The following is a 72,089-nucleotide window of genomic DNA, read 5'->3' on the forward strand; positions in this document are numbered from 1 at the left end:
TATTGATCGCAATGCACTGAACACAGCATTCGGGAAGATTGATTGCCGTACCGTAAAAATTATTCTGCAATTTTGCGATTGGTTTGATAATCCCTCTGTCTAGATTTACAGAGCAGTTCCTTTCGTTCCTTTTCAGACTCCTTAACGGAAAAGTTCCATCTGAGCACTTGTCACTTCAGGCTCATTAAAAATCGAAGGCAACTAGAGTCATCTTTTGTTTTTTCTCGACTCTTAAAAATTGAAAAAACAAGTTGTGTTAAAGCGTCTAAAATGTTTTTTAATTGGAATAACATCATTGTTCCCTCATTGGTCTTAGAAGTTAGTCTCCCTTCATCGCAAGTTCTTGTAGAATCGCTAGGAAATCTTTTGGGTAGACTAGATATGTCTGAACAACCGTCGACATCCAGGACTATGTCATCCAACACAGCGATGACAGAAGTTCCTGCTGTCACTCCAACAATGTTCGCCGGTATACCATCTGTCCCAACTAGCTCTCAATCGCTAGAAGGGGCCCACTCAGGGGCTATTTCGACAGTATGGTCCATTCCTGTTTGTTCATCCGGAATAGTATCTGGAAACTCTTATGTTGAGTCTCAACAAATTGATCCTTCAGGATGTCAATTTGGGCAGTCCGGTCCTCAAGGGCAAACCATTCCTTTAAGTGCTGGATTACCACCATATCGGGGGCAGTATACCCTTTCATTGTCTCCTCCGGGAGGACAGCCATACAAGAGTTCACAAAAAAATACAGGTTATGCTGGAATTACATCTAGCGGTTGGGTACCGATACTGCCTCAACAACCAAGAGTTGTATATTCAATGCAACAATGTCTACCTATGTCAAATATACCAACTACACCAGCTATTGTGACAGTGTCACAAGTACAAGCGCTGCCTGTTGTATGCCAACCTCAGGTTTCTCAGGTTGTAATGCAACAGCCTCTTGACCCTGCGACTCAACCACAATCGCCAACTGGTGGAATGACACAGGCCCAAACGGGTACAATTACCCCTCATCTTGGTCAAACCGTTAGTATTGGGCAACAGCACATGGCTTCACAACCCTGGCTGGTGCAATACCAACAACCGCAATTCCAACAAGTATACCAAGGATTTGAGCAACAAATATTTGCAAATAGTGGGCAGTCGTATATTCAAAACGGTCAAAATCAACCATTCTACAATGATTATGCCCACCAACCTTACCAAAGTTACCAACATCAAATGCATTATGCTGGTATGCAAAGACCAACTGCTCAGGCAATTCCATCTTATCCTGGGTATGCTTCGCCTACCCTGAATCAATAGTTACCCTTCGTGGCGACTTTAGAGTTACCGGATCTAAATCGGTTAACAAACGATCCAATCGCTTAGGCCCCTTGGTGGCCGGCGATTCCGCATAAACTTCCGTTAGATATTCCTAAATTTAATGGAAATTCGGGTGAAGATCTATCGAATCATGTGATGACCTTTCATCTGTGGTGTTCATCAAACACCCTAAACGATGATTCGATTAGGCTTTGCCATTTTCAGAGGACGTTAACTAGTCCGGCAGCAAAATGGTATATCGAATTGCCCAGAGCTTCGTTTGAAAACTTCAGTACCCTCGCCACAACCTTTTTAACCCATTTTCAGTTACCGATAAGGTATGAAACAGGTACAGAACTTCTTACCAATTTCAAACAAACAACGGCCACTCACATATTTAATCATATTCATGAGTGGCGACATCGTCGTAGAATGGTAAAAACGTATGTTCCTGATCAGCTTTTAGCTGAATGATTTATTAAGTCTTTGTTACCTTCTATCACAGAAGATGTGGCAAAGGGAGGAGTCGTCACTGAAGAGCAGGTTATTGCTCGTGCACAATATCTAGACTTGATCTATACTCAGTCTGGCACGCTCTACGATAAAATCCACGACGCTCCCAGACTGGAATTTTTCGTTCCTCCCCCTCCTAAATCAAACAAAGACTCTCATGCCGGCGATGGCGTGATTGGTACGACAAGCACGAAATCAACAAAGGCTACATCTAAAAAGGCCCATAAGATTTCTGGTCAAAATGAAAATGAGGAAATTCTTGCCTCGGAAGTAAATGTCGTGTCTACTGACAAAGGCAAAGAAACCAAGCAACCAGGAGGCAAGAAGAAAAAGAAAGGGAGAAAAAAGAAGCAGGATGAGTCATCTCCTGAAAAACCTTCTGCAAACCCTTCTGGGCAAAGGAAACCCCCTGTGGGGTGTCAGATATGCGATGAGGATCATCAGACGAGAGATTGTCCACATAAAGCTGAAGTTAAGAAACTCTTTAAGAATTCAAAAACCTCGGCGGTATTGACAGATCTGTTTCTGAATCCAGGAACAAATCTGGTTGCTAGTAAAAATGCTTCCCGATCCCAAGTGCTTATGTTGTCTATCTCAAAGCAGCAAAATGATGCTTTGACAAGGAATAAAGATTACGGGAATCCACAGCTGTCGAATAACAAGGCTAATGAACAACCTAGTAGTTCGACAACAACTTTGACCGAAGTTGTGCCACCCATCATTCCTGAACCAATGATAAAGCCGCCAAAGGGAGTAGTACACAAATCAACATTTAATCCTCGTGCCAAAGTAGCACAGAATTATAATATAGTAGAGGACCTGGCCCAATCGTCGTCCGCTATGTCGACACTTGAGGTATCGCAAAATTGCCTCTCCCAAAAGCAGGATCTATTATCAGTAATAGGTGGGATTGACCCAATGGATTCCAATCTTGTATCCTTTAATCACAAAGGATATGACCCTCAGTTACCAGCTCAACTAGCTTTCCTTATTCAAGTGAAAGCCCTCAACAAAACTGTTCATTGAACAATTATTGATGAGGGGGCATCTACATGTATTATGTCGATGAGTTGCTGGAAAAATTTAGGCTCACCACCCTTGTCAAGATCGTCAACGACGTTAAAAGCATTTGATGGATGATCATACACTCCATACGGGATTTTAAGTAACTTGCAAGTTGAACTGGGGGGAAAAACAGTAGAAATTGATGTTGAAGTAATCGACAAAAACCTCGATTACAACATCCTACTGGGAAGGCCCTGGATATATGCCATGGTCGCAGTTGTGTCGACCTACTTTAGGAAGATTTCATTTCCCTTCCAAGGAAGAATTACAATCGTCGACCAACAAACATTTCTCCCCAAAAGTTCACAAGTTACGGGAAGCATTCCAATGATCCATGGAAGCAATCATTCGCTTCAAAATATTGGAGTAGGACTCCTAAAAGACCCGGCCTTAATGGGTACTTTTTCCCTACCGCCTCCATGTAATTTGGCGGAAGTGGCCACAGTGGGAACCTGCAATATGAAATCTTCTATATCTAATGGATTCGGAAGATTCCTAAACATTTTGTCAGCATGGATCATCGCCATTTTAGAAATATTTTAGCAATCAATTTTCTTGGCCTGGGGGGCAAACCCAAATCAATGCTCATCGAGTGTTTGGATAGATAGGTTTAAGGAATATGGTACCTCTTCAGATCCTTGGTCACATGTACATTCTACAGACAAAGGAATCATTCAGTCAATGATGTTAGGAGAGGCACCATGGGAAGATTACCACCATCGTTACCATCTCCTGAATTACAATGAAGATTATTCCAATGACCTTAATCATCCTTCAGTTTTTTATTTTCTATCAAATACTGTAAATACGGTGGATTCCGAGGATGGTTCTTATCTCGTGTCGACCTCGTTAAAAAATGAAACAAATCCCCTTTCCAAATCTCAAAGGTAAACCTTCATTCCAACCACCGAGTTGAATGCAATGAAGCTTGGGGGGCATGCACCTCGATTTGCGTTATTATGCTGGGGGCATGCAAACTTATCACGAGCAGTGTTACTATAGGGTTCAAGCTCGTTAAAAAATAAACCCGCATCGAGCAGTTTTATCGCGGAATTCAAGCTCATTAAAAAATAAACATAAGCAATGAGCAAGTGTTTCCCCCAGCGTTTAAGCTCATTAAAAAATGAACCAATTTCCGGGAAATAACCATCGTGAATGTATTACTTCAGCCTTTGAAGCCTTGGTCGTGTTCTCATCATCACCTCCACTTTGTATTGGCCGATCATTCACCTCCACTTGATTGTTTACCCCTTTTGAGGAACAACTGTGAAGAGTGATTCTATTAGCCATCCTTGTAACACTGCCATGATTGGGAAATTCCAAACCTTACCTGGAATCAGCTGCTACCCGAATTTATCACTCGTTCCTCAAAAAACGAGTCTCCTTTAAGCTCTTTTCAGCTGACTCGTAAAATATGAAAAGATTGTCGAGCCATTGGCCTCTCCAGCTCGTTAAAGTGACCAGAAGTGCTATCCCTCCTTTAGATTTTAATCTTTTTGGACCTGAGGGATTATTACACAAAAAGATCGAGCGCTTGTTTTGTTCGGCTCATTAAAAGTACCGAAAATTCATCCCTTCTGTATTGTTTTATACTTTTTTGGACCTAAGGGATTAGATGACGAAAAAGGATTTTTTGGAGTTTCCTTTACGTCCCTTTTCAGACTCTCTAAAATTGAAAAGGACTGAGTTATCTTTGTCGTTAAACTCATTAAAACCTAATAGCGACAAACTTGTCCATAGCAGACAAGAACGAGTTTCACTATCGCTAGGCTCATTAAAACATAGAGATGGGTTTGCCTGAAGGGAAAATTATAGAAAAAGCATATGTTATCCTCCTCAAGCTTGACAAAAATAAAGAGGTACTGGTCAGCAACGACTGGGGAAAAATTGGGAAGAAAACTTGAAGAAACTTTGTTGGTAGCAAGTCGCTCTTGAACATGACACTTTCACTCCGCATCCAAGTCGGGTTGGGTTGTTTCATTCACCGGTCACATCACCATGGTCACATCACACCATCCACATTTGGGGTTAATGCTACCAATCCATCATGTCAGTGTCGCCGATATGACAAGAGAAGTCACTCAGAGAAATTCACCTGTGTCTCACCCGCTGCAATACATTTATGCTCCATTCTTTCATGACCGCCACCCTGAACCTTATATCACCATATCGTTTTCACCTCCATTAAAATCATTTTCTCTGTTCCGTGTCATTGATGTGGGATTCATTAAGGCCCTCCTATGACGGATCGCTTCTTGTCGACATCAGCTCATTATCCAAGAAGTCGATGTAGGAACACCCATTTCAGTACTTTGAAGCTTGCATGCCTCAATGGCAAGTTTCTCACTTCCGGCGACAGGTTTACATCAATGGCCTTCGACCGATAGATTTTGCGTGGTGTTCGACACCAAGTCCCTTATTCACACCACGTGAATTGTACTGTAGTACCTTGAGAATCATTATCATTATCGGTGATTCCTCTCGCGCCTGTTAACAGCTTACATCATTGGCTGGTAATCAGGCGATGTCTTTCCATGTTCGACTCCAGAACATCTCTCACATGGATCGACTTGTACTTTGAGTGAAGATCGAACGAGATTGAAGACCCCGGATCTAGTTTCATCCATTCGGGCTGCGATATATATTCAGGAAAATAAAGACATCAAATGTACATCATTGCTGCACAGATAATCATCCAATCTAAGGGATGATGGCTCTACCAGAATCATTAGTCTACACTCAGACGATTGTCTGTCCTATGTACATGAAAATGAATTTATAAAGCTGAGCATGGGAATGGCCACCTCAGCTAGATCATGAAAGTATTATGAAGATAATGTATTGTATTGTATCTTATTATAGGTCTCCTTCCAGCTTGAAAGAACTTCGGATCCTCATGATAAAGCATTTCACCCGACATCAAAAAATATTAACGACCTCATGCTTTAGGGGGGCAACTGTTATAGACATTTTTGGGCACTGCAATCCCAAGCATAAATTTCCATAAACTAAGGGCTCCTAAGTCCCTAAAAGTGTTGTTCCAACCCCTAAAAGAACAAGGTCAACTGATTACAGCTTCTCCCAAAAGTTCTCCATGAAAAACTACTCAGAACTGGTCAAAACTGGATCATTTCACTTGTTTCATGGCTAGGGTGCAATGCATCTCACCTTGTACACATGGGAAGTGCGTTGCATTTCAAAAATCCCTTCTATGGGGTGCGATGGATGAGAAAAGACAAGTGGCGGAGACAGTTTGCGAGGTGGATGATCATGGTACCTTCTAGAAACTTCTCTTGTGACACTTGCCTTTCAGAATCGCCCAAGGATGAGTAAGAGATCAATGAGATCTCCAAGTGGAATCAAGAACTATCAGAGAGAAGACACTAATCAAAAACCCAGAGCTGACTCACACCTCTGAAAATATCTATATATAGATCTCTCATCCTAGAGATCCAAGAGGTTGGAGGCTGGAATTTCGCATCTTGTAAGGAATTGTTGTTGGTTTCTTGAGGCAACATCATAGTGTTGGGTGATCTAAGTTTTGCATGAGGTGAAGAAGGGCTTACTTGCTGAGAGGATGATGTCGGGTCAGAACAACTGGTTGTAACTCTCTTGGCTCTTTCTTGATTATCAATAAAGTTATTCAAGTTTTCCTCCATACTCTTGTGTAATCTATGTTTTGTGCATTTGTATGGTCAATTTACATCTGATCCTAGATTGTTTATGATAATAGATCCATGTTCTCGTATAGTGTTATGCTGCTTTGATTCTACAGGTACTCTGTGAAGCTGGGTATACAAGAAAGCAAGCAGCAAAGGACTATCAGAAGAGAGAGGAATCGAGCAAGGAACCAAGCGCAAGACAGAGGTTGGTCTCCTTTATTCTTCTCTCATCTATCTTTCATAAAGGAAAACGAAAGTAGTTTTACTTTGTTTGTTTCTAAGGTAGCTACCCGCCTTAGTGGGATTAGCAGTTCTGCATAGACACTTTTCCCTATAACACCGTCAACCCCAAGGACATGAAAGGTGTTTATGTTATCCCTTGCTCCTATGGGACCCTCTATGTGGATGAAATGGGGCGCTCCATTAATCAAAGGATTCATGAGCACGCTGCCGACATCAAACATGGGAGGACCTAGTCTTCAGCCCTGGCTGAACATGCGAAGAAGACTAAGCATCATATATGTATTGAAGAGGCCTAGGTTATTGCTAAGATTTCTCCTTTTCATCACCGTAAATTTAGGGAGGCCATTGAAATTGAAAGAAGGCTGAGCAATCTCAACAGAGATGATGACTGGAAGATTAGTAGTTGTTGGATCCCTGCCCTTTCCCCCCTGGTTGGTTCCATTGGGGCCTTTTTTCTTTTTGGTCTTTTCTCCCGTGTCCTCGGGATTGTTTTCTTCCCCTTTATTTCCTTTGCTAGAGTTTTGATTTTTTCTCATTTTCTTGTATTATTATTATTAATATCTTACTTTTAATAATTTATAGTTACCAAAGCCTCCCTCTTTTCCTTTTATTAGATTTAGTTTCCTATTGTCTTACCTTTACCTAGGTTTTATTCTTTGTGATTCTTATAAAACTCAAATATAGTCTTATTAACTATTTTTACTTTTTCACCATGTTACCTTTAATATTTAATTTAACTAGTTATTTATATCCAATTTATCCAATTAATCTTTATAATATTTTCCCTTATTGTATTAACTAGGCAGTTACATATATAGTTAAAGTAAATAAACAATTGCACTTATGATCTTACTGACTAATTAAAGTAGATAAATTAAATGCCCTTATGATCTTACTAACTAATTAACAATCTATTGATTAGTTTTATAAGAGGATATAAAAATATTTAAGTTTGAGCTTCGATGTTTAGGTCCTCTAAAACATTTAGTTATTTATAAACTAATTTGTTGGTTAAAAAATAAAAATATTTATGAATTATTTTAACAAACTAAATAAAATTAAATAATTTAATAAATTAAATAATTTTGACTTCTTTCCCTTGGTCCAGTCAAATGTAGTTGTGGCCCTGTCCTTTGTAGTTGTTTCCTTGGTCAAAAGTAGTCGTTGTAGGATGAATCTCTCTATTTAACTTGGGGCCATGATCTAATTCTTCATCTTGTCCTGACGATGAACCACACTTGTTGGTTCGAAATGCGTCGACAAATGAATTTCGATGTGATTATTGTCGAAAACCATCTTAACAATTTTGATATGGATCACAGAAGCCTAAATTCAACAAGGACACATATATCGTCAGTCTCTAATGTGAACACACACAAAAATATGAGAAATGTAGCCATCAATGGACTGTAAAAATAATATTTGCAGGCAGAGCTCCCATCCCAGGATAACTTCTTTGGGTCACTCCTATATCTTTCCTTAATCAAATAAAAACAAAATCTGAGTAGAAAAATTAAAATTACAAGAGAGAAGATTAAAATATATGATGTGTACACTTATACAATGACCTCCCTTATAAATTATAAGACAATTTCCCTATAAATATAATTGAATACATAATTGGAGATGATACAAGTTTAGAGGGATTGACTATCGAGCATGAATTGTCTAGATTTTGTCCTCAAAATAGATCCTATCAATATATGTGTGACATTCACTGCAAATTGTAGGCCTTGAGGTCGATATTGTGTTAATATGTATGGCTACAAATTGCAAGAATTGTGCCTTTGTAGTTGTACGCTTGGTATATGATAGAAAAGGACAACCCTACCCTAATGCATCAATCTGGATAGATGAAAATAGAAATTAATAACCAACTACGATGAAAACAAAAATTAATAACCAACCACTTTGCATTGTTAGGCTTGGTCTATGATGGAAAATGACAACCCTACCCTAATGCTTCAATCTGGACCAAGCAAGATAGAAATTAACAACCAACTACTTTGCCTTAACTAAGCTAAATTTGACTAAAATTAAATATAGTGGCAAGATCCCATGTATCTGTCAAACATGAATAAACAAAATATATAAAGAAACAAAGAAAAATAAAGGCATAATCTCACATTGACAAATTGCAGGCCATTGGAATAAGTCTGGCGTGAGGAAAACTCGTGAATTGGAGAACAAGAACAACATAAATCCTGCCTTGTTAGTGTTGTTGACCTTGACCATGATCTTGTGCTAGAAAAGGAAAAAAACTAGGAAATGGCTCTGGATACATCATTTGCAATAATGGAGCCCCAAAGTTGGTTGCCTTCATTCCCACCAAATTAGGGTAGAATGGAAACCCAAAATTCATAAAAGCTAGATAGATACAAGTCCTATTCAATCTTCCCTTTAAAAATTTAATGAGCATTTCCAATTAAGTTGCGATAGAGATGAGAAGGATGTAACCTACCTCAGGAAATTCCCTTCTACTGTGTCTTCTTTCAATGAAGGGGACGCATGATTATTGTCAGTCTGGTCATTTCCTTTGGAGAAAGAGGATGATAATGCAATGTTGTTCTCGGAAAACCCATGTAGCCAGGAACAAAATTCACCAACCAAAATACCTATATTCACCCTTGATTGAACCAAAATCCAATGGCTCAAAACCCATAAGATATATTTGAAACCCAAAATGAAATGTAAACAATGGAATCAATCAATCATAAACCACATGAATTGGAAAAAAACATTATCGTGTTTGGATCATCATTCGTGAAGGACTCAAAATAGATGCTACAAGCATCATCACAAGGGTCTTGAACGTCTCCTTCCACAAACGTTGTTTCTGATGTCAAATGGGTCTCTGTAACTTTGTCATTTGCCTCCATTCCCATCACCAAACACCACACAAGAACAAAACCAAAATACAGTCACTAGGGTCTTGCACACTTCCACAAAATTTGTTGCCAATGTCAAATGGATCTCTGTGATTTTGTCATTCTCCTCCATTCCCAATACCATAACCCAAACAAGAACACACCTAAAATACAATCACAAAGGTCCTGCACACTTCCTTCCACAAAAGTCTTCCCATGTAAAGTAGCACCCCAATCACTATGAGAGACAATGGTAATATTTGACACACAATTAAAAACTCTTCAACCAATTCCAAAAGAGTTGTTCAGAGTGTTCAATATTCAGTGCTGTCAACTTGTAAATGGATGATTCTTCTAACCCTCCATATTTTCTAAGAACTTATTGCGAGATGTAAGAAAAATTAAACTACCACAAGGAAGGAAATCCTTCACGAGTGAAACTAATGCATCCAATTGCTTGACATCATATTCTCGACATCATCCAGGGAATCCGATATTATAAGAGCTTGAGAACTGGAGAGATGTTTGAACATTGGTATACCTTCATCAATGTTATGTATACACTGATCCGCTAGCAAATATTTATAAAGCTTACTCAACCAAGACAGTAAAATGTCCCTAGCTACATTGTCTCTCACGCTAGGAAAAAACCATGACTACTTGTAATCTAATCTCCTTGTGTTGAAGAATAATTTTGCTAGGGTGGTTTTCCCCTGTAATCTAATCTCCCCTTGTGTTGAAGAATAATTTTGCTAGGGTGGTTTTCCCCGCCCCACGAGGACCCACAATCGCCGCAAGAGTAATGGGTCCCTCTTTGTTGTACTCCTACTCCCATAACAACGTTGCTTCAAAGTCTAGCAACTTTTCATCCAATCCAGTTGGATGCTTGATCACATGCAATGATGATTTTCTAACCTTTTTCTGTACCTGTCCTGCTATCTCGTTGATAAGCTCGCCTTCATCACTGATTATTGGCAAAATAGTCAACACAGCACAACCATTTAAATATTTGTTTATCAATACAAATAAGCTAACACCAAGAAGGAGAGAATATTACTAACCCATTACAAGTGTCCATCTCCGAGCCGCCAGTTTTTCCTGGGTGTATCTTACTTTTTTTCAAGATTTGGAAGGGCTTATGCATACACTCTATATCTACCTATCCACCGGAGAAATATTAGGGCTTGAGCATACACTCTTACCCCGCTCGTCGACCACAAAAACCTCAGGGCTTGAGTATATAGTCTATCCCCGCCCATCTGGCGGAGAATTGCTAGGCCTTGAGTATACTCTCCATCAATGCCTTTGGGCTTGTCCGTCCATCGTAAATCAAAGGGCTTAATTTTGTAAAATACCGGAATAACAGTGGCACCCAACTTCAACATTGAGATGAACTGGTCGAGATACCATCTTGAATCTGTGTATACAGAGAAAAAATAGCCACGCGGACGAAGGTGGTTGCTATAACTCCTTCAATTTGATGGTCTATTTTTCTCCGCACTGCAATTTCGGTTGATTGAGAAATTCTTGCAGTCCATAGGAAAGAAGACGGTGATATAGATGGCTTGCCAAAGTCTTTTTAACATTTGTCCCACGATGATTTAAAAAAACATCGTACCTGTAATTGCTATGTGCAGATGTAGGGATGGAGGTAGGAGCTGGTGTGAGAGCCATTGTTATGAACTCCCATGATGATTTAAAAAAACATCGTACCTGTAATTCTATGTGCAGATGTAGAGATGGAGGTGGAGGCAGGAGCTGGTGTGAGAGCCATTGTTATGAATGTAGTGCAGTGATCCACAGAAATAATATAATGATAAATATCGACTGAGCAAATGTTGGCGCAAATTTACAGGTAAAATATATTTCTCACTCATTAATCACAATTCAAAAGTAATGACTCTTCACCTGTTACTCACGTCTCTTTTATATGTCTCTTTGTCTCGTAGGTTTTAAAGTGCGCCAACTATCAAGAGATGTAACGAAGTCGGCAGTGGGTGCTCATAATTTGCGAGGAATGTGCAGTGAATGGTAAAGCATGCCATGTATTGGTGGGTTTCCAAATTAGTATGGAACTTAGTGCATCTCTAACCCCACCTCTGTCATCCACTTGCAAAGGGGTGCTTTAAGTACAAGATTTTGGGACTATTACATGAGGGTTTACAATTCAGTAGATGCATCGTCTCCACCTTGGTACTTCAGGGATTTGCAAAAGCGTTTTTCGTTTTTTTGTTTTCTCACAATCTAAAGTTGGCAGGTCGGTCTTTTTATGTTATGCGGGATGTTATGAGACGGCCATGTACATGTTTAAGTCGTCAGTCGTTTAATACATGCATCACATGGTCATTGGTGAGTTGTCCCTTCCACGCTATTGGAATAGAGACCTTTCCTTTATATTTGCGGAAAGTCTTATTTACTATGTTATTGAGGTGAGGGCATTATATGTCTACATTGGATCGAAACAAGTACATAGTCGAGCGGTGGGTTTATACTCCTCCGTGTATTTATGGCTCAATAACATAGTAAATAAGGCTTTCCCATATTTGCAGGTAATGTATTATTGTTAATCATCTACTATCATTTTGGTCACAAGTAAAACACTTTTTGTAATACAACTTAAACCCCTTTCACAGGGATTTAAGCCTTTTTCTAAGGTTTAAATCATTGAATTAACTGTTTGAACTTTATCCAAAGTCTTGAAAGGTTTTTAACATTATGAGTTAAACAAAAAAAAGAAAAGAAATTTTCCTTATGTTTTATATGATGATGTTGTTTTTCGTTGTGAACAAATAATCATAAGAGTGTTTTTATATTGGTCTTTTTTTTAGCATTGAAGTATGTCCAAATTGTTAAGAGTTAATCTTCCTAAGATGTAAGGAAATAGGTTAATGATTCAAGACCTAAAAATATCTAACAAGAGTAAAAGCTTGCCCGCCTACAAACCATTCCATGTAGTGTGGTTTTTGCATTTGATAGCAACCAAAAATATCTAGAAATAGGTTAATGATTCAAGACCTAAAAATATCTAACAAGAGTAAAAGCTTGCCCGCCTACAAACCATTCCATGTAGTGTGGTTTTTGCATTTGATAGCAACCAAAAATATCTATCCTCACTATTAGTTTGAAAATTTAATTATAATAAATTTTATAACTATTAAATATATATATATATATGAGGGTTTTTTTTCCATCCACATTAATATTAATATGACATGGATGATAAGTTGTACAGCATAAGAAAAATGTTTAGGTTATGAATATTAATTTTCTTCTTTAAATTAGATATAGTAATTATATATTATACAACAAATTATTTATTAAATAAAGTATTTTTTTCTATTTCTTAAAAAAAAAAACAATATTATAAATAAGTAGAAGAAGTGGCACTTTTTAAAATATTTATTAGTAAATGAGTAGGTTATGAATATTAATTTTCTTCTTGAGAAATGAAACCTAAATCGAACTGATGCTCCTGGAAAAGGAGGGCACGGATAGCGAAGGCGACTAGGGTTACATTCTTCTGTAACGGGTTTCTCTCCATGGATCGGCGCAAAGGAGGGAGCTCCACTCCCTCCTACAAGGAAGCATTAGCCAACAAAGGTAAGAAGCCTCAGGAAAAAGAAAGAAGTGATGCAAAGGAAGGAAGAAAAATCAGGGAGGAGGAAACAGACAGTACCAAATCGAAGGAGAAGGAGGGCACAAAAGACAAGGAAGGAAACGACAAAATACAGGGAGCAAAAGACAAAAATCAGAAGGGTCAGTGCAAACCCAGAGCTGAAATTACTCCTAGAGTAGTTTTAAATGATTCTGCATTGTAGGAGCACAGAGATCACATGCGGACTTACGCAATCATATGCAAATTCATGGGGCTATGGCCCACTGAAAAAGCTTTACAAATGTGGATAATATACCACTGGAAACCCGAAGGAAGCATCGATCTACATCTGGGATCCAAAGGATTCTTTACTGTGGTGTTCACTAACATTGAAGATAAAGACAACATGTTTGAAGGCAGGCCCTACTTCTATGCAGCAGCAGGGCTCTATATGCGGCCATGGATGATGAACTTCGTTCCGGAGCGGGAAACTTTTACTTCAGTTCCGGTATGGGTAAGACTCTATTCTCTACTTCTTGACTATTGGCAAACTGAATCCCTTGCAGCCATAGGCAATAAATTAGGGCGGTTCATCAAAGCCTCTGAAGCCACAAGAAGGGGAAAATACACCTCTTTTGCTAGGATCTGTGTGGAGATGGACCTTTTCGGAGCCCTTCCGAATGAAGTCATCTTGGAGGTTTTTGATGAGAAATGGGTGCAAACAATCGACTATGAACATATTCCATTTAGATGTTGCAGATGTCATGAACATGGGCACCTTCTAAGAGACTGCCTCCTCAGTAAAGCAGAGCACAAAAGCAAAATAAACACAATGAAAGACACAGATGGCTTTCACAAAGTATTTCATAAAGGGAAAAGCGGAAAAAAGGGCCAAAGAAACACCAAGCTGAAGGACAACAGATTAGTCAGAACCAGTTCTAAGTTCTTGAAGAGGATGAAGAAATATCGGTAGAAGATCAAGCAATGAATGAAGATTACAAGAAGAAGGAAAAGGAAAAAGAAATAGATCAGACACAAGAAAACGAAAAACAGAAGGGGATCATGCTGAATGAATCAGAGCTGGAAATGGATCAGGAAATGACCCAGAGTGAAATGGACATGGAGGAAAATGAGCTACAGGAGATTCTTGACAAAGAAAACCTGGATCTAGAAGGGTTCTTGGCTCAGGGAACAACTAGCGGGGTAGAATCACTACCACAAGAAGAGCTCAATCGAATACAGCAGTTATTCTTATGGAAAACCCAGGAAAAAGGTTTGGAGGGAGTAAACTACATTGAAAAACAGAGCGATGAAGGGGTGAAAGCAGTAAAAATGACTCTGGGGTTAGCACCGAGAAATCCAGGGGGGGGGAAGAGGCAGGAAAAAACAAAACGAGCTACTGATGGAATGTGGAAAGCTTATGGTGGACTCAAGTAAGATGAAAGACCTAACCAGTTACTCCTTTACCAATCTTTAATTATGAAGTTCACAACTTGGAATATTAGAGGTCTTGGTAGCAAGAGAAAACAGAGAATGATGAATAATAGAATGAAACAGGCAGCTCCGGATATAATTTTTGTCCAAGAGACAAAATGCTCCATTCAGAAATTAAGGCAAATCCATAGTAAATGGCTTAGTAGATTTGAGTTTCTAGAAGTTAAAGCAGAAAATACAGAAGGGGGTATCCTCACTCTCTGGAATCCCCAAAAATAGGAATAATTGATGCAGAGGCATCAAGGAATTATTTATCAATTGTTATACAGCCAGTAGGAGACAGGGACACTTACCTAGTCACAAATGTTTATGGCCCTCAAAGGTTAGATGACAAGATTAGGTTCATAGATTCCTTGGTGGATCTACGAGTCAGACATGCAGGACTACCTTGGGTCCTAGGAGGAGACTTCAATATGATCAGATCTCTCTCGGAGAAAAAAGGGGGTACAAGAGCTCTAAATAAAGATTCCTTAGCCTTCCAAATCTTTTCAGAAAGCATGAAGCTTGTTGATATTGAGACAAACAATGGCCTCTGTACATGGAACAATAAAAGAGGAGGGGACTCATAGGTAGCCTCCAATTTAGATAGATTCATGATCTTTGAGGATCTCATGCTTCTAGACAAGGAAATAATAGCAAGAATTCTTCCCTTTGGAGGTTCAGATCACTGGCCGGTTCAAATGGAAATCAAGGGCATAGGTACCCCAAGAAATAGACCTTTCAGATTTGAGAAAATGTGGCTTTCTCACCCAGAATTCATCAGCAACATTGAAGAATGGTGGGCAGAGGATTTACAAACTCAAGGATCAACAATGTTCCTGCTTCACAAAAGATTAAAGCACATCAAGCTGAAGCTTAAAGCCTGGAACAAGAATGAATTTGGTAATATTTTTGTAGGAAATAAAGTTGTGGAAAATAAAATTATGGAGCTCAACCAAGCTTTGATCAAGGAAGGCTTCGATAAGGAAAAAAATGACCAAGTAGAGAAACATCACCAAGAATGGGAAAAGCTGTGCAATCAAGAGGAAATTTTTTGGAAACAAAAATCAAGAGTTCAATGGCTAAAAGAAGGAGAGTGAAATACTAAATTTTTCCATAAATCCACAATAGCAAATAGGACTCACAACAGGATCTCTTCGATCAAGGACATGGATGGGCAGATACATCAATCTCACGAGGAGATAGAAGCAGTGTTAGTTAAGCACTTCCGAGGTATTGCTCAGGAAAACACTTTAGACAGGGTTCCTTTCATCAAGGACCTCATTAAGCATATCCCCAAGTTGGTATCCAGAGAGGATAATGGGAATCTCAACAGACCTGTAACCGAAAAGGAGGTCAATGAGGTCCTCAAGGAAATGCAAAATGGTAAGGCTCCAGGTCCGGATGGATTCAATGTAAATTTCTTCAAAGCTTGTTGGAATATTGTCAAAGAGGATATTATAAGGGTAGTGGAAGACTCCAGGCTGAATAGAACTATTTTGAAAGCTCTCAATACCTCCTTTATCTCCCTAATTCCAAAGCAGGATAATGCCCAAACTCTAGAGAGGTATAGACCCATTGCTTTATGCAATGTTGTTTATAAGATAATTTCCAAGGTTGTAGCCAATAGACTCAAACCTTTGCTGCCTTTGCTGGTTTCGGGGGAACAATCAGGTTATGTGGAAGGCAGACAAATTCTAGATAACATCATACAAGCTCATGAGGTGGTCCACTCGTTAACTAGTGAAAGGAAATCGGGTATGATCATGCAATTGGACATAGCCAAAGCATATGACAAAGTAAATTGGACATATATCAAGAAAGTGCTTGCCGCGTTTGGTTTTGATCATAATTGGATCAGATGGGTCATGGCCCTTGTGACTTCCTCCAGCTTTTCAATTTTAATTAATGGCACTCCCTCTGAAATTTTTCTTCCTTCTAGAGGACTTAGACAGGGAGATCAACTCTCTCCTTTTCTCTTCATCCTCATGATGGAAGGGCTAGGGCGGTCCATTAAGCATGCTAGAGCAACCAGAAAAATTCATGGACTCCAACTTTCGAAGAATGGTCAGGTTCTGACTCATCAACAGTTTGTAGATGATACCATGCTACAGGGAATCCCCACGGTCAAGGAAGCGCAAGCATACAAACAGATTTTGAAGGACTTTGCTTTGGCATTAGGTATGGAAGTTAATCTTTCCAAATCAAAAATATTTTTCTTTAATACCCATATAGCTATCCAAAGAAATGTCTCCAAAATTCTTGGATTTCAAAGAGACTCTCTCCCCTCTAAGTATTTGGGAGTTCCTCTAACGGCTAAACCTATTCTCAAAAGCATATGGGAACCGCTAATCATTAAGATGCAAGATAAGGTCAGGAAATGGGCAATCAGGTCTTTAAATCTGGTGGGTAGACTGGTTCTCACAAAGGCAGTGCTCCAAGCCATCCCAGTCTTCATGTTATCAGCTCTCCCGACACCAAAAGGAGTTTTACAGCGAATTAGAAACATACAAAGAGATTTTCTTTGGGGCAAAGAGGAAACAAGGAAAAATGGGCTTTAGTCTCATGGGAAAAGATTTGTAAACCCAAGAACCAAGGAGGCCTGGGATTGGATGATATAGAGATTCTAAGTAAGGTTCTAGGGGACAAACTATGGTGGAGGTGGGTTAAGGATCTTAAGGCTCAATGGGAAAGCATATGGAAGGAAAAATATGCCAGTGCCTGGCTTTCTCATGATATCATAAGAATTTCTGGAAACATAAAGGGCTCTCCCATATGGAACAAGGCCTGGGAGAATAGAGAGGTTGTTCAGAAAAATAGTTTCTGGGAGATCAAAGATGGAGATCTGGCACTATTCTGGGAGGACAAATGGCAACAAGAAACAACTCTTTTGAGAGAGGAATTTGTGGGCCTCAAACAGGAGACAGACAACCTAGGATTAGTGAAAGTAAAGGACTTCTGGGAACATTCTCACAATACAGAAAAATGGAGAACATGGAAAAAAGTAGATGGAAGAGAGAACAGGACCTTGAACAGTAGAGCGAAGACCCTTAAGAGGTTGTTGGGTCAGAGGATGATTTTAGTTACTGAAGGGAAGGATCAACTAAGATGGGGCAGCAACAAAGAGGGAAACTTTAACATTAAGGAAGCAAAAGGTATTCTACTGGGGCTGGAATCCCAAGCTACAGATAGAACTTGGCAGAAGCTATGGAGGCACAAGGGCTGGATGAAGATCAAACTCTTCATGTGGCTGGTTCAACACAGGGAAATCTTAACCTGTTATAATATCAGGAAGAGAGGTATGTTGGGACCCTCCAGATGCCAGCTTTGTGAAGACCAAGAGGAAACCATTGAACATCTTCTCAATAGCTGCATTTTCACCTCCAGGTTATGGGATTTTGTTGCTACCATCTTCAGACAGTCTGATAGAGACAAAGGAAGCATCACTAAAACCCTCAACAATTGGAGGAATAATTTTTTGGATTATGAGGTTCTTAACTTTCCCTGGGCTTTGTTGCCAAGTTTCATCATATGGAATGTGTGGAAAGAGAGAAATAGAAGAATCTTCAAAGAAGAGAAGAATTCCTCTCTTCGCTTGTTGGAGCAAATCTCAAAACAGCTTAAGGAGACAGTCAACACTACAGTAAGGGATCTCCCCAAAAATCCTCCTTCAGAAGCAGAGTTATCAATTCTCAGGCAGTTAGGCATGCAGGGGCTTATTCCACAAAGTACAAACAAGAAAATAAACATGACGGAACCGGTTAAAGACTTCTGGATTCCTCCATCAGAAATCTTTTTAAAGTATAATATAGATGGGACTTCAAAGGGAAACTCGGGCATGGCAGGCTTCGGAGGGGTTCTTAGGGATGAAAATGGAAACATCATCTCGCTATTCTATGGTCATCTAGGAAAAACCACTAACAACATGGCGGAATTAATGGCTTTGGAACAAGGTTTAGAATTTCTGAAGTAGAACAATTGCCAAAATGTAATAATAGAAGCTGATTCAAAGTTAGTCATCAACGTGGCCAAAAGAATTAGTCATGGAACAGGGCCAGAGAAAGTCACAAAATATTGGAGGTTATTACCAGTTCTCCATAAAATTCAGGGACGTCTTTAGGGACCGCGCACACTAAGATTTATCCATGTACATCGAAAGGCCAACAAGTTGGCTGATATTCTTGCCAACCAAGGTGTCAGCTGTGAGAACAACAGATTTTCGATGGATTGGCTCGCAATGTCGCCAAGCAACCTAAAATAACTTTGCCAAAACCAGGAGGAAGAGGACAAAGAAGTGTATAAGAACAAAACTAAGGAAGCTAATTCGAAATGAGCAGATTATGACAAGATTCACTTCCATGGTCTGACAAGCCTACGGTGGAAGACAGGTCAGGGTCGGCCTCTGCAACTATGGGAATCACTTCCCTGAATATCTCCGGTGTCGGGCGCAAGGTTATCTCGGTCAGAAGAGAGGTGGAAAGTAACAAACGACGGCTCCTGTCGTGGCTGCACCATTTCTCAATTTTCAGTGGCGGGAGACAAAACCGCTTCCAAAGTGGTTTTGGTGTGATCGCACCGCTTTCAAGTTGGAGGCGGTATAATTTTTTGGGGCAGCGATTCCATTCATATCTTGACACGTGGATGAGGGTTGGACCTAAAAACCACCCTCATCACACGCTTTTGTTCGTTCACTTCGGCCACGCGATATGCAGATCCGTCGTCCGATGGGATTTGGCCGATCAACGATCGGGATTGAACGTGCGGTTTGGTGGGGTCCGGGGGTTTTCCATCCTGCTTCTTCATAAAGCAAAAAGGATCTCAGGCGTCAGATTTCTTGAGAAGTTTGAACGGTTGAAATTTAAAGGCATGTAAGGTTTTTGATGGCGCGGCTTTTGCGGGGAGGGTTCTAGGATTTGTATGTACTCTTTTGCTTAGTTTTTGTCGAGTTCGCTCCTACCAAGCCTTAGACCACACAGTTTGGTGGTTTGGTGTAAATTTTGTAAATTATGCTTGATTTAATGAAATAGAAGGCACGACTCTTGCTTAAGCAAAAAACAAAAAAAAAAGAATATTAATTTTCTTCTTTAAATTAGATATAGTAATTATATATTATACAACAAATTATTTATTAAATAAAGTAATTTTTCTATCCCCTTAAAAAAAACAAAACAATATTATAAATGAGTAGAAGAAGTAGCACTTTTTAAAATATTTATTAGTAAAAGATTAGTACTCTTAAATTGATCACAGTTGTCAACCAGTAAGTGATCTCTCCTCTTTGAGATAATCCAAATAGAGAAAATTCTATGTATTTTTAGTAAAAACCTAAAAATATATATTTTATTAACATGTTTGTGTACTAATTTAATAGTATTGGGTTAATTCTATGAATTTTTAGTAAAAATCTAAAAAATATATATATTTCACTCACATTTTTGTGTGCTAATTTAATAGTATTCGGTTAACTAGCATTTTCCTGTTATGTGTGACTTGAGATTCCTTTTTGTAAAGGAGAGTGGTGATCCTACTATAATAGTATGTTAAAACAAATGCAAATACTTAATGTAGGTATAATGTTGAATCCTGTTATTTATTGTTTAAGTTATCAAGACAATGATTTAACTAAAATTGTTTATTGTTTTATGAGTGATTTTACATGAGAAAACATCGACGAAAGAATTTATTTATATTTTATAATAAATTTTATTACATGTTAAAAGAAAAATATCTTGAAATTGTTTATTAATCAAATATTAATAACCATTTGGAGTAAAAGCCATGAAGTTACCAAACCTTCAAAAAGTTCAACAGTATCTTTTAATTATTAATATTTAAGTTTTTCAATTGTAATATTTGAATATTTAGTTGTTTTAATAGAAAACCATAATTTGGTAATAATTTAAATTATTTTGAAAATTTAGAAATAAGGATTATGCATTTCTAAATTTTTCATGAAAAAACATTCTTATTATTTTTATGTGAAATCTATTTTAAATTACATTATTTTTCCAAGTATACTTACACTTAAACTCATCTTAGAAAATAAAGTCTTTAATCAAACCTTAACACATAATTACCCTTGACTGAGGTGATGTCACTTCCCTTTTATAAACACATTATTTTAAGGATGGATCATTTCATCGATTCGATGAAACTTTTAATGAATTGATTATTTACATTCTAGTTAAATGTGTTGTTCATAGAGTTGTGAATTTCAATTAACTAATCACTAATACACAAGTACTCATAACTATACAAGAGGACTTGTAGTCTATCTATCAAACATTCCTAATCATTTGAAGAAAGTGAGAAACTATATTCACAATCCATTTCTATCAAATAAGAGGGCATAAACACACAATTTCTCATATCAATTGTTGTAGCTCAAAATGACCCAGCCAGAATTTTTCTCTCCCTATAGGTCATTTGGAGGACAGGCAACCAAAAGCCAGATTGTCTTGAGTTTCTAGCTTAGTCGATTTTGATGATTACATTCTGAGTCTCTCCATTGACAGAGTTTTAGCTAAGGCATAAGCAAGAGATGTGCACATATATTTTGTTTCACTCTGTCTCATATCATTTGCTAGTGATATTGCACATGCTAGCATCATTAGAACCATGGCTATGGCCAAGGAAGAAGTTCCTTCACATTTAGTGGCTCTATTGATCACAACTTGTGATGTTTTGTTAATCGCTAGTTATGTGCATAAAAAGTTCTGAATCCATGCTTTCATCATGTAGCGAAAGAAATGCTTGATAATGGGGTAACTGAAATAAAGGAAAAGTTGGATCATGTTTCCAAGAAATCTTCTCAATTATAATATTTCATAGATTTGACTTCCAAAAAATCGAATTGCATTACTTCGTAGTCTCTCATTGCAAATTACAACTCTATTTTGCCTCAGAAGATGGGCATAAAGCTAGGAATAAGTAGGACAAAAAGCCAAGGAAAAGAGGAAGGCCTGTGACCAAAAAGCGAAAATATTCAAAGCTCGACAAACTTGATCCATGGAGCACAAAAACAAAACGATAGTCGGCACCCATAATTTGCATGACACACATAACATTGGTTTCCAGGTGATAGATCAAGATTAAAGTAAAATCTTGTCGTATAAGAATGTTTTTGACATCCTTGGATTAAGCAAATAACAACCTTCAATTACAGAAATCACAAAAAAATTTCCATATCTGAGAAAACGAATATATAGAACGTGTTCAAGAAATATACATTGGATGGGTTGGGGAACTTTTAAGATAACCTAAAATAATAGCTATTTTCAAGAGCTTTATGATCTGGTGGTGGAGTTAATAAAATGTGATCATGCATATGTTGATCATCAAACTAGGAGAAGTAAAGGAGTATAGAGAGGAAAAGATAAATTCTCCATGGATAAATTGACGTATTGCAAAGTCTTTAATGTTGTTTTATGAAATGAAGCGGTGAATGATTGGTGAAGGAAAGGCAACTCTTCACATGAAATGGGATTTACAGGTGATCTCCAATGAGTTGGATGGCGAATCCTTAGCATTTTGAAGACATGTTACAATTTACAACCTTGTAATGCATATTATTAATGTGTTGTTTGTGTAAATCACATGGACGCAACAAATCAATAACTCATTCGAAGTTTAACAAACATTAGGAGAATTTTGAGGTCTAAAATGGGCCTCCTAAGGAAAGTATAAAATAATAGTGGAAATAATAAAATAATATTAGATTACATCATCAAATTTTAGAGGGGAAAAAATAAAAAAATAAAAAAATTCAACTCGTATTTTCAACTTATCTCCCTATGGGTTTACTCAAATTTCGAGCAACAACACTTGTTGGCTGCAAAATTTGATTCTTCATTCAATGAGTAACCATGTTGCAAACATTAGATGAACCTTACTACATGAAAAATGAGAAATACATGAAAAATGTGATTACAATAACATTTTTTCATGTATTTCTTATTTTTCATGTTGTAGGGTCCATCGAAAGTATGTAACATGGGTACTCCTTGGATGAGGAATCAAATTTTGCATCCAACGAGTACTCCTGCTTGAAACTTGAGTAAAAACTTAGTGAAATAAGTTGAAAATTTGAGTTGAAAAAATAGTTTTATTATTTTATTATTTTTTAAACTTGTTACTTTTTTACTCCAAAAATGGTGAATCATCCCCCATGGTTGACATCATTATCTTGAATCCTATTAGTTCTTATAAGGTTTATTTTGGTTGTACATTTTTCTTAGGAGGCCCATTTTAGACCTCAAAATTCCCCTAATGCGGGGGGTGTGTCCACTATAGATTGGTTTGTTCAAACTGCCTTGGACAACATGATGCTCAGGTAAATAGAGGATCCCCTTAATGGTTTCTAATACCTTAATGGACTCCCCCTCTTACAGTTTCAACAATATCATGTTATAACATCAATGCTGGCCCAATCTTGTCAGCGTTCGTGATGGAGCGGATAGCTAATAAAACTATGACGTGTTTTCTAATGTTTGTTGAACTAGTTTAATTTCTCAATTTTTTTTGAATATATGATGTCAATGAAGCAAACCGTGAGGTAGTTATTACATCTGGGCATCATTCACTGATGCAGATATTTGGTTGGAATTTGGCAAAAAAAATAAAAAAACCTTGTAGTAGAAGTGTTTGAATCATGTTTTTGATGGTGAAAATGGATTTAGTACCATCAAAAACCCTGGGACACCCAAAATCTTAAAATTTGACAACTGTAACCTAGATTTACAAAAATTCTTTCCTGATATTATCAAAATCTTACTGAAATTTCCACAATTTTCTAAACAAATCTAAAAACTGGTTAGACTATGACATTCCAGCTACACTTCTGCTTTTGCAACTTTAATTCTCAAAGAAGAGAATTGTCTTAGCTAGTTGTAAGACAAACGTCCATGCATTCCACTAGGTTGTTGTATTAGAGAATTATCACCTACTTTGCTCCATTGTCTCTTCTTAAATCTTGATTGGTGTTTTAGTTTAATTGTCCCCCATTACCAAATAGACGAAGCACTCTCTTGTAGTATGTCTTGTCTTGTGGGTTGTGAGTCTTAATAAGAACATTCGGTAGCTGAGAGTAGAGGGTTAGTCGTTTCATTAACGATTTATATAGTTGAAGATAACTAGCGAATTGGATGAAAGGGCTAATGAGTATGTAGCAAAAATATAGATTGTTCTTTTGTGAACTGAAATTTCATAAAGGTGATGAATAATTATAATAATTATTATTTAATAAAAGTAAATATTTGGTGGATTGGTAAATTATTATTTTATTTAATTTTTTTTAATAGATAATTTAAATTTTATGTTATTGAATTAAATATATTTAATTTTAAAATTTATATAAAATATTTAATATTATTTGGTTTATGTTTTGATTAAAAATATTTAATTATTAATATAAAATGTTAGGCATTTTTTTACTATTTTATTGGTGAAAATAATTCAGATTTAAAAGCTAATAAATTGATTTCGATAAGGTTTTCCTAAAACGTCAATCAAGTTATTTAAAATTTGAATTTAAGTGCTTGATGGAGCTTCTTGAGTACTCGACCGAGCTTCTTGAGTACTAGCTTGAGCTGTTGAGGGCCTAAAAGATCCCTTTCTGTAGATTTATCTACAATACCATTTTGTAGCCTAATAGAGTTGACGTTGTATTTCTCCTTAGGTGGCATAGTTGATCATGTTTGATTCGTGAATGAATCATCTATCCAATGGCATATGATTTTGACATTTTCGAATTCATATGATATTTTTCATCTAATTTCTTTTAAACATTATGCTTGAAATTTTTTGGATAGTTTCAAAGAGGTCGAATGAAAAATCAATAACATAAAATATACAAAACGAAAAAAAATTCCAAAAATACCACTATCTTCATTTACAAGTCCTCTTCAAAAAGGTACTCTTGGTTTTTTAATTTATTTAAATAGTAGAAAAAAATGTTACCTAAAATGCAATTCAAATATTAATTCAACAACTTAAAAAAATTAATAAAAATTATAATTTTGCATTAAAAAAAATTAATATACATAACTTAGTTCTATGTGTAGTAGATTATATATATATATATATATATATATATATATATATATATATATAAGTTATGTGAACACACACATACTTGTTAAGATGTGCAAAAATTTGCAAGGAAAAATATTTCATTTAATGGAAATTTGACTTGATTATATGACATAAAAATTGTTTGCAAAAAATATCATTAGGACAAAACATAATTCTCCACACATTGTTTTTACTCAGAATTGAAATTCACAATGCTTATATGAATTTTGAGGGTTTCAATTCGATAAAAGAGTAAAATTTTGAAATTTCATCACCACATTTGGCCCAAAAGTGTAACCCATCTTCATGCATTCACCCATTTATATATGCTTACATTTTAAACTAAGTTATGCTACGTGAGCACACACATACTGTTAAGATGTGCAAAAATTTGCAAAGAAAAGCATTTTGTTTAATGGAAATTCCACATATTATATGACACAAAAATTGTATGCAAAAAATATCATTAAGAAAACACCATAATTCTCCACACATTGTCTTTACTCAGAATCAAAATTCACAATGCTTGTATGAATTTTGAGAACTTCAATTCGATAAAAGAGTACAATTTTGAAATTTCATCACCACATTTAACCCAAAAATATAACCCATCTTTTATGCATTTACCCATTTATATATACTTTCATTTGAATGATGAATATAAATGTTCGAGATTTAAAATACTTATACGAATCTTTGTAAGACTTATTATATTTTGTTTACGTAATTCTCATAAATGTGAGAACTTAATTTACTAAAAATGGAATATACCCATATTGATGAGGTATTTGTTGGAAAAGTATTTCAAAACTTAAATCTAAAGCCCCACGCCACCAACATGTTACTCAAGAAAATTTTTATTGTTATGGTTTATGATATTCTATAAGTTTTTCTCCAATACATCATGTCACACTATAAATTTTTAGAATACAATGTATTACAACTAAGGAAGTTTCATTTACACGACTAAAAAATATTTTCTCATCTTATTGTGTGGCAAGAAAGTTCCATTTCTAGTAATATTTTTACAATCTAATACCTATACAATGTATCAAACTTTCTTTTCACACAATAAGCAACTTTCTTCCTCTTATTTTTTCCAACTTAATTCTTTCTTTTTTTCTACCCATTTCACCTATAAAATGTTTCCTTTAACTTGATATATCACCAATATTATTTATCTTGAACATGATATATCATTGAGATTATAAAAATACACTGATTATAAAAATATACTAATGTGGCATGAATAGAAAAATTATAAACCAAAGTGCAATGAAAGAAAATTTACACAAAACATCCCCTAGTTTACTTGGTAAAAGGAGAAAAATTAAAAACACTCACCATATAAATCTAAATCTATAATAGAAACAAACCCCAAAATACTAGTGTCATTAGTATAAATATTATTAACTACCTATGTTCATCTAAATCTATAATAGAAACAAGCCCCAAAATACTAGTGTCATTAGCATAAATATTATTAACTACCTATGTTCGTATATAAGTGAGAAAGTTTTCTAGAAACCAATTGAACTACAGACAAATACTATCAACAATTTTATACATAGTCGTGATGATATTGTAATTATAGCTTTAGACTATTCGAATAACTAGGAGTATAAAGAAGCATATATGACTTTAGAAGACATAATAGAAAAATCTTAAACATAGAAATGATTTATCTCAGTCCATCGTCCGATTATGCTTGGATGGAGGGCAAATGGTTTCAGGAAGGGATACTCCTTCAAATTTAACAGGGCTCATTTGGAGGACCCGAAGTTTGATGAGCACATTAAAAATGCTTGGAGTGAGATGCTATTGTCTAATCCATGCTCGTATTTAATGACTTTCAGCGACAAAATGAATCATATACGCAGCGTGGTTAAAAAGTGGCAGTCCAACAAAAGACAATCAAACAAAATCGAGCTCCGGAAAATTCAATTGGAATTGGATCAAGCAGCAGAAGCTATGGCTGCTCATCAGCTATCTTTCCAGATGAGGGTTCATATAAAGGATTTACAGAGGAGGAAAACAGAGTTGTTGAAATAGGAGGAAATATTCTAGAGGCTGAAGAGCAGGGCGCTGTGGCTTAGGGAAGGTGATAGGAATACGAAATTTTTTTCATAACATTGCAAATGCTAGAAGGGAGAAGAATTCCATTTGGAAAATAAGAGATGGAAAAGGTGGTTTTATATACTCCCAACAGGAAATTACAAAGGAGGCAGTAAGTTTTTTTGAGAAGCAGTATAAGAGATTAGAAAACAGCGGTTTCCAGGATATTTTATGGGGCATTGAAGTGTTCCCTCAGATGTTTGATGAGGCCTTAAATGATAAGATTTTTTGCCCAGTTTCCGAGGAGGAGCTGCTAAGAACAATGAAACTTTTTAAAAGGGACAAATGCCCCGGCCCGGATGGCTGGTCAATAGAGTTTTACATCCATTTTTTTGATCTAATCAAAACAGACCTGTTAAAGATGGTTGAAGCAACAAGGATGTCGAGCAGCATCAACAAAAATATATCCTCCACGAATATTGCTCTCATACCAAAAAAAGGGAATGGAGAATCGTTTATGGAATTCCGTTCGATTTCATTATGTAATATCTCCTATAAAATCATATCTAAAATAATTGCTGAAAGAATCAAAGGAGTCCTATTGTCATCTTTATCATCAGCCTAGCATGCATTCCTTCAAGGGAGAAACATCTTAGACGCGGTGGCATCAACTCAAGAAGGCCTTTCTGCTATTCATTCAAAAAAGAAGGATGCAGTGATTTTCAAGATCGATCTTTATAAAGCATATGATTGTTTGGATTGGGGCTTCATCAGATGTTTGCTGGCGAAGATCGGTTTGAGGATCAACATGATAAACTGGATCATGGCATGCGTGGATAAGGTGAATTATGCGGTTATTATAAATGGGCTTCCATCGTCCTTCTTCCCTGCATCCAGAGGCCTTCGCCAGGGATGTCCTTTATCCCCGCTGCTTTTCATATTAGCTATGGACTCCCTCAGTTTACATATTAACAAGGTTGTACAGGAAGATAGATGCCGGCCATTGCACATATGCAGAAATGTTGCGATCTCTCATAATTTGTTCGTGGACGACATCATTCTGTTTGGGATTTTTTGCAGAATTACTTGGCTTTCATTCTATGAAATTTTAAAAAAAATTCAGAGGGCAACGGGGATGTTGATAAATTGCTCGAAATCTATTATCTATCATAATAATATCCAACAAGAAGATATAGACTAGTTATGCTCTCTCTTTGGCATTGAGACTCGTTCCATCAGTGGGGGAATCAAATATCTAGGGTTTATATTGAAAGCAAATGCTTACTCATCGGCGGATTGGCAATGGATCCCAGAGCGATACTACAAGAAAATATCTGGATGGGAGTACAGAAGCCTCTCTTTAGCAGGTAGAGTTATTTTGGCACAGTCTGTATTAAATCAATTGGCTGTCTACTGGGCTCATTTGTTCTTCCTCCCCTCAAGCATAATCAAAACAATGAATAAGCTCACTGCTAATTTCATCTGGGGGGTCAGGCAGGAAAGAGCAAATTTCATCTCACGAAATTATCCCATATTTCTCTACCGAAGGAGATGGGAGGATGGGGTCTTCTGGATTTACGATCCTTTTGTATGGCTCTATTATGCAAATCATTATGGAGGGGTGTTTTCGAAGCCGGGCCCTGGAGCAGAGCTATCCAATTGAAGTATCTAGGCAGAAAGGATATTTCCTTTTGGTACAGAAAAGAAAGGATTGGCCCATCCTATGGATCGCCAATTTGGTTAAGTCTACGTAAAATGGAAAAAAAAATTCTGAAGAATCTGATTTGGCATTTTCAATTCGGGAAAAGGATCCTTATCGGAAAAGATGCATTCCTAAGTGGCACGGAGGAGATCGCTGTCCCAGAATCCTTCCTCGCTTTCCTTCATAGAAGAGGTATCTTTTTCTGGGATGGTTTAATTTCTGAGTGGCTGGGTCCAATTCCTATGTGGCGTGATGCAGATAGTTTGCAAATGCCGGATGCCTTGGCTGCTCAATGGGCCCATCTCAGGATAAAGCTCAGGAACAGTGGCATTTTTCGCTCATCGGAGCATGATGCATTAATTTGGAAAAATGCAAAAGGGTCTCATTCCATCCAGGTAAAAGATGTGTATCAGAGCCTGATCAAGCAAAAACAGTCCTCCCAGTCTTTTATTTTCCCAACTGTTTTCTGGAAAGTGCGATGCCCGTCCAAAATGGTTTTATTCTCGTGGTTGTTATTTCATAATAAAAACCTTTCATGGGAGAATTTAAGAAAGAGAGGGTGGCAGGGGCCGAGCTTCTGTCCCATCTGCAGGTCTGCAGCGGAGGATAATCACCATTTATTCATAAGTTGTCTGGGCACTCAAAAGCTTTGGTCATCTCTCGAGATCTTCTTCGGCATTCAGTTCCTGTTTCATGCTACTATAAAAGAAGCTTTTATGTGGTACAGCGAGCAATCAGAGTCTTGCAGGTCAGTATTCATCATCTCTGTATGGTGCATTTGGAAGTGGCGCAATAGTCTCATTTTCAAAGGTAAAAACCCTTCCCTCCAGGAAATTCTCCTTCATATCTCTTCTATTTATGAAGCTATCCCTGTCCCTCCCCTCAAGCAGAAGAAACAGTTTATCATCGATCCTCATCTGGATATCTCATCTGTGCCGAGGGCGTTTTTTGATGGCGCTGAGCAAAATGGAGCATGTGGCTGTGGTTTTTTATTATAGTAGATAAAGACACAAATTTTTCTATCTTTTGGAACGGAGGAAGAGGCACCAACAATTCGGCTGAGGCAATGGCCCTCGCTGGCCTTTTATACTTCTGTCTCTTTCTTAATCTTCAGGGGGTTTCTATCTACGGTGATTCAAAGATCATGGTGGAATATGTCAAGGGAAAAAATTCCATCTCCAGTCCTCATCTTTTTGGTTGGCTAAATAGGATAAAGTTATACTGGAAGATTCTGAAGGAGGGCTCAATCCAACACATCTACAGGGATAAAAATGTGCAGGTTGATGCTTTGTCGAAGAAGGGTCTTCTCGAGGCTCCTGGTCATTGGCATCTTCAGGTCTCCGTGGAAAGCGATATCTTCTTCATTCAGGATTTTTATCCTACTGACTTTTAATTTCGTCCTTGCAGGTCTTCAAATCTTTTCAGTGTTTTGATGCCCCAACATTATTCATCCACAGGCCTATTAATCTTATGACGGGGTTTTTCTCCGGAATCTCTCCTTATAGTCTCATTTTTTTTGTGACCGATTTGCATTGGTTGTCCGCATCGTCTTTTTTGAAGCGGTATATCTCCTCATGTGGTCGATCTGCTTAAGCGGATCCTTTTCTGTTTTCCTGTATCAGTCTCTTCAGTCTCTTTCAGTTGCTGGGAGTTCCGGTTTTTCAGCCCTACCTCCCCAGTTTTATGCTTATGGTTTCATTTTGCTGATCCAGAACTCTTTACTGGGTCATATGTTTTTGTTCTTCATCATGTATATGGGACTTTTTATATATCTTATATAAATACATAGCGCTTTTTCTTCCTGAAAAAAAAGAAAAAGAAAAAAAGAAATGATCAATGGAAAGCATTTACAGAAAACACTTCGCAAGTCATAGTATGATTTAGTATGATTTAGATTTACACTGTATTGGGAGAAATTTATATGGCTGATTCGAAATGTAAGGGTAAAATTTTCTTTTATGTAATTTTTACTAAAAAGACTCATTTTAATGTAATATGGATCACAAAACTCTGAATTCAGAAACATGTATTTAAATAAATGCGTCTAAATATATGTAAACATTATTATTACTGGCAATTCCCAAAAAAGAGTAGAGTATGCTAATATGAATGTTAAATTGGAAAAAGTTGTAGTTTTGTTTAATAATCATGCGAGTGATATTGATATATTAAATTTTTTATTTTAATTTTCTTTTTTTAATAATATGTGTTTTATTTTTGTAACTTTTTGGAGGTTGGAATTCAGAGAAGTGGCAAAAACGAGTTGTCTTTAGTGAGACTTTTTGAAAGCTTTTCCGATGGGTGTTTCTGGTCTAATTTCTCTAAAATCCAGTAGGAATTTATTTAAATCACAAGTTTGATGGGTAACCCCTGCACAATCAGAGAGCCCTAGGGGTTTTTGAGGGTGCTAAATCCATACATACATTCAAAAAACCAATTTAAATAACACAAATCAAGATTCAACTCAAAATTTTCCGCCGGATTCCAATACCAGAAAGTCCAAAAAATCGCAATAAAGACAACTCCTTTGGCAAAATACCATGTTCTATATTGCAAAGCAACATTGGTTGTTTGTTTTGACTTCTTTGTCAAAAGCTCTGGCCCAATTTCTTGATTAAAAGGAAATGACTTTTAACGCAAATCCACTACGAGAAGAAGGTACATATATTGAGGAAGAAACACATTGTAGTTTATTAGCTAATGATAACAGATAATTGCAAGACCTGCTAGCATGAAATGCAAGATTATGAGGCAATACAATGCATACAAGGGTCACATTTACTTTAAGGTTTTTAATGTTATCTTAAAAAATAAATATTTTCTAAAACCGTGGGCAAAAATTGTAGGGAGATATCTAGGGATCCCGTTTTCAAAGATGCATTTCCCAAGAGTTTCTCATAAAAGGGAAATACCCCCCAAATTTTCACCAAGCATTCCCAAAGGGGGGATGTGGAAACATACCCATCCCAACAATGTGAGAAATGTGGGGCATGCGCCACTTTGGGGAGTGCATCTATGTGTAACATTGCCTAATTGTTGTTGTTTAGGTCATTGACAGTATAGCTTCAATTATTAGAAAGTGAAATGCTTCCTTCTTGTTATAAAGCTAGAAGGGTAGATGGCCCTAAATAGAGGTTCAAACCCCCATTGTAAATTTGAACACCTTGATTCTATAAGAATAGATTAAGGACATGACATAACATGGTATTGGCCATTGTTATCATGTCATCATAGGTCCATCATATATTAGACAATTTTGTATCATGCAAGTTATGTTTTATATTAGATGCAAAATGCTCTACAACTCTCCTCAATATAGGCTCAACCCCGCTCTAACAAGTAAATCTAGAGGAAAAGTTGTCTAAGGTATGGCCTTCATTACTTGTAGGCCATAAACCTTAAGATAGTAATGTACATTAACACTTTTCTTTTCCAAGCATTTCATGATTTACTATTCAGATACTAGGTTCCACTTTCATGATCATACCACTCTTAAATGTGAAAAGCTAACCTATTTAAATTATTGACACTAACATTAAAATTTACATCTTCATTTTCACGCATTTGTTTGTTATCATACCAAAACTACAAGACTTCCCACTTTAATGACCAAATCCAACCATTATAAAAGGCTAACCTATTTCAACCACTGAATACTAACACCAAGGTTGACAACTTCATATTGAAATGATTGTTTGTAAATCATATGATGAATGAATTGAAGTGTAATCAAAGCATACGAGAACTACATGACTGGGATTAAGATATGCATTCTAGATTTACTTAATTGGTCCATTTCCACAAGAATGAAGTGTTGAAAAACAGATTTTAGGTTCCAATTACAATTATAATTCATACATTTGACTTCCTCAATTGTTTGGGCTCCGAGGATCTATAACCAAAAAGACAAAAGGATTGAAACATTATACAAGAACAATAATATCCAAATTTCTTCCCTGTACTAGTATAACCCAAACCTGATATGAGCATTTTTCACATTGACAATCCCTCCAAGTTTATTTATTGTAGTCTAATGCCGTAAAATTTTAAACAACTTGTAAGTATAGTACTTGTATTCTCTTGGGCATGTCCAGGCTTAGCGTGGTATTTTAAAAGATTACGGTGACTAGAACAGGCAAGGAGTTCATGTATATTGGTTTACGATAAATTCGATGGAAGGAGAGTTCTAACTTTGAAGGGTACATTAAAATAACTTGCAGAAGTAAAGAGCCAAACTTAGGAGAAACACTATACCACTGCAGACAGATTTTGGGAAGGGATGCAACTGGCACGGACACAAATAGGCTTCCAGCCTCTTTATGTTATTTCTGGGGCCACAAGCAAAAACTCTTGGCAAGCTGCAAAGAAAATCGGTCCTCAACAATGAATCCTTGTTCAAAATCGCAATGCACATAAATTATAACTGCACGCCACATAAGAAAACATTGATTGTTATCGATATATGATTTGTTAAGAATGAGAATAATTCATGACTATTCAAACTGGAAGCCTTGATAACCATATAAATTTATACATTTAATGTCAAAGAGGAAATGGCTAGATGTGAACCTGACTAATGGCCTCCCACAGAGAAGTATTGAAGAAAGTAGTAGTGAGTCTAACTTGACGAAAACTCGTAGCCCCAGGAACAGGGCCTCCAAAGAAGGTTTTGGGACCTACATGAGACCTAGATTAGAAATCCTGCGCCTAGGTATGAGGCTGGCCTCAATGATTAGCTATTGTACCTTCTTCCTGCAGAGTGAGATGCCCATTGACATCTCTCACTCGTTTCCAATGGTCAACAAGGTGATAGTTAAGGGAAATTAGCTGCGCTACTAGTATCATAGGGAAAGGGGTTGGCTGGATGAACTGTGGATCCCCCATTAAGAATTACAAATACAAAAAACAAAGTCTTATGTCTATAACATTTTACCCTAAAGCTGAAGCTGAACTGTTTTTTTTCAGCATGAAAAAAAGCTATATTTTTATTTTAATTTCATATTGAGAAAATTTGTACAGCAAAAAGATTGTATGGAGATCACATGCTATAGCTGTATTTTGAAAATCAAGCCAATAACGACGGGAAGATCAAAATATGCCAAGACTACAGATCTACATCAGATTGGACATAAAGTTCCGCATCAATATAGGCAAAATATGAGGCTGCTATCAGACAAGAAGGCAGGATATTGAAAACAGTCATCCAAAAAGGAAAATCTAATGTAATGTCTCCCCAATTGTAATAGTATTTCATAAGCAATATACCATTCATCTATTCACATGCCATTCAAATGAGAATTGAATAATGTCTGCTATTTTTTCCAATTATGCACTATCAGCCTCCATGTTTGCATGTGTCCATCAAACTTCTGATAAATGAGTTATGCATCGCTTTATGCTGCAAAGAGAGGCATGCATGTACCTGGGAATAATGTAGGCAATAACTAATTAAGTCAGTAAAGTTCTAAAATTCTGGTAACTGATGGCGAGACTCATTGTTCTGCTTGTCATCAAGCCAAACATTATTGTTCATAATAGACCAATTCATTTTATCGGATTGAGACTGTTGCTGAGATAAATGTTCTTGTTAAAAAAATTCATGCACTTCATCTGTGCTTGTAGATTTTTGGATCCTGGCTGTTTTGTAGGAAAAAAATTACCTTGTGGAACAAGTATATGAAGTTGAGTTGATGACAGTTTTGGTTCTGAATTTTCACCCTGTTGAACAGAATATAATGCCACACCAACATGAAAAATTTAAAATCAAAGGAAGATTGAAAGTCAACTTTAGAATCGTTTAATATGATTGATCGTTAAAACAAACACAGAATAAAAATATAATCCACATCAAAATTATCATGTTGTTTAATTAGGGTTAGATCACAACACTTACTCCTTGTATATAAATATTAACAGAACTGGCATGAATCGCTTTTTCCTTTCTCCAATCTGTCCTTGTAGAGTTTTGGCCTGAAAGTGACATGGAGAAGATCAAAACCATAAAACATATACTTATGGTTAATTCATAATAAGATGGGCATACATGACATGCACAAGAACATTGGGCATTCTCATTAGACAATGCCCAAAAGTAGATTTCAAAGAAAAACAAATACCATGGCAGAGGTTTCTGGTGAGATTTTCTTTCTCATGTAGACCTCTCCCAAAAGGTGGTTATCCCCATACTTTCCTTTCGATTTGTACATTAGAACAATGACTCTTGTAATTAGTAGTAAGCAGTTTACAATTAGGGAACATATTATTTTTGGCAAATTACAAAATCTCAAATGCATAGATTGACCAAGTTAGAGAAGCAAGTCCAACAGTTAGAACAAGAAGATCATCTTAGATGTCTTGCTTCTCTAACTGTTAGGCTTACTGTTATCAGAATATGACAGATTTATAGTTATATGTGTGATAAATTGCACCCTAATTTATCTCCCAACTACATACCACAAAAGTAGGCTAGCACATCTAGATAAACAATCCTTTGCGTAGCCCTGTCTATGTCATACACGAAGATACTACCCTTCATAACATAGGTTGTGCCATCTTCAAAAGAGTTAAGATACATTTGTCACCCTGAATTTCAAATGTCTATTTTCTAGACACTAAGCAAAATCAAGCAGTGAGGAATATATTTGAAAAAATGTTTATGAAATTGCATATAAATGCAATTCTTTTTTCTGGTACCTTCCATGGCTATGAAAATGTGCTTCTTCTGCATTGTGAAGCACACCACCCAAGGATTCGATGCCAAAACCATCCAAAAAATCAAGTGAAGTAGAAGAGGAATTTGTCAACAAGAAGAGCCTATAAATTAGAAATGTCTTCTAAATTTCTCAAGTCAGAAATAGCCCTAATTGTAAATGTGCTTCTTCTGTATTGTGAAGCACAACACCCAAGGAGTCAATGCCAGATCCATCCAAAAAATCAAGTGAAGGAGGAGGAATCTGTCAACAAGAAGAGCCTATAAATTAGAAATGTCTTCTAAATGCTTCAAGTCAGAAATAGCCCTAATTGTATACACTGTTGAGTTATAGATATCAATTTTCTAATATATGATTGACATGCTTCAAGGTCCAGCCAGGAAAAGAGACTGAAAACAGGAGAAAAGCAGATAACATATTTCACAATTTAGAACTGAGAATAAATTGAACAGAGAGGAAAAGCATAAAATATAAAGGCTTGTGGAATCCCAACGTAGGGAGACCCGAATTTCTTCCTTAAATGACTCGGAAATATTCGAGTCAAGAACCACAAATGCATCTTCCTTCTCATAGATTTTGTGTGTATTCCAATAAACAATATCATTTTTCTCCCCAAACTCTGGTTCAATGGGTCGTTTGCCAGTTATGAGCTCCAGCAAAACCATAGCAAAACTATAAACATCACTTTTTTCTGTGATCTTCAAGGAGTATGCATGTTCTGCCAGAAAAATAGATAAACAAGGTACAATTCAGGGTTCATCCATTTGCAAAAGATATTAATAAAATTAATATCTCAATAATGTTAAATATCAAGGACTGTAAAACTTGTTACAAAAACACACTACTTAAAAGCAGAGAACCTTGTGTGGGAAACATGAAGGAAAAAAATGGAACTCATAGGTTGGGAAAAAGAGAGGGTAAACTTACCAGGAGCAATGTAACCATGAGTTCCTACAAAAATTGTTGAATCCCCTCCTCTGTTACAAGCTTGAAGAACTTTTGCAACAACAAAATCAGCAATCTTGGCCTCATAAAATTGATCCAACGAGATATTGGTAGACTTGACATCTCTATGAATAATTGCAGGGGAGCAATCATGGTGAAAATAAGATAATCCATGAGTTTTCCCTAATGCAATCTTGTGTCGTGTTGGCCAATCCAAATTATTATTGCTATGCAAAGCTTCAATTAGGTTCTGATTAGGCATGTATTCATAGACCAACACATTAGAATGCCTGTTGGACATATAACAATAAAGATTCACTATGTTTCTCTGGAAAATGGTTCCCAAAGTTTCATCTTCTGCCTTGGCCAAACGATGGTCATACTCTCTCAGTAAACGGTGCCCACTTCGTTATTCTTCTTCTTATGTCTGTCCATACTGATACCATCTATATCCATTTTGGATGTCGTCCAGAGGTGCTTCACTATCAATGTTTCATTGTTGGGTAGGACAACGTGATAAACCTTGTTGGATGCCCTGCTTCCAATTGCTTTGTCATTCAGTAATAAAACCATGGAAATATCTTCTGCATTGAAGCTCAAGTTATGAAAAGCTGTGATTTTCCATGATGAGTTTTCCTTTTTCTCCAGCCTATCTGCTTGGTGACGAACATACATTTGGAAAAATACAAGTTCAACGACAATATTAATATTGCTGCACATGCAATGAAACCAAATACTAATTTCATTCTCTGGGATTCCTTCTGAGAGTGAGAAGAAACCGAGAAAACTCCAATTGTTTCATCCCTACTGAAATTTTAGCTCAAAGCCCCGGATTTCCGGAAAGCTTCTCCTGCTTTTGCTGCTGATAAGTGAGTTGGGAACAAGATCGCTTAAGTGATTGTTGGAGAAATCAATAGAGCTCAGGGTCAATGCACTGAGACTGCTGGGAATCGATCTAAAAAGCTCATTATTTGAAAGATTCAAAGAATTCAAAACTTCAATAGATCCCAAAGTGTCTGGAATTCCTCCATTTAGTCAGTTTCTCGCAAGATTTATATTGGTTAGAGATTTTTTGGAATCGATTTCGTCTGGAATGGATCCCTCGAACATATTCTCTTGCAAATATAAAGAATTCAACTAACTCCAACTCCCCATTTCCTTGGGCAATTGACCCGTAAACTTATTGTTATATCCTTCAATCTTAACCGATTGTCATGCAAAGCCAATCTCTGGCACCAAGTTGCCAGAGACTTGGTTGTTGTGATCGCTAACTGCGATAAGTTCTTTGCATTTCTGATCTCGGGACTGATTTCGCCGACAAAATTGTTGAAGCTCAGATCAACAATACTGACATTAGGCAGACACTAAATTCCCGCAGGCACCCTTCCACTGAGACTGTTGTTATTGAATCTGAAGCATATCAAGCTTTGTCAGGCTCCATACGAGAGAGGCAATCCTCCATTGAAATGGTTTTCAAGAACAAGAAAGTATTGTAGGTTTCCACCTCTGTAGATGTCTTTAGGCAGAGAGCCACTGAGCCGATTTTGTGATGCGTCCAGCATGTTGAATTTGGACAGGCTGTCGTGCGTATGCGGTAATTGGACTGTAAGATCATTCTCATAGATCGACAAGCCTTCCAGAAGCGGTAATTCCCCAATGCTCTTGGGATTTTGGCCTGAAATATTATTGTTCTGGAGCTCTTGTCGAATGTTGCCAGTAAGATTGTTGCTGGACAATCCTCACCACTTCGTGTGCCAAGCCAACAGCTTGCAGAGAGGGCATTAGATTTTTCCACTAACGATCGATAAAGAACTAGATTTGGGGCATCTCTATTTTTTGTTGCCCATGCCCAGGCTATACATGGCCTCACTCGCATTGAAGGCCAATTTCTTCATGAAAGTTGCAATCAGACATAATTTCGGTGCTAGAATACCCCCTGTTTGAAGATCTCACGCATCCACCTAGATTTGGGGCATCTCTATTTTTTGTTGCCCATGCCCAAGGCCTCACTCGCATTGAAGGCCAATTCCTTCATGAAAGTTGCAACCAGACAGAACTATGGCGCTAGAATACTCCCCCGTTTGAAGACCTCGTGATGCAGGAGCATCCAGCTCCGAGGAGACAGAAGGCGGTTGACTGTCTCGTAGAGAGAGCAAGAACAAGTCAAAGATTACATGCACAAGTCAAAGATTACATGCATAGCTGGACAGGTTATTAGACTTGTCGTTGTTTTTGATTTTCTTTATTATTTGTTTCATTTTCCCAGAAGGTCGTTAGAGACCATAGAATTACAATTGTGAGTTGTTTTAGTTTAGGAGATAATCAATAGTTAATTAACATTTTTGTAAAAAGAAACTGGTTGGCAGTTGTACAAGTTCTGGTTGGACAGTTCAACCGAAAAAGGAAGCAGTTATGCTTACCAGGTGTTAAAAACAGAGAAACAAAATAGTGAAAGGAGAGAACCTCTGGCACAAGAAAACGCACAGTGAAATAAATCCTCTAGAATACAAACAATCAAATATTTGCTTTGCCAACAAATGATCCACTGTTTATTATTCTATACGCATTCATATTTCTTTCTGTATGTTTTAAAACGCATTTGAAACGACAAGCTACCAAGCTGTAACAGGACACGAGAAGACCAAAAGGTGTTACTACAAACAACCATACCCAGCAAACATAAGTGAAGAACCATTCAACCGTCGCAAAAGGCGTTGCTACAAACAGCGATACCCAGCAAACAAAAGTGAAGAACCATTCGACTGTCGTCGACAACAACCAGGTACCGAGAATGCAACATTTTGTTTCATTCCATTCAATGTTACTTGGGAGCGGGAGCAGGAGCGGGGAGCGGGAGCGAAAACGGGAGCGGGAGCGACCATTTTCAGAAGCTCCCGGTTTGGGAGCGAATCCCGGAGCGATTTTTTAAAAATATATATATTTTTATATTTTTTAATTTTTGATACATATATGTCAACAAAAACATGTAGAATGATGAATTAGATATAAAAAACATAAAAAAGCATAGATTGAACCATATAACAACAATCATCTAGAAGTTATAATCTTCATCAACCACGTCCGCAAGTTAGTAACATAGTAACATACAACATATTGAGTCTCATGATTCATCAATCTTAAAGTTTCAAGCTTTCAAAATTCAATATATAACATTTACCATCATTGATCACCAAAGTTGTACTTGTAAGCTAAGTGTAACCATTACAACAAATAATATCTAACATGAAATGAAATGTTATAAAATGAAATGAAATGAAACAACTTTCAACTTTCATGAAGCATCATATTCATAATTCATTACTAATGAGTTATAATTGCCAACTTCAAACTTAAATTGTCATATATTGTTTAAAAAAATATCATAATAAATATGAAAGAGTCAATAGTTATAAAAGCTACTAGAAACTAGAAAAGAGAAGTAAATCTATTATCTATTTCTTATGCTTGGGCCTCTTGCCACCACGAGAAATGTCTAATTTTTTAGTCTTGTTGCAAAATCAGGATCTTTGTCATTAATATCACCCTCCAAGCATTAATATCCAGAGGTATCTTTGTCATTACCTTTGTATCTGTATAGGGATCTTTGTCATTAATAGCACCCTCTAAGCATTAACATAAGATAGAAAAAGCATAGCATGTCAAGTCAAGATTTTGTTTGAGTGATGCGTACATTTTTAGAAGGGTCATGATAGAGGAGTTCGACAACCAATGTCACTAACATCAAGGTACATAGAGGGATTGGTACTCTTGATTAAATATGAGTTCCATACCCTAATACATGACAAAATTCAATGGAAACATTGCAATCCCCCAATCCTGAAATCCTGAAAAACTGATAAGTCTGCTGGATTTTGAATGAAATCTAAAATTCTACTTTCTCCATATGAAATCCAATGAGGACGAAACCACTCTCAAACATCCTGAGTCATTTCATGGTAATGTTAAAAATTTAAGTAAAAGGATGAAAATGAAAATTAAAGAAAATGTCACTTTTACTTTAAGAATTTAACATTACCATGAATAGCATATCAATACTAGGGCCTAGACTTGATCATTAAGTTGCCCCACTCAAAAACTATTTGTTTCTTTCAAAAAAAATTGCATTTCGAACATTACTACAAAAAAAAAAATGCAAAAAAAGGCAAAACGCTCCCGAAAACGCTCCCGAAAAGGCAGGGAGCGAAATTTTTTTTAGGGAGCGCGCTCCCGAAATCGCTCCCTTTTCGGGAGCGATTTCGGGAGCGCGCTCCCGACCCGCTCCCGAGTCGCTCCCGCCCGGAGCGCGGATCGGGAGCGGGAGCGAGGGGGGGGGGGGCGCTCCCCCGCAACACTGATTCCATTTATAAGTTAATGTAATTACAGAACGCAAGGGAGGGAAAATAGTTTAATGTGATTCACCACATAACCATCGTTTGTTACAAACAAAGCATATTACAAAACTTTCTGTGCGGATAGCACTCGCCCAAAAAAACAACTCTTTCAAAACGTAGCCCTTTAAATTATTACAACAGCGCAGGGCTATACGAGCCACATAACGCAGAAAGAAGCACGGCCAACTACGACTCAAATGTTGCAACCATAACAGAACAGGAACCAAGACATCCGAACCCTCCATAACCTAACAACTAAACTAAGGTCGGAAAGACCCTACCCGTTTTACGAGACTGGTTGGGTTCGAACTAAAGACTGAAGATTGAAGAGTGAGCAAACCCTCGGCGGCCAGCCACCATAGCAACCTGCAAGTGAAAGAGGATAAGGGTTAGTGCAGAGCACGGGAAATGAAAGACGAGATAACACAACGGACGAAAGAAGCCACGAAAGTCATAATACTTACCAGTAGTTGACAAGGCGACTCAGCGGAACTGAACCAAACAAACCAAGCCTGAGACAAGGAGCGGAACCGTAAGAAACTGTAACAGAAGTGGAGGCAAAGTAAAGCATAGAACCGTTGTTTACCTTTGGAGGCGAGGACGAATGCACCGAACCGGAAGCGCCGAAGTTGTGGATACCCTGTCACAGTTACAAACAACTAATTATCAGAGCCGAGAAACAACCCATGTGACAGAAATCGCCCACAAAAACAACCAACCTACCATCACACAGAGCAGGGAACCAGCAGGGCTAACGCGTGCATAGAAAGTTCATGCACAGAGCAGAGAAAGCCCGAAGGCACCGGCAAACCACAACGGAGCAGAGCTCAGAGACGAGCACAGTAAACCACCAGTACCACAACGGAGCAGCATTCAGAAATCGAGCACAGTGAACCTCCAGCAAAAACCACCACGGAGCAGAGCTCAGGGCCGAACACGGTGAACCACCAACAAACCCAACGGAGCAGAGCTCGGAGTCGAGCACGGTGAGGTAACAAAGTGACACAAAAACGAGGAATAGGGTTTAACAAAAGGCGGGAGCGGATAGACCGGAAAAACCGACAGGTGGCGACCCTCAACCGGAGAGGAGGGACAGCAATCAAAACCCACAGATTGCAACCGAGTCAAAACATACGGAGGATTGATATCATTACACATGGACACGACAGCTAACCTAACCCAAGTTTGATCACCGAAGGGTCGAGAGGGCCTGTAATTATTGACGTGATTCCAGCTACACACGTCAAGTTCCACACGTTTGTAAACGTTGGGGGCTGGGCCATCAAAAGTGGTATCAGAGCAGGTTTTCGAGTAAGAGCAAATGGAGGTTGGCAGAAGAGGAAGAGGAAGAGGAAGAGGAAGAGTGGTCCGAAGAATAGCAGAAGAGGGACTCCGTGAGGAGATTCGCGTTTTGCGTGAAAGATTGGCAGTAGTAGAAGCTGGGGGAAGGAGAGACCCAGCGGATGATAGTGATGAAGATGTGGCAGAACCAGAAGATGAGTTTGAAGGGGTGACACCGGAATTCCGGTTACTAAAGTCAGTTTTGCTGTCCAGTCATAAGCCAAAGCATGAGCTACCCACTTATGACGGAAGTTTGTCTGTGGATGTGTTACTGGATTGGTTGAGTGAAGTAAATAAATATTTTGAGTTTGAGGAAACCAGTGAGGACAAACAAGTGAAGTTCGCCGCCACAAAGCTGAAAGGACATGCGTCCTTGTGGTGGGACAGCATTCAGGCGGAAAGGAAAAGGCTACACAAACAGCCTATAAAGAAGTGGGCCAGGATGGAGGCAAAACTGAAGGAGAAGTTTCTGCCAAAAGACTATCAGATCATGTTGTATAGACAAGTGCAGAACTTGAAACAAAGAGGGATGACTGTTAAGGAATTTACAGAAGAATTCTATAAGTTGAATCTGCGAGCAGGGTATGTGGAAGATACCCCAGAAAAGACAGCCAGATACGTGAATGGGTTGAGGGGGGAAATACTGGATGAAATCGGTATCCTCTCACCCAGAACTTTGGATGAAGCTTACCAGTTTGCACTAAAGGCGGAGGAGAAAATTAACAGAAAACAAAATGCCAGGAGAGGAGGCGGAACTGGCAGAGGGAAAGGTAAGGTTTTTGGCAGAGGTAGAGGTACAGGTTCAAGTGAGGAAGGCAGTAGTTCTAAGTCTGCTGGCACAGCAGAGAAGGACAATAGCACTAGAGGAGGACGACCGGCTCAGCGAGGGCGAGGAAATGGTTGGGGCAGGGGAACTGTCCAGTGCTATCGTTGCCACAAGTTGGGACACAAGTCGTATGACTGTCCTGAAGGTGAACCGGTAGGTGGGAGAGGAGCTTATGTTGCTCAGACAGAGGATGCTGAGGCAGCACCTCAGGAAGTGGAGAACGCACCAGAGACGGGTGAAGCTTTGGTGTTGAATAAGGTGTTGTTAAAACCAGCAAAAGAAATTGCAGAACCTGACCAGCGAAAGGCTTTATTCCGAACTGTTTGCAAGTCACAAGGTAAGTGTTGCAAGCTGATCATTGACAGTGGAAGTACCGACAATTTAGTCGCTGTAGAGATGGTGGAGAAACTGGGATTGAAAAAGTTGAAGCACCCCACTCCCTACAAAGTGTCATGGCTGCAGAAAGGACATCAACTGTTAGTTGATGAGCAGTGTGAGGTGGAGTTTCAGATAGGCAGGTATAAGGATAAAATCATCTGCGATGTTATGCCAATGGATGTCTGTCATATACTGCTAGGACGACCCTGACAGTTTGACAAAAGCGCAGTTCATGACGGAAAAACTAATTGTTATAAGTTTGTCAAAGACGGGATCAAGCACACGCTTGTACCCATCAAAGAGGAAAGTGCAGCTGAAACCAGCAGGGTAAAAGCATTGTTGATGGGCGGAAAAGAATTTATAAAACAGATTGAGGACAGTGATGTAAATTTCGCTGTCATAAGAAGACCAAAGGCAATGATATTGCATACACAGATTTCAGATTTGCCCGAGGAAATCCAAAAGATGTTGCAGGAATTTGGAGACATCGTGGTGGATGACCTTCCGGATGAACTACCACCCAGGAGAGGTATTAGTCACTGTATTGACTTTATACCAGGGGCAAGTCTGCCAAATAAAGCAGCTTATCGTATGAGCCCTAAGGACCATGAAGAAATCAGGAAACAGGTCCAAGAGTTGTTGGACAAAGGATTGATAAGAGAGAGCATGAGGCCCTGTGTAGTACCAACCGTTTTGACTCCAAAGAAAGGAGGAGAATGGCGAATGTGCACGGATTCCAGAGCCATTAACAAAATTACTGTTAGGTACAGGTTTCCCTTACCGAGAATGGACGATATGATGGACTGTTTGAGTGGGGCGGCTTATTTCTCGAAGATTGACTTGAAGAGTGGATATCACCAGATCCGAATTCGGGAAGGAGATGAGTGGAAAACTGCTTTCAAGACGAATGAAGGCCTATATGAGTGGCTGGTGATGCCATTTGGGTTGAGCAATGCTCCCAGTACGTTCATGCGCCTGATGAATGAGGTGCTGAAAGAATTCATTGGGAAGTTCGTAATAGTTTACCTGGATGACATTCTGATTTTTAGTAAGACTAGGGAAGAACATTTCAAGCATGTTCGAAGTGTGTTGAGGAAGCTGCAGCAAAACAAGCTGCTGATCAATCTGAAAAAGTGTACTTTTTTTCAGCGGGAGTTAGTGTACCTGGGTTTCGTAATTGCAGAAAATGAACTGAAGATGGACCCAGAAAAGGTGGCAGCTATAGTCAGCTGGCCTTCTCCAAGAAGTTTATTTGAAGTCCGAAGTTTCCACGGACTAGCAAGTTTTTACAGGAAATTCATCAGGAATTTCAGTGAGATCTGCGCACCTATGCTGGATACGATCAAGAAGGCAAATCAGCCTTTTCACTGGACTGAAGCAGCGGAAAGTGGTTTTCAGATTTTGAAAAGGAAGATTACCGAAAGGCCGATATTGAGGCTGCCTGACTTCAACAAACTCTTTCAAGTTCGTTGTGATGCCAGTGGTACAGCCATTGGGGCAGTACTTAGTCAGGAGGACAGACCAGTCGCATATTTCAGTGAAAAGCTGAACGAGAGTAGACAGAAATACTCAACCTATGACAAAGAGTTCTACGCAATTATACAAGCGTTAAAGCATTGGAGGCATTATCTGTTAGGTAATGAGTTTGTTTTATTTACGGATAACTCTGCGTTACAGTACATTATGCAGCAACATAAATTGAACCATAAGCATGCAGCATGGGTTGAGTACCTGCAGAATTTCACATTTGTACTAAAACATATTAGTGGGCAAGCGAACAAGGTGGCAGATGTGCTGAGTAGGAGGACCCTACTCTTACAAGAAAGTATGATGCAGGTTTTGGGCTTTGAGCACCTGAGGGAACTGTATCAAACAGATGCAGATTTTAAGGAGGCCTATGAGGCTTGCCAAAACCCTCTGTTGAGGAACAATAGCCTGTGGTTGGACTACAATTTACAAGAAGGGTTGCTGTTTAAAGGAGGACAGTTATGTATTCCCAACTGCTCTATGCGAGAGAACATTATTCAGGAGAAACACAGTGGGGGTCTGGCTGGACACTTTGGACATTTCTATTTTTGGCCAAAATTGCAACGGGATGTACAAAGGTACGTGAGTAGGTGCAAGGTTTGTCAACTGGCAAAGGGTCACAGTCAAAATACAGGTCTTTATTTACCATTACCCATTCCGAGCCGACCATGGGACTCCGTCAGCTTGGATTTTGTTCTGGGCTTGCCTAAGACACAGCGGGGTTTCGATTCAGTGATGGTTGTGGTAGATCGATTCTCAAAGATGGCGCACTTTGTACGTTGCAAGAAGACCAGTGATGCTACTTATGTAGCCCACTTGTTTTTCACTGAGATCGTTCGACTACATGGACTTCCAAGGTCCATCATCTCCGACAGGGATGTAAAGTTCACCGGTCATTTTTGGCGAACCCTGTGGAAGAAGTTGAACACCCAGTTACAGTTCAGCTCCGCTTATCACCCGCAGACTGATGGCCAAACTGAAGTGGTAAACAAGAGTTTGGGAAATTTGCTCCGGAGTTTAATAGGCGAGAATTCACGGACGTGGGACCGTGTACTAGCTCAGGCGGAATTCGCATATAACGATTCACCTAATCGCAGCACCGGTTATAGTCCTTTCCAGATTTTGTACGGCATGCATCCACGCGGAGTGCATGAATTACGAGATTTGGGGAAGCTCGAAAAACGAAGTGCTGATGGGGAAGATTTCGCCCAAGCAATGAGCAACTTACATGAGCAGGTAAAGCTGAAATTACAGGACAACAGTCAAAAGTATAAACAGCGAGCTGATTCAAAGCGTCGGGAAGTTCAGTTCAACGTTGGAGATGAAGTCCTTGCGTATTTACGTAAGGAGCGGTTTCCAAAACGGGAGTACAGCAAGTTAAAATTTAAAAAGATCGGTCCCTGTAAAATCATTCGCAAATTTTCTGCAAATGCCTATGAGCTACAGTTGCCACCAGGGATCGGTATTTCTCCCATTTTTAACATGGCAGATCTGTTCCCTTATGTCGCTGATTCGAAAGACAATACAGCAGCAAAGCCACCGTGGGACACCAGTTGTGAGGAAAGTTCATGGATGAGACAGATGCCAACGGCACAACCCCTTGAGATCGACAGGATTATTGACACACAGGTAGCTAGGCGCACGCGCAGGAAAGAATATCTGCGATACTTGATCAAGTGGAAGGACCGTCCGATAGAGGACAGTTCGTGGCTCAATGCAACGCAGATACAAAAAGCAGGCTATTCTGTCGAGGACCTCATGGAACGGAGCCATGACTTTTTGCCACCCCGGGAGCCTGATGCAGGAGCATCCAGCTCCGAGGAGACAGAAGGCGGTTGACTGTCTCGTAGAGAGAGCAAGAACAAGTCAAAGATTACATGCATAGCTGGACAAGTTATTAGACTTGTCGTTGTTTTTTATTTTCTTTATTATTTATTTCATTTTCCCAGAAGGTCGTTAGAGACCATAGAATTACAATTGTGAGTTGTTTTAGTTTAGGAGATAATCAACAGTTAATTAACATTTTTGTAAAAAGAAACTGGTTGGCAGTTGTACAAGTTCTGGTTGGACAGTTCAACCGAAAATGGAAGCAGTTATGCTTACCAGGTGTTAAAAACAGAGAAAAAAAATAGTGAAAGGAGAGAACCTCCGGCACAAGAAACGCACAGTAAAATAAATCCTCTGTAATACAAACAATCAAATATTTGCTTTGCCAACAAATGATCCACTGTTTATTATTCTATACGCATTCATATTTCTTTCTGTATGTTTTAAAACGCATTTGAAACGACAAGCTACCAAGCTGTAACAGGACACGAGAAGACCAAAAGGTGTTACTACAGATAGTCATTCCCAGCAAACAAAAGTGAAGAACCATTCAACTGTCGCAAAAGGTGTTGCTACAAACAGCCATACCCAGCAAACAAAAGTGAAGAACCATTCAACTGTCACCGACAACAACCAGGTACCGAGAATACAACATTTTGTTTCATTCCATTTATAAGTTAATGTAAATACAGAACGCAAGGGAGGGAAAATAGTTTAATAACCATCGTTTGTTACAAACAAAGCATATTACAAAACTTCCTGAGCGAATAGCACTCGCCCAGAAACAAACTCTTTCAAAACGTAGCCATTTAAATTATTACAACAGAGCAGGGCTATACGAGCCACAGAACGCAGGAAGAAGCACGGCCAACTACGACTCAAATGTTGCAACCATAACAGAACAGGAACCAAGACATCCGAACCCTCCATAACCTAACAACTAAACTAAGGTCGGAAAGACCCTACCCGTTTTACGAAGACTGGTTGGGTTCGAACTGAAGACCGAAGGTTGAGAGTGAGCAAAACCCTCGGCGGCCAGCCACCATAGCAACCTGCAAGTGAAAGTGGATGAGGGTTAGTGCAGAACACGGGAAATGAAAAACGAGATAACACAACGAATGAAAGAAGCCACGAAAGTCATAATACTTACCAGTAGTTGACAAGGCGACTCAGCGGAACCGAACCCAACAAACCAAGCCTGAGACAAGGAGCGGAACCGTAAGAAACTGTAACAGGAGTGGAGGCAGAGTAAAGCATAGAACCGTTGTTTACCTTTGGAGGCGAGGACGAACGCACCGAACCGGAAGCGCCGAAGTTGTGGATACCCTGTCACAGTTACAAACAACTAATTATCAGAGCCGAGAAACAACCCATGTGACAGAAATCGCCCACAAAAACAACCAACCTACCATCACACAGAGCAGAGAACCAGCAGGGCTAACGCGTGCATAGAAAGTTCATGCACAGAGCAGAGAAAGCCCGAAGGCACCGGAAAAACCGACAGATGGCGACCCTCAACCGAAGAGGAGGGACAGCAATCAAAACCCACAGATTGCAACCGAGTCAAAACATACGGAGGATTGATATCATTACAAATGGACACGACAGCTAACCTAACCCAAGTTTGATCACCGAAGGGTCGAGAGGGCCTGTAATTATTGACGTGAATCCAGCTATACACGTCAAGTTCCACACGTTTGTAAACGTTGGGGGCTGGGCCATCACCTCGCGCGTCCCCTCTCGTCAAAAATGACCAAAGGATGTCTTCTTATTGGAGGAGGGTAAACAAACTAGTGGGGAGTAGGAGCAGGAGTTGAAATGACCAAAGGATGTCTTCTTATTGGAGGAGGGTAAACAAACTAGTGGGGAGTAGGAGCAGGAGTTGGCGGTGTCGAAGCTGAATTTGGAGGATAATCCAGAGTTGTCAATGGCGATTACGTAGTTGAGATTTGATACATGCGAATATTGGTCCAGAAAGAAATTACGGGACTCGATCGTGGGACGAAGTAGCGCACCACGACGAAAAATAGGGTGAAGGCGTTGCTCACGGTGCACGTGTGTGAAGAGGCGGCACATGTCAAATTCGCATTATTAAAGATATAATTCTAATTTTAAATAAACAAAAAATATTCACGTAAAAACAAGATAAAAAAACTCATATCACAAGATATTGAAAATAAAAAGAGTCTGTAATTCCTAATATAATTGGATATATAAAAAATCGGTGAACTAAAGGAAAATATGTTAGTCCTGCCAAAATACTAGCTATAATAGAGTATACACGAGACCCATTTATTTTGGATAACATGCAAAAAGATCACACAAAACATAAGTTGAAAATAACCAAAATGACAAAATATTTATTATGCACAGAAATAAGGTAACAATAATTATAATCTTGAACACTCTAGGATAGCAAATGAGTTGAAATAAAATTCAAAGAAAAATAAGAACTAATTACACACCATCAAGAATTTCGTAATGGTTAACACATGTTGTAATTATGATGATGATAATTATATATTCCACAATATGGCACACTATATATTCTACCACCATTGGGGTGCTTTACAACACACGGTGTTTTACAATTCAGTATATGGAAAAATGTTGGGGTGGAAGATTAAATATTATAATTATTATTAGCTAAATTTAAAAAATAATAAAAATAACAAGTTAATTTAATTTAATTTGTTATATTGTAATTCTTTTAACAATAAAAATTATAAGTAATTTTCCAAAAAAAAATTATAATTTACTTATCATATTAAAATAGATTTAAATAATAATAATTCATAGTTATAATAATGATATTTCAAAATTTATGTTTGTATTGAGCAATTCAATTAGCAAGCCCCATGAAAATGAAGTTCAAAATTTTTCAACTTATGTACAAAGACATTCGAGGTTCAAATCCTTTCAACTTACTAGTGTAAATAAAGTGTTATGTATGAAAGACATTCCACGTTCAAACCCTCTCAACTTAAAGTATTATGAATGTGTTATGTATGAAGACATTCCACGTTCAAATCCTCTCAACTTAAAGTGTTATGTATGAAGACATTCCACGTTCAAATCCTCTCAACTTAAAGTGTTATGTATGAAGACATTCCATGTTTAAATCCTCTCAACTTACGGTTGTCTATAGAAGCAATTATGTTGCAATTATGTTTAAATCCTCTCAACTTAAAGTGTTATGTATGAAGATATTCCACGTTCAAATCCTCTCAACTTACGTGAATACAACAAACCCTAAAAACAAAAAATAGATATCAATTTAATGAACCCAACTCAAAGAATGAAACAACTGTCTACATAAACAACCATGTGTCACAACAAACCCTGAAAAAACAAAAAATAGATATCAATTTAATGAGCCTAACTCAAAGAAAGAAGCAACTATGCCTACAAAAGCAACTATGTGTCACGTGAATACAACAAACTCTAAAAAAACAAAAAATAGATATCAATTTAATGAACCCAACTCAAAGAAAGAAACAACTATGTGTGATGCAAGTACCACCAACTCCTTAAAAAATAGAAAATAAATATCAATTTAATGAAAACAACTCAAAGAAACATCCTGGAAAGTCTTGGTTACCGGGTGCAAGCCCAGGAAGTGATGATTGACGCTATGTAATTCATTTCACTAGTTTCAATCCCACTTCTTCACCCGTGTGAGCATCACCCAATGGAATAAGTGCTAAATGGACTATTCAAAAATCATGAAAAATTAGTTACTTATGACTACCTCTCATAGAAATGGTCATAGATGAGTGACTTACTTCAGGCAATTGAATCTCAAAACGATATCTAATATAATCCAATAGGAAAACCCCCAATACTAAATTTTACTTCCATTTACTTATTTATTATTAAATAACTTTTACATGTATATATATATATACTAGATTTGGTTCTAATTCAATATAGCAAAACAATGACATAAGTCTAACCAACTCTTCTTTATTTTTTCAACTTACACTTCTATAAGCCTAAAGGATAAAAAAGAATTAACAAAGTTGGATAAAAAAGAATTAACGAGAAATCCAAAATTCAAATTTCCTATTATAAAAAAACAAAACTCAAAAAGAGTAACAAACTACCCACTCCTTTGAAATACCAAAAAAAAAATTAATAATAAGTTACTATAATAAATATTATATAGCTTCACAACAATATCTCATATTTGGACTTCAAAATTATATTTAAAAGATTTAAGCCTGAAATTGTTGCTTACTATATGCCTTTCCCTTCCGCAGATTAACATAACCGAAAAAATCATTCCACAAATCGATAAGCAGCATAACTATCCACAGCATTAACAAAAAGCCAAACCATGACAAGGTGAATAAACCTAGCGTTCGCTTGACTCCCGGAATCAACAGAAAATGCGAAGATCGAGATACGGAAAACTAAAGCCGTATAATTATTATTGAAAAAATATTTAAATAAGGAAAGACATGCCCACCTCCAAGGTGCTCCCGCTTCAAAGTTACCCAGCCTTCATAATGCCGATAACCCTTTTGATTTCAGGATTTGCTGCCTCAGCCAACACCCGTATTCTATTCATATTCTCACATTCAGATATCCAGAACGTCTGCAATGATATCAATGTTTCCAGACCTGGCAGCTCCTCAACTGAATAACACCCTTTCAAGTACAGATCTTTAAGCTTTGCAAGGCCTGGAAGCCCCGTTACTTTTTTCAATGCACTACAATTAGACAACCGCAGACTCTTTAGTGACGTCGGCAAAGCTCCAACCTCCACAAGATTCTTACAATTTGTGAGATCGAGCCGTTCAAGGGCTGGGCAAACACCTTCACCAAATGATATTTCACTTATTCTCGCCCTCTTCAGATATAATTCTCTAAGTCGAAGCATGCACTTGTCAACACAAAGATCCGACAATCTGCAGCGTTGAACCTTTTCCACACTGGCAAATGGCATTACTACACTAAGCGGACAATCAAATAAAAACAAATATTCAAGATTGTTCAGCTCTGCCAGACCTGGCAGCTCCTTTATTGTTTTGCACTTTCCCATGTTCAGACGTTTAAGCTTTGCAAGGCCACGGAGCGCCGTTATTTTCTTTAATGCACAACAGCCACTCAAGTCTAGTGATGTAAGCGTTGTCGGCAATGCTCCAACCTCCACTAGATCAGCACAATCACTGAGATTGAGATATTTAAGGACTGGACAGACACCTTCACCAAATGATATTTCAGTGATTCTCGTCCTGGATAGGTCTAAGTGAATGAGTCTAAACATGCTGTTGTCGATAGAAGAGTCCAACAATCTGAGGCCTCCTTGGACATTTTGCACACTGCCAAATGGCACTTCACGAATCGGGGAAGAAAGTATTGACAAGTGTGTCAGCTGTTTCAACTCGCCAACCCAGTCGGGAAAATATTTCAATTTTCCCAAGCAGATTGACAATCTCTTTAAGTTCGTGAGATTACCAAATGAATGCGGCAAGGTTTCCAACGAAGGGCCATATAGAGACAGAATTTCCAAATTTCTCAGGTTTCCAATGCCACTAGGCAATTCTTTTAACTCTGTACCTTCCAAAAATAGTTCTTCCAGGGATAGCTGATGTGTGACTTGGGGAGGCAGTACTTCAATTCTGGGACACCCGGAAAAGTTCAACGTTTCAAGCGTGCTAATATTCCCAAGTGTTTCGCCGGAGAGGGTCAGGTTGGAGCAGTTGGTCAAATCGAGATGTTTGAGTCGAATTAGGTTCCTGAAGGAGTCTGGCAGCACCCTCAACTTCACACACCACGTCAGTTTAACATGTTGGAGCTTTGTTAAATTTCCAAAGGAAGGTGGCAGCATTTGCAAATCCTTGCACGAAGACAAGTCAATATGTTGGAGATTTGTGAAGTTCCCCAAAGAGTCTGGCAACGACTTCATACCTGCTGTGAGTCTCAAGTGTTTCAATGAGCGGAGATGAAAGAACTCTTCCGGCAATGTTCCTTTGAAGTTGTGCAGTTCAATCTCTTCTAAGTATCTCAACTGCCCTATGGACTTGGGTAACTGGAAAAGGTCAACGTGAATATTCAACTCCCTCAACTCGAGTGGTGCCTGCATTACACGATGACAATTTTAATATGCTTATTTAGAAACTATACCACTATTTCCTAGGACCGGATATTTCATAAAATGTTTAAAAACACACGCACAGACTATAGATGTACCTCACTTTCAGTGTTCCACAAAGTTCCCAAGGTCGGGCTCGGTTCTGGCGGGTCGCAGTGCCGCCGGAGCAAGGTTCCCAGTTCTAAGACTTCTAAGACTCTTAGATTCGTTAATTGAATCATCGAAGATAGAGAGGACTCCGAATCCTTTATTGAAATCCACGACGCGAGGGGGTCGTCATATATCTCACAGCGAAGCCATAAAAGTTCTGTATCTGTGTGTCTCATAACCTTGAATAAACTTTCAAGGCAATTATCTGGAGCTCTCAGTAGTTGCAACCTGCTCATATCAACGATACGATTGGTAAACTCCGCATGACTTTGAAAGGATCCCCCGGATTTATGTTGAACCATGCTAATTCCTCGCACCTAAATTGTTACAGGAAAGTGGTTGGAAACAAGATAAATCACAACTTAGGAAAGTGGTTGGAAACAAGATAAATCACAACTTAGAAGACAATTCTCTAAGCGTAAATTTGAGAACACAATCTAGACAGCTTCGAACACTCACCGTGGATTGAGTAGGCACATTACGAAAAGGGTTGCCATTTGAGCGCCAAATACGACGTGGACATCCAGGAGGTTCTTTCTCCGCCAAATCTCTGCCCAGATCTCGGAGGTGATCATGCATTCTTATACAGTTGTCACTGTCCAGTGTTACAAGACACTTGCTTTCTAGAGTCCTAAGACCGAGCCATCCTTCCCAGTCAGATCCGTTCCATACTCTTATGGCTGTATCCTTTTTTATTCCTATAAAAAAACAGGCAATATCTAAGAATATCTCTTTCTCATCTTCCTCGAGACTGTCGTAGCTAATTCTAAGCCTATTTTTTATATCAGCCGGAAGTACATTGCGCAGTTTACGCAATTGGGCTTCCCAATACTCTTGGTCAGGCCTTCCCCTGTAAAGTAGTGCCCCAATTACTATGAGAGACAAGGGCAATCCCTGGCACGCATTTAAAAACTCTTCAACCAAATCTTCATACCCCGCAGCAGGATAAGGCTGGTGGAAGGCATAGGAGCAAAAGAGCTGTTCAGAATGTTCAAGATTCAGGCCTGTCATCTTGTAGATGGATGATTCTTCTAACCCTCCAGATATTCTAAGAATGTCCTTATTGCGAGATGTAAGCAAAATTAAACTACCAGAAGGAAGGGCGTCCTTCACTGGTGAAAACAATGCATCTAATTGCTCCACATCATCCACGTCATCCAATATTATGAGAGCTTGAGAACTGGAGAGATGTTTGAACATTGGTATACCTTCATCAATGCTATGTATCGACCGATCCGATCCAGTCAAATCCTTGTAAAGCTTACTCTGCCAGGATGGTAAGAGGTGCCTAGCTGCAGCGTCTCTGACGTCAGGCAAAAAAGAGGACCGCTCGTAATCTGATCCCTTCGTGTTGAAAAATAATTTTGCCAGGGTGGTTTTCCCCACACCACCAGGACCCACTATCCCCACAAGGTTGGGTCCGCCTCTGTTGTGCTGCTGCTCCGATAACAGCGTTGTTTCGAATTCTAGCAGCTTTTCATCCAATCCAGTTGGATGCTTGGCCACATGCAATGGTATTTTTCTAACCTTTTTCTGCACCTGTCGGGCTACCTGGTAGACGAGCTCGCCTTCATCACTGGTTATTGGCAAAAGAATCAGCACAGCATAACTATTTAAAGATTTGTTTATCAATACAGTTAAGCTAATACAAAGAAGGAGAGAATAGTACTAACCCATTACAGGCGTCCAGCTCAAAACCGCTTATATGTGAAACTTCATACAGTGCTTTTCTCCAACCTGCGAGTTTTTCCTGGGTATATCTTCCTTTTTTTTCAAGATTTAGAAGGGCTTCCGCATACACTCTATCTCTTCCTATCCACCGGAGAAATCTTAGGGCTTGAGCATACACTCTAACCCTTCCCGTCGACCGCAGAAACCTCAGGGCTTGAGTATACAGTCTATCTCTGCCCATCTGGCGGATAATTGCCAGGCCTTGAGCATACACTCCATCGGTGTCTTTGGGCTTCGCCGTCCATCGTAAATCAGAGGGTTTAACTTTGTAAAATACCGGAATAACAGTTGCACCCGACTCCAACATCAAGACCAGCTCGTCCAGACACCATCTTGATTCGGCGTATCCAGGGGAAAATATAGCCACGTGGACGGAAGCGGTTGCGATAGCTCCTTCTATTTGAGGGTCTATCTTTTCTCCGCGCTGCAATTCCGGCTGGTCCAGAAATACTTGCAGTCCATAGGAAAGAAGACGGTGGTACAGATGGCTTGCGAAAGTCTTTTTAACATCTGTCCCGCGATGATTTAAAAAAACATCGTACCTGTAATTGCTATGCGCAGATGCAGAGGTCGAGGCTGAGGCCGAGGCCGAGGCCCAGGCAGGAGCTGGTGTGAGAGCCATGGTTGAGCAAACGCTGGCGCGGATAAACAGGTAAAATATATTTCTCTCTCGCTGATAGGCTCTTTGTCTCGCCTGTTTTAAAGCGCTCCAACAGTCGAAAGCTGTAACGAAGTCGGTAATTGGGTGCTCATAATTTGCAAGGAATGTGCAGTGAATGGTAAAGCCAGAGATGTATCGACGGGTTTCCAACTTAGTCTGGAACTTAATGCATCTCCGACCCCACCTTGGTCGGCCACTTGCAAAAGGGTAGTTTTATTCCTTGTCGTTTACAGGAGGTTCTGCAATTGAGTGGACGCATCGTCTCTACCTTGGCGCATCGGCCACTTGCAAAAGCGTTCTTTGCTTTTTCACGGTCTAACCAAAGTCTGCAGGTCGGTGCGTTTCTACTACCCGGGATGTTATGGGAGGGGCAGTGGTGAGTCATTTAATACATGCGTCGAATGGTTATTGGTCAGCCGTCCTTTCCACGCTATTGGAATAGACACCTTGCATTCATATTTGCGGGTATTATACGGTTATTGCTCATTCACAATCATGTTCGTCACAGAAACTTAAGTACCGTTCATCATAAAACTTAAACCCCTTGTGAAAAGGGTTTAAACGTTTTCCTAAGGTTTACGTTAAGAAGGATCAAAATGTAATTTAAAATCGTTGAATTAACTATTTGAATTTTTTCCAAATTCTTCAAAGCGTTTTAGAATTCCGGCTTAAACATAGAAGTATGCAAATTTTCTTATATTTGATGTGATGTTTTTAGCGTGGACATATCTGAGATAGCATAGGAGTGTTTTTATCATCTCATGATTTGATTTGTTTGTTTTTTTGAAAGTAAATTTGGAATTGTTAAAAGTTAATTTTTCAGGTTAAATTATATAAGATTAGCACAATCACATTAATAAATGTGATTGATAAGTGTTTATAAATGTATATCAATTACATTTATAAATACATATTAATATTTATATACATTTGTATGAATTTCCATATATAATATTGTTCATCTATATCTATGGAGTATACATTATCGTGGATATTAGTATATTAATGTATTTAAATGTAAATTAGTATATTAATATATTTTTTCAGAGCGAAAAAAGCATGATTATATTATATAAGGCATATAATGAAAACAGATAGTACATCATAAGACTTTTGGACGCTGGAGTAATCTGAGTCAAAAAATATCTAGATGAGATGGGAAGTATAATCCCAGCAAAAAAAGATATGCTGACCATCAAGATAGATAGCCTTTTGAGCTGTCACAAAGCTTGCAGATAAAAACCCTTTACATAGCTCATGAAGGAGAAATAAGGAAGAAAAGATCTTCTGAGATATAACAGCACTGTTCAAAAATACTTCGACCATTCATAAACCGAAAAATTTAGAAGGGAGGAGAGAAGCAAAAAGAACAAAATAACAGTGCATACCTGGGATCAGCAAAAAAAGAAATTAAGTACTAGGGATGGAAAACTCCTGGATGGAGAAAATTTGCCCGTCAGATATTACCTTCATGTTCCAGATACCTGTTTCTGATAGAAGACCTTCCTTTGATAGGATGTCTGTTTGCTGGTTCTGGGATCTGTAAATGTGTTTGATGGAGCATCCTTCCACCCTCCTCCAAAGGAACATGATTCTATCCATCCAACCTGCAAGGTGAGGATTACTGATATGGTTATTTTCCAGTACATAATCAACCATGATTTTGGAATCTCTGAACATTGTAGCGGATTGTATATTAAAGAAAAGGCAAAAAGCTAGAAGACCCGCAAGAGCCATCACCTCAACTTTGCAATTTGAACCCTTTCCCCGATTCCAAGAAATGAGATACTGTAAATTTTCATCCATGATGATGTGAACTCCACAGCCACAAGAGTTATGTTGAGCAGCTCCATCAAAATACGCTCTTGGAAGCATTGTGTGATCATGTGCTTGCTCTTTTCGATTAGACTTTTTTCGCTTGTATGGCTTTGCCGGTAAGGTGTCATAGAGGGATACAATACTTTGTAGGATTGCCATGAAAGGCTCTTTCCTATCCTTGAAGATTATATTGTTCCTCCATCTCCACGTACACCAGAGGACGATAATAATTATTGGCCTCCAGGAATCTTTCTGCCCGCTCCACCAAAAGAATGCTTCTTGTGTAGAAGCATGAGAAATATGAGGGAAACCATATAAATCTGCCAGTGCATGCCATAATTGTTGACTTTTCTGGCAGTGTAAGAACATGTGACAGTTGCTTTCCTCAGTGGATTTGCACATTAAACAAAAACCCAACCCATGCCAACTCCTCTTTTTCAAATTTTCCCATGACAGGTTTTTGTTGTGGAAGACCAACCATGAGAAGTATATTGTTTTGGAAGGACATCTAGATTTCCAAAAAATTGATGGAAAAATTGGGCTGGTAAGAGTTGTCTTTAATCCAATCAAGTTTGAGTAAATTTTCTTTACACCTACCAGGGCAAAACCTTTTGTATCTTTCCAGATAAGAACATCATTTTCCAAAGAGCGATATATACCATAGCTCCTCAAACAGTCTCTGATTTCCTTCCATTGCCTTACCAATGAATCAGACATCCCCATATTGTCAGCGTCTTTCCAAAGAGGGAAAGGGCCCTGCCATACTGCTATAAGTTTATCCCAAGTGAAAAAACCTTTCCTATGGAAGAAATTTAGGAGCATTTCAGGGGAAATGATGTCCTCTCGACCGCTCAAGAAAGGATCCATTCCAATGAGAATCTTGCTCCCAGTCTAGAAGCTCCATACCATAGTATATTAATATATTTAAATTTACATAATTGTGCATTAATGTACTTTAGTGTATAGTTATGTACCCAAAAAATTATAAATCGAATGGATAATATAAACCCAAGGGATTAATAAACCCAAGGGAATAACATTAATACAAGGAATTAATACTAAAACCTTGAGGTTTACAATCCCTTGGGTTTTTACTATTAATCCCTTTGGTTTATAATATCAATTCCTTGGGTTTAACACTAAAACCCCAAGGTATTATAAACCCATGAGATAATAAATCCAAGTGACAAGCCGAAAAATTCATTTATATCTACCATTGATAAATATATAATAATAGAAATAATATTAAAAAAAACTATTACAATAAAAATATTATTATTATCATTATAATTAATAATAATGATAATAATAAATCTCATTAATTATTACTAATTATTATTTAGTATTAAATGTAATTTATTATTATTTAATTCTAAATTATGTAATATAAAAAATTATTTAATAATAATATTTATTTGATAATAGAAATAATTAAAAAAAGCCTTTCGGTATTTGATAATAGCAGTAATATTAATAAATAACAATAATATTAATAACAATAATTATTTTAAAATGATTATAATAATCTTCCATTATCGAGAGAGGACGACGGAGGGAGGAGGAGCTCTGAGGCGGCGACCATGGCGATCCTGAAACCCTAGACTGGGACCAGCAACTCTGAACACTGACGCGCTTGCAGACCCGGGATTCAACACTTGGGGCCCTCCTGGGATCAGGTGATGGGGCCACTGCCCTTGGGCAGGGCCAACTGACAGGTTTTGCGCTCGGGGTTCGCGGCGACGGTCGCGGTGTGAACTCCTGTCAACTGGGGCTCCTCGCATTTGTCTTTGTTTTATCTTGGGTGGTCTCCATTACGGTTAACAGCCTACCCGTAACGCTCACCATCACCCGCCTTCAGTTTCTTGCGCTAACGCCGGGTTCGAACACGGGCCCTCTCATGCATCATCCGACTGACTCGATGAATGAAGAGGAACTGTTAGACTATGGGGAGGACCCCATGCCTAACCAAGATATTTGGGCTCATGCCTCCAGATCGCCGATGCTGCCGCGTAGTGTTGCTTTGGGAGGAACGGCTGGCACCTCCACTCGTCCTGAGCATCTGTCGACCACCGGGAAAGACAAGGACCCGATACTTACGCCCTTGGACGGCGGCCTCGAATGCCCACCTCTCTCGCCGGCGACGCTCCAACTGTTGGGAACAAATTTGCTGGCTTCGCCTTCCCTGGATGCCCCCCTCCATCAGCCTTTTCATTCTCCCATCCCCTCCCCCCTGATTCCCCCTCCCCCTGATAGCTCCCATTCCCTTTCGGTATCGTTTATGCCGCTGAACAAGCGATTGCCTCCGACTCCTGGGCCAAATCCGCTGGGTATTGGCACCTCGGCTCCCCGATCCCCTATCCGCTCCGGTTGTTTTACCACGCCCACTCCAGCTCAGTCTATTCACTCCGCACAGCAAAGCACCTCGGACCCATGCCGTAAGTTACTTCGGGAGACTTTAGCTGGCAAACGCTCGAAGAAGTTTGCCAAAGGGAGGTGCCTCAAAGCCAATAATTCAGGATTCAAGATTAACCTGGGACCGGAAGCTCCACTTCCGGATATTATGGATGCTGCGAGAAAGGTACTGGTTGGAAGAGTTCGTGGCAGGCATTACTCGGCGGAGCGGCTGAAAAGGTGGGTGGAAGAGATATGGGGTCCGTTACTCAAAGAACTTCCGGAGGTGATGGTCCTATCAAAAGGCTGGTTCGCACTTCATTTCTGTCACCAGCAATTTGCGGAATGGATATTGGGTAAATACTGGCATATCGAGCTTATGCCTGTGCTACTGAAAAGATGGGACCCTCTATTTGATCCTGATCGGGAACATCTGGGTGCTGGCCCTGTATGGGTTCGTTTACCAGGGCTGCCATGGCAATTTTGGAGCCCCTATGTTTTCAAAAGAATTGGTGACACTCTGGGTACTTATCTGGAACACGACTGCTCATATGAAAATACTGGTAAGCGCTCCATGGCACGTATATTGGTTCATATGGATACAAGGCCGGGTCTGGAGGAGGTCATAGAAATTTACCATAATCATGTCACCAGAAAACAGATCCTGGATTATGAAGGGGTTCCCTTCCGATGCCATAGATGCCATAAGACTGGTCATCTCTACAAGGACTGCCCCTTGATCTCTGGCGGGGGTAAGGAGAGCTCTCATGGGACAAGGGGCCATCCTCCGGCAAAACCAAGGGCAGCAGCCATCTCAAAGGAGGATGAACCGGTACAAGGGGACCGGCATACTAAGGGACCAGGGGACGGCGGGAAGAAGAGATCTTCCAGGAAGGTTGCGGGGCCTTCTACTGAACCCCCACGCACCAGGTCCAAGACAGCTGAAGCAGCAGCGAAGACGATGGAGCCGGCATCATCCCTTTCAGGTGCAATTTCCTCTCCTCTTTATCATCCTTCCTGTTTGAATGATTTGCATTCCAATTCGCACTCTGTCCATAGAACCACCCTCTCTGAAAGTGTCTCTTTACCCTCTATCCATTGCCCCATTGTACCCCCATTACGCACTTTCTCCACTACTCCCCCTTCCCTTATCCCGGAGAGCGTTGAGCCGGCATCCCCGACCTCCTGTTTGGCCCCCGGAGGACATCACTACCTCCTTCGCTCCAGAACCATTCCTAAAATTATGGGACTGGGCACTTCCCCAGGACGGCATCGCAAACATAAGAGAGGCAGGCCGACCAATATCTCATCTGCGAAACTATCTGCGGTGGCAGATGTGGCATCGGGTCGACAGCAAACTATAGAGCGGGCGCTTAGAGCAAATGAGCCCAGGAACAGAGTGTCCCCATGATTTGTCTCTCTTTTAACTGTCGGGGCCTTGCCAGCCCCAAAAAACGATTGGCTCTCAAGAGACTCATACTTGAATCAAAATGTGATATATTATTTCTCCAAGAAACCCTCTGTCCCTCCGAATTCGCGACCCGATGTCTCCTCTCCTATCTCCCAGGATGGCAACTACACGGGGTTGACGCCTGTGGTCGATCTGGTGGAATGCTCATCGGCATTAACTCTAAATTGCATAGACCTCTATCGGCTTGGGGAGGTAGGGGGTTCCTCGGCATGGACATCAACCTGGGAGAATTAGGCCTTCCCATCAGAATCCTCAACATATATGGACCCAATCAGAACAGGATTGAATATTGGCAAAAGTTCCTCTCAGCTGGACATATTACTCAGAATACTATTATTGGGGGTGATTTTAACTTCTCCTTGGGTGCCGGGGAGTCCTGGGGGCCAACTGCTCAAGGAGATCCCATTGCGGTCCAAATGACCTCACTACTGGAAGGTCATCAGTTGGTGGACATACCTATGAACAAAATACTTCCCACTTGGCACAATCAACGGACTGGGGAGGCAGCACTTGGTAGGAGGCTGGATAGATACATGATGCACGAGGCATTAATACAGAATCTTCCACTATACAGACAGTGGGTTGGCAATGGGGGATTATCCGATCATCACCCCATCCTACTTCAAATCAGTGGCAACATTCAGAAACCGCGTCCCCCCTACAAATTTTTTGCCGGACATCTACAGGACCCTGCCTACATCAAGATGGCCACGGACTTCTGGACCTCACAGACACAGTTGAGGGAAGGGAGGAAAGCCTCGGACTTTTGTGACAGGCTTAAGAAGCTCAACAGGATGACCGAACTCTGGGCCAAACAGAAGAGGATTAGGGAGGATCAGCACCTGAAGGACCTGGAAGACAGAATTGGCCTATTAACTGATGAAAGGGGAACTGGCTACCAGACGGATGGCACAAAAGCTGACCTCAGTCATATGTTGGAGGAAAAATCGAATATTCTTAAGGAACGAGAAGAACTCTGGCGCCTAAAGAGCCGAGCTATATGGCTCTCAGCTGGGGACAACAATACCAAATTCTTTCACAACATAGCCAATGGCAGAAAGGCTGCCAACACCATCTGGAAACTTCCAATGGAGCCAGATGGCTGGGCAACCACCCATCACCAATTGGCCAGGCTGGGGATTGCTCACTTCAATGGACTCTATTCGGCACCAAATACTGTTAACCTTCCAGAGATCATCAGGATCGCGGGCAATTTTCCAAGATTTGTATCACAGGAGGAGGCAGAGGAACTTTGTCTTCCGGTCAGTGAACAAGAGCTTGAAAGTACTCTTAAGTGGTTTAAAAAGGACAAGAGCCCAGGACCTGACGGATGGCCAGTGGAATTCTACCTGGCTTTCTATGAACTGATGAAGGTCGATCTAATTGCAGTAGTGGAGGAAAGCAGAATCTCGGGACATATCCATCCACCCTTGAACCAGACCTTCATAGCCTTGATCCCAAAGTCTGACGAGCCTTCCTCCTTCAATGACTTCCGGCCTATTTCCCTCTGCAACTGTCTTTACAAGATTATAGCCAAAATCATTGCTAATCGCATTAAGCCTATTCTATCCTCTCATATATCAGCTGAGCAATTTGCCTTCCTAAAGAATCGACATATTTATGAGGCCATTGGTACCGCTCAAGAAGCCCTGCACTCCATTAAGCACAAGAACCTGAAAGGCATCACTCTGAAAATTGACCTTGCCAAGGCCTTTGACAAAGTTAACTGGTTATACTTGAAGATGGTACTTACTCACTTAGGGTTCCCTCAGAATCTCATTAATTGGATCATGGGCTGTGTTACTTCGGTTTCTTTTGCTATTCTTATCAATGGAGCAGCCACAGGCCGCTTCCATATTTCCAGGGGGATCAGACAAGGATGCCCGCTATCACCATTACTTTTTCTCATAATAATGGAAGGGTTAAGCAGGCTCATAGTGGCAGCAAGAAGATCTGGTGATATTAGCGGAATAAAAATTACAGAGCAATTTACTCTCACCCACCTCTTGTTTGTGGATGACATCTTAATTTTCCTGAATGGCAGCATCAGAGACAGCACTGCCCTCAATGATATACTACTTCTTTTTTGTAAAGCTACGGGAATGGAAATAAATGTACAGAAATCTACCTGTTCCTTGATGAACTGCTCTCAGCAGGAAAGACTTCTGGCTGGCCAATTCTTCCCATACCAGGAAAACCAGATTATTGATGGACTTAAGTATCTGGGATTCAGATTGAAGCCGGATGGTTATAAAAATTCTCACTGGTTATGGCTCATCAATAAAATTGAACGAAGGATTATGGGTTGGCAGCACCGTTTACTTTCAAAAGCAGGCAGACTTCTTCTAATCAAGACTGTTCTGGAAGCCACCCCTGTTTATTGGATGTCTTTGACCTGGATCCCAAAAGGAATTACGAACAGGATTAGACAAATTTGTTCCCGCTTTCTTTGGAATGGAAACAAAAAAGGAAGGATATTTGCCTGGACCAAATGGACCACTATTGCACTGCCAAAGCAATGGGGGGGCTGGGGACTGAAATCCCTACCGGAATTTGCACTCGCACTTACAGCCAAACAGGGTTGGGCCCTTACCAAGATGGACAGTCTCTGGGCCAAAGTCATCCATCATAAGTATATTTGGCCTTCTTGCTTCACGGAATGGCTCCGCAGACCTTCCTGGAATCAACAAGGCATATCAGTGGTCTGGCGCGCCACCCTCAGAGCGATGCCCCTCATTCGTGATAATCTTATTTGGAGGGTGGGAGATGGCGCTCAGGTACGAATTGGCCTTGATCCCTGGCCTGGTTCGGGGAATGCGCATATTCTACCTAGAGACCTGATACTTCACCTCAACAATAGAGGATTCAAATTCTTGGCACATATTGGCGACCGTGAACGCTCTACTATATTTTCCCAGGCTTGGATTAACAACAGGCATGGGTTAATCCCGGTGGAATGGACGGAACAATGGAATGGCTACATCCGTGCTCTCAGCGAATCTCACATTAAACTACGAGAGGAGGTCGATCAACTTATCTGGGCCCCCGCGAAGTCAGGGACATACTCACCTAAGCTCGGATATATCAGATTAATGGAAGACAGGAAACCTGCAATTTTGCTCGACTGGTGGAGAGGTATATGGTTGCTACAGGCGCAGCCCAGGAATAAACTGCTCCTTTGGAATATTCTGTCAAACAAACTTCCTACTGGTGATTCACTCAAAAAGCGATCCATTGCAGGACCCTCATGGTGCACATTATGTCAGTCAAATGAGGAAACATCGAACCATGTTTTCCTACACTGCGAGACTACAAAAGGTATCTGGCAACAGGTCACACAGAGCCTCAACATCAGAATGGTTTGGCTTGGTGAGGATACCATTTCTGCCTGGGCAAACTGGAAGGCTGCATATGCCTCTGAAAAGGCACTAAATCTCCCAGCGGTGATATCTGGCTTCATCTGGCAGAGTAGAAATGGCTGTATCTTTGAGAATCGTAGAGTTGACCACAATTTCATCATTACCTCCATCTGTGCTGCATATAATGAACTACCTTTTGTAAGATCGCCCATCCGTAATAGAATCATCCAGCCTGAAGTCATCAACAAGAATATGCCTTGGGCATACTTTGACGGTGCTGCGCCACCACATGGATGCGGTGGAGGGATTGTCTTACATATTACTGAGACACATTATTTTCATTTGAGATTGGGTCTGGGACCGGGAACAAATAACTATGCGGAACTTATCACCCTGAGACACCTGCTTTATTTTGCCCTTTCCAAGAATTGCAGAAAAATTCAAATATTTGGGGACTCGAAAAATGTGATTGATTGGATAAACAATAAATCTATCTGTCATGCATATTCATTGGAACATATCTTGGAAGAAATTGTTTTTCTAAAAACACAATTTGACCAGATCACTGTTTCTCACATTTACAGGGAAAGAAATGCGTCTGCTGACCAGCTTTCGAAAGAGGCGGCGGATCGTCCTTTAGGTGACTGGCAGATTGACGAACACTCAGCAGAGGGAGCTCACCGATACTATCATCGCCCTTACATGGACGGCCAAGAGATAGGGGGTCCTCCCCTAGTCTAGTTCCCTATCATATTGGGAGCTATTTTGTATATCAGTATTTCTATTTGATCGGTTACTAGATGGATGGACATATTGATGTATATATCATATGGACTTGGACACTTGATATTTTTTTTGTATATTGGGGACTATTTACAGGGAATCATCACCTCATGATATTTCCTAGTTACCATTTTGGATATATATATCCAGGATACTACATTGTAACGTGGCTCTCGCCACCATACAGCATATGCAGAGGCATTTACAACATGAAATTACTATTAACATCTTTTTAATAGAAATTACGAACTCTATTTTCCACCGGAAAAAAATAATCTTCCATTATTATTTAATTATTAATATATATTATTATTATTATTATTAATTATTATTGATTAAATATTAATTAAATAATTATTAATTAATGATAATTATTTATTGATTATTAATTAATTAATTGAATAATAATTGAGACCATGGTTGAGACAAAGATTTATTTTCACATTGAGACAATCTTTGTCACAATGTGTTGGATTATGGTTGACCATGATTAGCCATGGTTGACCATGATTGACCATGTTTGGGTATGGTTAACAATGATTATCATTGTAGAGTTTAGACTTAACAATGATTATCATATTGAGACAATCTTTGTTGTAATGTGACATTGGACCATGGTTGAATAATATTAAACGCAAGGAACTAAGATTATAAATCCAATGTATATAAACCATAAGATAAATATTATAAACACTGAAATGAACATGGTTGACCATGGTTGATTTTCATACTGAAACAATCCTTTTCACAATGTGACATTAGACCATGCTTGACCATGATTTATTTTTAAATCGACAGAATCTTTGTCACAATTTGACATTGGACCATGGTTGACCATTGTTGATTCTCATATTGAGACAATATCTGTTAGAATGCGACGTTGGACCATGGTTGACCATGACTGATGTTATAAAACATGGTTGACCATCATCGATATTATAAACCCAAGGGAATAATAAACCCTAGGGACTAATACTAAAAACCTGAGGGACTATAAACCTAAGGGAATAATATTAAACCCTAGGAATATGAATTGTTAGATTAATAAACCTAAGGGGTTGATATTATAAACCCAAGGGATAAAAATTATAGACCCAAGGTATATAAACCCTATGGTAAATATTATGAACCCTTGAATAAACATGGTTGACCATGGTTAACCTTGATTGATTTCCATATTGAGACATTCCTTGTCACAATGCAATGTTGGACCATGCTTAACCATGCTTGATTTTCATATTGAGACAATATTTGCTACAATGTGATGTTGGACAATGGTTGTCATCGTTGATTTTTATATTGAAACAATCATTGTCACAATACGACATTAGGTCATGGTTGTCTATGATTGACCATGGTTTACCATGATTGATATTATAAACCCAAGGGATTGATATTATAAACCCAAGGGAATAATATTAAATCCAAGAGTCAATATTATAAATCTAAGGTATATAAACCCTCATATAAACATTATAAATACTAAAATAAACATGGTTGACCATGATTGATTTTCATATTGAGGCAATTGTTGTCAAAATGTGACGTTGGACCATGGTTGACCATGCTTAACCATGGTTTACCATGATTAACCATGGATGACAATGTTTGATTTTATAAAACATGGTTTAACATGGTTTACCAATCTTGACCATGATTGGCCATGGTTGATCATGGTTGACCATGATTATCATATTGAAACAATCTGTGTCATAATGTGATGTTGGACCATGGTTGAAACAATGATTGAATTTCATATTGAGACAATATTTGTCACAATGCGACGTTGGAGCATGGTTGACCATGATTGATTTTATAAAATATGGTTGACGATGGTTGACCATGATTGAATTTATAAAACATGGTTGACCATGGTTGACCATGATCGATATTATAAACCCAAGGGAATAATAAACCCTAGTGATCGATATTATAAACCCAAGAGAATAATAAACCCTAGGGATTAATACTAAAAACCCAAGGAATTATAAACCTAAGGGAACAATATTAAACCCCAGGAATATGAACCCTTAGATTAATAAACCTAAGGATTGATATTATAAACCCAAGGTATATAAATCTTAAGATAAATATTATAAACCCTAAAATAAACATGGTTGACCATGGTTGATTTCCATATTGAGACAATTATTGTCACAATGCGAAGTTGGACCATACTTGACCATGCTTGACCATGATTGATTTCCATATCTTGACAGTCTTATCACAATGCAACATTGGACGATGGTTGATTTTCATTTTGAGACAATCATTTTCATATTCGACCATGGTTGAGCATGATTGATATTATAAACCCAAGGAAATAATAAACCAAAGGAATTGATATTATAAACCAAAGGGAGTAATAAACCCAAGGGATTAATACTAAAACCTCAAGGGATTATGAACCCAAGGGACTAATATTATAAACGTAAGGTATATAAACCCAAAGATAAATATCATAAATACTAAAATAAACATGGTTGACCATGGTTGATTTTCATATTGAGACAATCCTCGTCACAATGCGATGTTCGACCATGGTTGACCATGTTGACCATGGATGACAATGTTTGATTTTATAAAACATGGTTGAACATGGTTTACAAAGGTTGAACATGGTTTACCAAGGTTGATCATGATTGACCATGGTTGACCGTAATTATCATATTGAAACAATATTTGTCATAATGCGATGTTGAACCATGGTTGAAACAATTATTGATTTTCATATTGAGACAATCCTTGTCACAATGCGATGTAGGAGCATGGCTAAGCATGATTTACCATGGTTGACCATGATTGATTTTATAGAATATGATTGACGATGGTTAACCGTGATTGAATTTATAAAACATGGTTGACCATGGTTGTACATGATCAATATGATAACCTTAAGAACCGATATTATAAACCCAATGGAATTATAAACCCTAAGAATTAATACTAAAAACTCAATTCTTTCTTTTTGTAAAGAAAGAACTGGTATGCCTACTCTAATGCTTATATTGAAACAAATGCAAAAACTCAAATATATTTTAATATTAAAGTTAAATCTTGTTATTTATTGTTTAAATGAACAAAGAAAATGATTTTATTGAAATTGTTTTTTTTTGTGTTAGATTAGATATGTGATTTTGTATAAAAAAATATCAACTTACTAAATAATTTATTTATATTCTATAAATCACTGTATGTTAGAAGAAAAATATCTTGAAATTGTTTATTAGCCCAACCTCGATAACCTTTTGGAGTAAAAGTCATAAAGTTATTAATTCTTTGAAAATTTTAATATTACGTTTTAGTTTATAATATTTAAATAATTTAATTATAATATTTAAATAAAAAAATATAATTTTAATAGTTATTTTAATTATTTTAAATGATTGTAAATAAAGATTATACACTTCTACATTCTTAATAATAATAAAAAAATCCTCATTTATTTTGTTATTTTATACCAACTCTATTTTAAAAATATCATATTTCCAAATATACTTCCTCTCAAATTCATCCTCAAAGATTTCTAAAATTGAAGGAACAATATTTTATTTTATTTGACATTTTTTTAAACAAATGTGTATTTAAGTTTTTGTAAATGTAGAAAAAACTCTCAAAATTTGCACTATAGTCAACTTTATAACATCAAAGTTCATTAGGTGTATTTAAGTTATTTTGTAAATGTTAAAAAACTCTCAAAATTTGCACTATATTCAACTTTATAACATCATATTTAACTTTATAACATCAAAATTTATTAGATTTACACTTATTACTTATAAAAATTTACATACTCAAATAGTTCACTTTTGTCCATTATAATATATTTTCCATTTTTATTATATCTTTTTATCCTACAAAGGGTACATGAACGTAGATGATGACTATACAGAAATGAAAAATCTCATTTTTATATGTATTTTAATTAATAATAGTAATATATTTTAAATATAAAAAATATTGATTAAATTAAATTATATAATAAACAGGACGACTATACAGAAATGAGAAATCTCATTTTTATATGTATTTTAATTAATAATAATAATATATTTTTAAATATAAAAAATATTGATTAAATAATAATAATATATTTTTAAATATAAAAAATATTGATTAAATTAAATTATATAATAATAGGACTAGAATGAATGATTGATAAGAAGGCAATGAGAAAGGTAAAGAAAAAATTTAAAATTTTAATGCTTTGGTGGAAGGGTAGGAAGTGTTATGTGCTTATAGTTTGTTTTTTAAGTTATCATTCATTGCATAATAGTTAGTGGACGAAGTCATGGTTTTGGCACATAAAGCTTTGGCAACATAATTTTTTAGGCCAAAGCTTCACATATCAAAATTAGTTATGTGGATTGGAGCTCCGCTCCATGGGTGTTAGTCATAAGGGGGAGGGGTGTATCTCTCCACCTCAAACATATGTTTCTTTATGTATTCATTTTTGAAAGTTGTTGACGCGCAGGATTCTGACATACCTCGGATTTTCCACGCAGTGGCCAACAACAACCCACTCAGCATCGACCCTCACAGAGTGGGTGAAGTCTCACTTGAGATGCTAATGGGTTATTTTCAGAACCAGGTTTCCATAGTATGACAGGGTTGTCTATGACCTTCAACACTGAATTCCCACTAGAAAACACTTTACCATTGCTCCGGTACTGCATACTATTCAGATCTTTACGACCCTTGACTTATCGAACAATGCACTAGCTGGGACATGTTAGCCTCCTGTTGAAACAGGTGTTCATCTTTCATGATTGACATTTTTACATGCCAAATATGTCATTCTTTGCATACTGCAATGCTCCATATTTCCAAAAAAGGCCAAAGAGGAGGCCATGAAAGTGTGCTAGTCTAAATGCCACTACTGTATTCCAATTTTGATGAGTTATTCCATTTTTGAAGAATTTTCAGTTAAAGGGAAGGCCAAATAGCTTAATCTTGGCCTCCCTAGGTTTCAATTTCTTGTTTTAGAATATAGAGAATGAATATCTGTCCAAACAACTTAATCTTGGCAGATTTGTAGATAGGTAGAGAAACAAAGGAGCCCAACTGCTTAATCTGGGCCCTTGGAAGAAATAAGTGTAGATTTAGATAGGAGGACAGCAAAAAGAAAAAAAAGGATAATCAGGGTCTGCAAGTCCAAGTGCACCCATGCAAAAGGAAGAAAAAATGCTAGGTAAGTAAGCTGGGTAGGTAGTTTTGAGGTTGCAAAATGTTGATTTGTAATCAATTTTGTGTTTCAAAGGGATATTTTACTTCAGATCACATATGAGGCATTTTTCATATGGAGGAGCTCAAGCGAGGCATGTCTAACTCCCCCTTCTTCTTATTCCCCAAATCACTCACTAACTTCCCTGAAGAGGTCAAGATCTGCTTGATACCTCTTAGTTTCATCATTTTCCATATCATTTGCCTTGGTAAAGATCTGCTTTACTCAAGGAATGTTCATACTTCCTCTATGAAATCATTTTCCCCCCTAATAGCCTAAGATGCACATACTTAGCATTTTCTTATCACTTGTCATATTAACTACTAATTTTACTATGTAGCTCTCTATCTATCTCCCCTTCCCCTACTAAAACTATGTTAATAACTCCCCTATGTACATATTCCCACCCCCTGGCAATATAGCCCTATTATATCAGTTTGGGAAATGTTGAGTTCATTTGGGACTTAGCATTAGCCTTCCGCGTCCTAACCCTGGGATTGGTCTAAACCTCTGGTTAGGCCAATAACCGATATCTACCCCTTCACCCTTAAAACCTCATATTTCTACCCCTCCGCAGTCATTTTCCCAAAGTTAATGTTTAAATGTTTTATTAAACATTAAATTATCGTTTTCCCCCGCTTAAACCTAACCCGCATAACACATAAAACCCCCATTTTCTAAAGTTTTGAACCCCCGCGGCATAATATTACTTCAAAATTCGCGCAGGCCCCACTCCAAAGTTGCGCGCTACCCCAATCAGCCCGCCAGCCGTCTGATGCCCAGCGCTTCAGATCCAACGGTGGGTGGGTGTTTTCATATGCCGATCCGTCGGAGGTTAACGTCCGGGGGATGGGCGGTTTCCCTGCCGTACCCCCGCCACGTGTCAGCCTCCCGGTGTGTTCGGAGGCCCCTCCCCCATTACCGCCTATGCCGAAAGGTGGTGCAGGGAAAACCGGATACCGCCTTCCGCCCTCCTTCGTCATCATCCTGCGTCGGCCTCCTGCCACCGTGTCACCGCCATGTCATCACCCCTACCGTACCGCCACGTCACCCGGCCGTACTGCTGATGTCACCTTGCCACGTCACTGCCATACTAGGACCCACTACCGACGTCATCACCAAAAAGGATGCGAAGCGCGAAATCTGCAGCAACGGATGCCCAGAATGAAAAACCGAGGTAGTTTTCGATCGCGCATCACTGAGAAAAATAGGCCAAAATGGAAGCCCTCTTATGGCGCGGCTACCAGCAAGCCCGAAATTCGCAAATTGATAGCAATTTCTTCACGCAGGATTCAGAAAAGGGGAAAAACAGTTCTTAAAGCAACAGAGGGCTGAACAGCAGCCATAAAATGTCGATGGGACAGTTTAAAGAGTATCAGCGGTGAGAAAAGGCGCACATTCAGTGCCAAAGCATATCAAAGAAGTGGCAAAGAGTATCAGTTAAATATTTTTAATGGAAATCTTTATTTCCCAAAGCAGGTGAACATTAAAGGCCTCCATCAAAGTCAAAGAAGCAGTAAAGACCATTTAAAGCTTATCTGGTCGGGATTAGTGCACATTAAGGCCACCGAAAATCAGCATAACCGCCTTAGAAGTGCAGATAAAAGACAAAGCATAGTTATTGCAAAACCGCCTTACTGCACCGAGCCACCGAGGACACCACATTAACTCATTTAGATATAGCTGCCCTCAGCGCAACTCAAAAGATATTTTCTTGCATTTACTTCTGGATAAGATTAGGTTAAAGAAATCATTTTCCTTCAGACCTATTTAGGTTGGTTGTAATAGATTAATTTTTGATATTTTCCCTATTTATATCACCCTCTGTATTGTTTAAAGGGTTGGTTGGTTGATAATCTTCAGGAGAGACTCGCACTGTATATCTGATATGTTTTCCTTAAT

At 38.7% G+C, this 72,089-nt stretch overlaps 1 protein-coding gene across 7 annotated transcripts; it reads right to left on the bottom strand.

Moving 5' to 3' along the window:
* Positions 1-33,676: 33,676 nt before the first annotated feature.
* LOC149214400 (disease resistance protein TAO1-like) lies at positions 33,677-55,313 on the bottom strand. Of its 7 annotated transcripts, none has more exons than XR_016250918.1 (8): positions 54,423-55,313; positions 53,209-54,325; positions 52,698-53,066; positions 50,971-52,584; positions 35,248-35,507; positions 35,008-35,106; positions 34,448-34,744; positions 33,677-34,272 (listed from the first exon to the last, which is right to left on the bottom strand). XR_016250918.1 is itself a non-coding variant. In XM_089392297.1 (5 exons), exons 1-4 carry the CDS (start codon positions 55,100-55,102, stop codon positions 50,995-50,997), a joined length of 3,756 nt encoding a protein of 1,251 aa, XP_089248423.1. In that variant the 5' UTR covers positions 55,103-55,313; the 3' UTR covers positions 47,671-47,825; positions 50,971-50,994. The 7 variants fall into 7 exon arrangements, 1 of the variants encoding a protein (XP_089248423.1); XR_016250919.1 differs by having other exon boundaries at positions 34,448-34,524; positions 34,671-35,106; XR_016250920.1 differs by lacking the exon at positions 35,008-35,106 and having other exon boundaries at positions 34,448-34,524.
* Between the last annotated feature and the right edge of the window lie 16,776 nt (positions 55,314-72,089).

The sequence above is a fragment of the Pinus tabuliformis genome, chromosome 1_1 (genome assembly GCF_031772625.1).
Source record: "Pinus tabuliformis cultivar Carrire ecotype Pingquan chromosome 1_1, CPIR1, whole genome shotgun sequence".
Taxonomy (NCBI): domain Eukaryota; kingdom Viridiplantae; phylum Streptophyta; class Pinopsida; order Pinales; family Pinaceae; genus Pinus; species Pinus tabuliformis.

Bases quoted from the DNA above. Each gene is read 5' to 3' on its own strand.
- LOC149214400 (XM_089392297.1), bottom strand. From the start codon at position 55,102: ATGGCTCTCACACCAGCTCCTGCCTGGGCCTCGGCCTCGGCCTCAGCC. The intron at 54,326-54,422 runs GTTAGTACTATT...GCCAATAACCAG, and splicing joins GAGCTGGACGCCTGTAATGG to TGATGAAGGCGAGCTCGTCT. The intron at 53,067-53,208 runs GTGAGTGTTCGA...GTAACAATTTAG, and splicing joins ATGTGCCTACTCAATCCACG to GTGCGAGGAATTAGCATGGT.